The sequence below is a fragment of the Neoarius graeffei genome, chromosome 11 (genome assembly GCF_027579695.1).
Source record: "Neoarius graeffei isolate fNeoGra1 chromosome 11, fNeoGra1.pri, whole genome shotgun sequence".
Lineage (NCBI taxonomy): Eukaryota > Metazoa > Chordata > Actinopteri > Siluriformes > Ariidae > Neoarius > Neoarius graeffei.
The window spans coordinates 78,190,335-78,262,423 of record NC_083579.1 but is presented as its reverse complement, the minus strand read 5'-3'; positions in this window follow the sequence as shown (position 1 = coordinate 78,262,423).

The following is a 72,089-nucleotide window of genomic DNA, read 5'->3' as shown; positions in this document are numbered from 1 at the left end:
TTACTTTAAATCAATCAACATAGACATATGAGATGGTCAAATCTGACATATATTTATAGTTCACTGTTTTGAGAAAGTGAATACATTACAACATGACAAACTCAATACATTACACACTTATGATCACAAGTATTATTTAGCTAGCTCGAGGTGTTATTGAGGCATCCATGAGGCATCCAGCACCAACAAAAAATAGTCACGATCACGTCTACAGTTGAGACCAGCTATGGACTCGAGTGATGTAGCTGAGGTTGAAGATGTTGTGCGGGATTTACACAACTGGAGCACCAAACAGTATTGCGAGCATGATCATGAATCAAAAGAGTTTATAATAATAATAATAATAACACAATACAGGACACTTTTTCAATGGAATAAAAACACGTATTCTATTCCCTTCTAGCGGGTTTCATTCATTTAGTTTGATAGCATGCACTATTATCATATCGCTTATCCTACGTGTATTACGTCACTCTACCCAGTGAAGACTGAGCGTTGAATATGGTTTCCGATATTGCATGGTTGTCAAGACAACATGACGTCACACATAGGAGCTGATGTGAATGTAAATAAACATGGCCACCAGGTTTGCTTCGTTAAATACGGAAGATTTTCTGCTGCGCATGCACAAAATCATTTCATTGTCCACCAGGAAAGAGAGAAGACGAGGCTAATCCAGTGCTACTGTGAGGATTAGCTATGCTATAATTGAGCACTAAATAAGTAAACTAAAAACTGAAACCGAAGACATGCTGAACACCCAAAAGGCTCACAAAACTTCATTATATACTCTTCACACATACTGACAAGAGAAAAACATACCAACGCCATCGAAAAACTGGAAAAGAGACGTACCGGAGATGTAAAACTTCCGTGTTAGCAAGTGACTGTGACAATTTGTAAACAAACATGGTTGTGAGGTTTGCTTTGTTAAAAGCGGAAGATTTTGAGAGAATTTTCGCTGCCGGATCGCTCCGTTGTATGTACCTATTTTTAAAAGTAATTAAGTAAATTACACAGGGAAAATAATAATAATAATATTCGGCTTGACTGTGCTAGCGTTGGCCTTCGCTAACACTACACTGGCTTTAAGGTAACTAGACTGCCACGCTAACAGCAGTGAGTCATGGGTAAGCTCGCGTTGGCCTTCGAGAATGCTGATATGAAGAGTATGTATTATAATAATAATAATAATGGCGGGGTGGCACAGTGGTGTAGTGGTTAGCGCTGTCGCCTCACAGCAAGAAGGTCCGGGTTCGAGCCCCGTGGCCGGCGAGGGTCTTTCTGTGCGGAGTTTGCATGTTCTCCCCGTGTCCGCGTGGGTTTCCTCCGGGTGCTCCGGTTTCCCCCACAGTCCAAAGACATGCAGGTTAGGTTAACTGGTGACTCTAAATTGAGCGTAGGTGTGAATGTGAGTGTGAATGGTTGTCTGTGTCTATGTGTCAGCCCTGTGATGACCTGGCGACTTGTCCAGGGTGAACCCCACCTTTCACCCGTAGTCAGCTGGGATAGGCTCCAGCTCGCCTGCGACCCTGTAGAAGGATAAAGCGGCTACAGATAATGAGATGAGATGAGATGAGATAATAATGGCTTTTTTGTGGTACATCATATATTTCATTCTTCGACTTGTTCAGTATCATGCTAGCTGAATGGAATATATCTGGTATACCTCTCAAAGCCAGCCAATATTATTTAAACATAATTATAATTTAATTTTATATAATATAATATGAGGAGACAGACTTTTCAAACAATTCCTTTGAAACATACAAGTCAGACATGAGGCTGGAATTGATTTCACTGGTTCAAAGTCTACATCTAGAGAGTACACAGAGAGAGAGATTGAAGGATACTTACAGTATATCTGGACACTGAAGTGCTTTCATCTATTTTTCTTTCTCAGTACTTTTGCTGTTATTTCTCTTTAATCAGTGATTGGGAGTCTAAGACCAACCTCAGAGCAGCCTTCTTACCACTTCACATGCTCTTATTGCAGCGCCTCTCTTCAGTCTAAGTACCGTCTTTTCTTCATCGTATTGATCCAGCACATTCAAACAGAATATCGAGGTCAAATCTCAATCACGATATGCTTAAGTTGTGTAAATCTCCAGCAGTTGATAACTGATTACTGCTGATGGTTTACTTTATCTCCCACTTGTCCAATTTATTGCTTCTGTGATGTGCTAAATAATATAGATCATTTAAAAAAAATGCACACACTTTTCTCATCATATAGAAGACTAAAGATTTGCTGTCATACATGTATGACAATTAAAATCAATGGAAACAGGTTTCTAGTGTAGCATGTTTGAATACAGTGATGTAAATCGGAATAAATTTGTATCTTCTTTATCTGCATGTCACTTGCAATATTCTTTCTAATAATTCACATATTAACACTGACATTTGCTTTTAGGCATTACTAAGTATGTTTCAAGAGCCAGTTACATTGATTTGCTTGCATGAAACTGAATCCGTTCCACAATAACACTGATCTTTACCAGCTGCTGCGTCTTCATATTTGTCACTAGGTCTTAATTAGGATTTGAGTTGAAACTGGATTGGATTTACAGGAAACACTAATTTAGATATGAGACATGGGATTTAGTGCTGAGAACTGGTGGGGTGGGGATTTAATCACATGGGCTGGATTGATGATCTCAAATAAATAACTAGTGTTGTAGTTAAGGCCACCTACCGGTAAACCGAAACTAAGACCAGAGTGTATCGAGACCAAGAATTTGAGGGGTTGAAACCAAGTCAAGACCGAGGCAGGGCGAGAAGTCGTCAAAACCAGGACCAGACCAGTGTGTGTGAAGGGTGGTGGGGAGGGATGACAAACATTAAAAATATCAGAAATTTCAAATTAGGTATGAGTCATGCCATTGGTTGCATTTGAAGCAGGATGTTTTACATCCAATCACAGTCATGATGTTAACAAATAAATCAGACAATGCACAGGCAATTTAGTGAAATCCCCACAGTTGTGGTCTTGACCTATGGAATCAATTTTGTGCCAAAATGTTCATACAATACTTTTGAAATATCAAACAAAAACGACAAATCAAAATACAAAAAAGTCAATTTTTTTAGACTGGCAAACAAATTATTCATGTAATCGTGCAAAAGATCAGTCTATTACTCTTCAGAAACCTTTTATTTTTGTTCCACGTCTTTCTCAGTTTTGTTTGATGTAATTTATTTTGGTTGCGATTCCAGCTTTCTCGTTTGCGCTCCCTGACTTTTTGCTGCAGTTTTGGCACAAACTTCACGTGTGGGTGGGCTGTCCAGGAATGCATTCCCATTGGCTAACTTGTGTTTGACTGACAGCTACACTCAGCCATTCCCCTGGAGGCTGTTGCGGCCATTTCCTACTCGGATTCTGGCGGACTGTTTGACGAGTGACCGATCCATTGACGGTAAACAAGGATCGAGTGGACTTCAGTGGCGACTATGATATTGAATTTACACTTTGTTGAATTAATTCAATATCATAGTCGCCACTGAAGTCCACTCGATCCTTGTTTACCGTCAATGGATCGGTCACTCGTCAAACAGTCCGCCAGAATCCGAGTAGGGAATGGCTGAGCGTAGGTGTCAGTCAAACGCAAGTTAGCCAATGGGAATGCATTCCTGGACAGCCCACCCACACGTGAAGTTTGTGCCAAAACTGCAAGCAAAAAGTCAGGGAGCGCAAACGAGAAAGCTGGAATCGCAACCAAAATAAATTACGTCAAACAAAACTGAGAAAGACGCGGAACAAAAATAAAAGGTTTCTGAAGAGTAATAGACGGATATTTTGCACGATTACACAAATAATTTGTTTGCCAGTCTAAAAAAATAGACTTTTTTTGGTTTTTTTTGTATTTTGATTTGTCGTTTTTGTTTGATATTTCAAAAGTATTGTATGAACATTTTGGTACAAAATTGATTCCATATTGACCGGTCTTGAGATCTGAGACAGAGACAAGACCGAGTAAAAATGTGGTCAATTCCAAGACAAGACCAAGATCTTCAAAAAGCGATCTCATGTACTCCAAAATGATAGATAATAGTTTTGTTGTCAAGACCACCTAAACTGAGACCAAATCATGACCGAGGCCAAAGTGCATCAAGACCGAGACAAGACCAAGACCTTGAGGGGTTGAGACCAAGAAAAGGCAGAGCGAGACCGAGTCAAGACCAGAACCAGACCAGTGAGTGGGGAGGGGTGACTGCCATTAACAGGAAGAAAAATTTAAAATTCGCAATAAGTCACATTATTGGTTGCATTTGAAGTAAGAAGTTTGACTTCAAATCACAGTAATGATAAATAAATCAGACAATGCACAGGCAGTTTAGTAAAATCCTTGCAGTTGTGGTCTTGACCGGTCTTGAAATAAAATCCTGAGTCCTCTATTTTTGAGACCGAGACAAGACTGAGTAAAAATGCAGTCAAGACCGAGACCTTCAAAAAGTGTTCTCGAGACTGGTCTCAAGTACTACAACACTAATAGATAACCACTACTGTTTTTATTTAAAATGATTTGACATGAGCCAAAAGCCAGTTCAGTGATCTACCAAAATAGAAGTACTGCAAAACTAAGTTTCCATGAATCCATCATTGAGAAGATTAATAGCACTTCTCTACCAAGCAGCACATCTTGCCAGAATTCACCAACATGTCAACTCGGGGATATATGTATCCCAGCTGAGGGTGTGTGTCACATTCCCATTGCATAAATCTACACATGAAAATCAAAGGAGTTCATCTGATAATGACTTGATCAGCATAAGCAATAAAATACTACAAAACCCAGCATGTACTCAGCACATTAGATTTTACACTGTTGTTTCACCATCACACACTTTTCTTTTTTTTTTTTCATAGCATGCACTACAAAGCACGAGAACACAGGATGTTTAGTAATGGCTGCCCGCACACCCAAACACAGCCAACTGTGAGAACTTTCATCCATCCATCCATCTTCCGTATCCGAAGTCGGGTTGCAGTAGCAGCAGGCTAAGCAGGGTATTCCAGGTGTCTCTCTCCCCAGCAACGCTTTCCAGTTCCTCCTGGGGGATCCCAAGGTGCTCCCAGGCCAGATGAGATATATAATCTCTCCAGCGTGTTCTGGGTCTACCCTGAGGTCTCCTCCCAGTTGGACGTGCCCGAAAAACCTCCAAAGGAAGGCGCCCAGGGGGCATCCTAATCAGATGCCCGAACCACCTCAGCTTACTCCTTTTGGCATGAAGGAGCAGCGGCTCGACTCCAAGATCCCTCCAGATGTCTGAGCTCCTCACCCTGTCTCTAAGGGTGAGCCCAGCCACCCTATGGAGAAAGCTCATTTCAGCAGCTTGTATTCGCGATCTCATCCTTTCGGTCACTACCCAAAGCTCATGACCATAGGTGAGGGTTGGAACGTAGATTGACTGGTAAATCGAAAGCTTTGCCTTCTGGCTCGGCTCCCTCTTCACTACGACAGGCCGGTACAACTTCCGCATTACTGCTGCTGCTGCCCCAATCTGCCTGTCCATCTCATGCTCCATTTTAGCATCACTCGTGAACAAGACCCTGAGATACTTGAACTCCTTCACTTCGAGCAGCAACTCACTACTTGGGTCCACACTCAAATTCCTTTGCATTTCCACTAATTATGAAAGTTTTCTCACTAGTTTTTCCTCACGCAGACTAGTGAGAGAACCTTCATATTTAGAAGAAATGCAAAGGAGTTTGGGCGGCATGGTGGTGTAGTGGTTAGCGCTGTTGCCTCACAGCAAGAAGGTCCGGGTTCGAGCCCCGTGTCCGGCGAGGGCCTTTCTGTGCGGAGTTTGCATGTTCTCCCCATGTCCGCGTGGGTTTCCTCCGGGTGCTCCGGTTTCCCCCACAGTCCAAAGACATGCAGGTTAGGTTAACTGGTGACTCTAAATTGACCGTAGGTGTGAATGAGAGTGTGAATGGATGTCTGTATCTATGTGTCCGCCCTGTGATGACCTGGCGACTTGTCCAGGGTGTACCCCGCCTTTCACCCGTAGTCAGCTGGGATAGGCTCCAGCTTGCCTGCGACCCTGTAGAACAGGATAAAGCGGCTACAGATAATGAGATGAGATGAGCAAAGGAGTTTGAGTGCGGACCAGTTGCACTGAGCTCCATTATGTTAGGTCATATGGAAGTGACAAATGCTGTTTGGCCAAATGAAGCCATTGGCTTTTATCCTAACGAATAAATTACAGATTATTTTTTTGGATCATGGAGAAGGAATGTAAGTGCAATCAAAGTAATGATATGAAAATATTTACTGAGGGTAAAAATCACTAAAAATGAAATTTTTGTTAAATTGATCTTTAAAACTGTTTAAATTGCTAACCTCTTAAATCCATTGGAGAAAAAAAAAGAGCTTTTGAAAATAATGAGAAACTTTTTCATAGTAAGTTCTACTTCCTGGTAGAGAAGCAATTCCAGCCAGAGACAGTAATCAGGACGAGTCTGTTCCAGTGTGTTTGACCATTTGATGGTCTGCACTATTTTTAGCTCCACCCACAGATATATCCCAGTTCAGATCTCATGGTACCTGGGCAGGAAGACTAACCAACTACATGATGGGTACTTGAGTATGGCATGGCTCGTTTGGTAGTGGAAATAGCAACACAGTGGAGGATTATGGGTAATAATGCTGATAGCTGGTGGAAAAGCACTATGAGATCATGGCAGAAAGAGAAGAGCGAGCCAAAGTGCTTGTATGTAGGATTGCAACAACCATAAAACTAGTGTAAGTGTTGATAACATTTGTGAATAATAAGACCATCACGTTTTATATTACCCAGTATATCAGTAGTTCTGCTATTACACTTGAAGTAGTTTGTACTGCAGTAGAGCTTTAAAATGTGAGACTCACTTCCACGGTCATCTTTAAGTCATCGTCAGATTTAGAGCAATATCCATGGAGAAGCTGCAGTCTACTTCTGTAATAAATATAGGAATAATAATGTAACAAAATGGGGAAACCTTTGAAAATCTACCTACCTTTACATTATATGTGTACACGGTGTCTTGCAAAAGTATTCATCCCCCTTGATGTTTGTCCTGTTTTGTCGCATTACAAACTGGAATTAAAATGGATTTTTGGGGGGTTGGCACCATTTCATTTACATGACATGCCTACCACTTTAAGGGTGCACATTTTTTTTTTATTGTGACACAAACAATAAGATGAAAAAACAGCAATCTGGAGTGTGCATAGGTATTCACATACACACATGCAAAAAAAAAAACTTTGTAGATCCACCTTTTATTACAATTACAGCTGCAAGTCTCTTGGGGTGTGTCTCTATTAGCTTAGCACATCTAGCCACTGGGATTTTTGCCCATTCCTCAAGGCAAAACTGCTCCAACTCCTTCAAGTTAGATGGGTTGCGTTGGTGTTCAGCAATCTTCAAGTTATGCCACAGATTCTCAATTGGATTGAGGTCTGGGCTTTGATTAGGCCATTCCAAGACATTTAAATGTTTCCCTTTAAACCACTCCAGTGTAGCTTTAGCAGTATGTTTATGGTCATTGTCCTGCTGGAACGTGAACCTTCATCCCAGTCTCAAACCTCTGGCTGACTCAAACAAGTTTTGCTCCAGAATTGCCCTGTATTTAGTGCCATCCATCGTTCCTTCAGTCCTGCCCGGCTTTCCTGTCCCTGCAGATGAAAAATATCCCCACAGCATGATGCTGCCACCGCCACGCTTCACTATAGGAATGGTGTTCTCAGGCTTTGCGCCACACATGGCATTTCCCCTGATGGCCAAAAAGATCAGTTTTAGTCTCATCTGACCAGAGAATCTTCTTCCCTGTGTTTGGGGAGTCTGCCACATACTGTTGGGCCAACTCCAAATGTGATTTGTTATTTTTCTTTTATTTCTGGCCACTCTTCCAGAAAGTGTTGCAGTCAGGGTCCTTCCAGAACAGGTTGATTTATACAGACATCATGTGACAGATCATGTGACACTTTGATTGCGCACAGGTGGATCTTAATCAACTAATTCTGTGACTTATGAAGTGAATCGATTGGACCAGCTCTTATTTAGGGGTTTCATACAAAAGGGGCGAATACTTATGCACACTCCATATTTCTGTTTTTTTTTTCATCTTAATTATTGTTTGTGTCACAATAAAACAACAATTTTCACCTTTAAAGTGGTCGGCATGTTGTGTAAATGAAATGGTGCTAACCCTCCAAAAATCCATTTTAATTCCAGTGACATAACAGGGCAAACACAAAGGGGGATGAATACTTTTGCAAATCACTGTATATATATACTATTGAGCTGTGTAATCTCTTTTTTTTTTTTTTCCTGATAGCTGGCTGCCTCATGACATTTTTTTTTCTTATTGACATCTGGAACATTTAATCAATTCATTAATGAACCCTACATTAAAATACTAAAACGAAATCAAATATTTGTAGCTGTTTTTTTTTTTTGATGTTTCAAGATCTGAGTGACCAAACACTTACAGTGCCCTCCATGATTATTAGCATCCCTTGTACAGATTAATAAACAGGGTGAGAAGAAAAAATCCACCTTTTTTGAAGTAGCTTCATCTCACACTGGAGAAAAAAAAATCCAACCTTTAATTGATGTATATTTATTCAGAGAAAAAACAAATCCCTCATCAAGAAATTATTTTCTTACACATGTGCCACTATTATCGGCACTCCTGGAATTTATAGTCAACACAATGTAACTGAAGCATGCTTCTCATTTAAATTGTACAGCATGTTTGAGTTGACTGGAGTGTGTAGGAACTTTCAAACTGTAATCCATGACTTCCTGATTAACTGGGGGACAAATATGACATGGAACAGAGGCCAAATTCCCTTAGTCATCCATCAACATAGGACAGAGACACACAAACCAAATGAGGGGAAAAGTGTGTTGACCTTCATAAGTCAGGGAATAGGTTCTAAAAAACAGTTACTCATCTGACAATGTCCATTTCTACTGTTAGGGCAAGAATTAAAAAAAGTGGACACCAATTGGAACCGCTACAAACTTGCCTGGAAGACGACCTGCATTTATTTTGCCCCCATGTACAGCGAGGAGGAGGGTAAGAGAGGCAGACAATCAATCAATCAATCAATCAATCAATCAATCAATCAATCAATCAATCCCAAAGGATCACTGTTGGTGAATTACAAGAAAAAGTAAAATCTTGGGGTTTCCAAATACCCAAAACCACCATCAGACTCCACCTCCATGCCAACAGATTATTTGGAAGGTTTGCCAGAAAAAAGTCTTCTGTCACGTAACCACAAGCATAAACACCTGAAGTTTGCGAAACACGACTACAACTTTGACTGGAGCCATGTTCTCTGGTCTGATGGAACAAAAATAGAGCTTTTTGTCAATAAACACTCACGGTGGGTTTGGTGTAAAAAGAAGGATGGCTATAATGAAAAGAACCTGATCCCAACTGTAAAATATGGTGGAGGTTCTGTGATGTTTTGGGGCTGTTTTTTCCTCCAAAGACCCTGGAAACCTTGTTAAGGTTCATGGCATCATGGAGTCCGTGAAATACCAGGACATTTTAAATCAGAATCTGGCTCCTCTGTCAGGAAACTAAAACCAGGTTGTTATTAGATCTTCCAGCAGGACAATGATCTGAAGCGCATGTCCAAATCAACACAAAAATGGTTCACTGAGAATCACAGACTCAATCTTCTGCCCTGGCCATCTCAGTCCCCTGAGCTGAATCCCAGTGAAAACCTGTGGGTGGCGCTGAAGAGGAGAGAGCACAAGAGAGGGTCGAGGACCCTGGATGATCTGGAGAGATTGTGTAAAGAGGAATGAACTCAGTCAGATGCCCTGCTCTTTATCTCTAACCTTATAAAATGTTGTAGGAGAGACTCAGGGCTGTTTTACGGCCAAAGGGAGGGTGTACAAAGTATTAAATGCAGGAGTGATTCGAATAGTGGCACATGTGTTTGTGTTGAAGTTAATTATTTCTTGATGAAGGATTTGCTTTTCTCTCAATAAATTTGTTTCAATTAAAGGTTGGAGTCTTCTCTCTCTTTTTTTTTTTTTCCATGTGAAATGACGCAACTTCACCAAAAGGTGGATTTTTTTTCTAACCTCATCTCATCTGTAGCCGCTTTATCCTTCTACAGGGTCACAGGCGAGCTGGAGCCTATCCCAGCTGACTACGGGTGAAAGGCGGGGTACACCCTGGACAAGTTGCCAGGTCATCACAGGGCTGACACATAGACACAGACAACCATTCACACTCACATTCACACCTACGCTCAATTTAGAGTCACCAGTTAACCTAACCTGCATGTCTTTGGACTGTGGGGGAAACCGGAGCACCCGGAGGAAACCCACGCGGACACGGGGAGAACATGCAAACTCCACACAGAAAGGCCCTCGCCGGCCACGGGGCTCGAACCCGGACCTTCTTGCTGTGAGGCGACAGCGCTGACCACTACACCACCGTGCCGCCTTTTTTCCTAACCCTTTTTGTAGAGGACACTGTATATAGATCAATGACAGAAAATGTGAGGGAAGTTCAAAAAATGTTCAAAAATATTCAATATGCTGACTTTTAATCCTGTCTTCTTCAGGCACGATGTCAGTTTCAAAGCATTCAGCTTTTATAGTTAAACCTGCAGCCTCAGTGTTATCTCTAATTGCAGTAGAGTGTACTGTCTGCAAGGCTGGTAAATAAGTTTTATGAAATGAGAACTGTCATTTAGTTATCTTGACATTTGTTAGGATTAAAAATGGAGATATACTGCAAAGACTTTGCACATCCTCCTCCTGAGATTGTGTGTATAATAAATGAAAAATCATCAAACCATGGAAAACATTTATTTGGAAGATATGTTTATTATTTACAAGCGTCATTTTAAATGACATCTTTGCCATATAGAGGTCTCGCAGTGAACAGGCAGCACAATAGGAGATTATGATGTAACAAAGAGAGACTAATCACAGAAGGATGCAGTTTCTGAATGTGTTTTGATTTAATGCCTCTGCCAGCTGTGTTGGAGAAGGTTGTTTTCACCTTCGTGTTTTTTTTTTTTTTTTTTGTATGGCTGTTCCCAACGTAACTCAAAAATTAGTGAACAGATTTGGATGTGGGCGGCACGGTGGTGTAGTGGTTAGCGCTGTTGCCTCACAGCAAGAAGGTCCAGGTTCGAGCCCCGTGGCCGGCGAGGGCCTTTCTGTGCGGAGTTTGCATGTTCTCCCCGTGTCCGCGTGGGTTTCCTCCGGGTGCTCCGGTTTCCCCCACAGTCCAAAGACATGCAGGTTAGGTTAACTGGTGACTCTAAATTGAGCGTAGGTGTGAATGTGAGTGTGAATGGTTGTCTGTGTCTATGTGTCAGCCCTGTGATGACCTGGCGACTTGTCCAGGGTGTACCCCGCCTTTCGCCCGTAGTCAGCTGGGATAGGCTCCAGCTTGCCTGCGACCCTGTAGAACAGGATAAAGCGGCTACAGATAATGAGATGAGATTTGGATGTAATTTTAAGGAAAGGTGAACCATGGCTCAACAAACAATTGATTAGATTTTGATTCAAATCCAGATTTCTACGTGGATCCAGGATTTTTTTTTTTGGTCTGTTCCCAACATAACTCAAAAAGTAATGAATGGATCTCAATGAAATTTGGTGGACAGCTTTAGAATCATCCCACATTCAAGTGATTTGTACTCTACAGTGACTTGTAGGATGTTTTTTGTCAATGTTAAAAGTTTGACAGTGTGGGGAAGTTTGGATGAAGGTCATAATGAGGTCATTGTTGGTGGCAGAGTAAACTGTAAAAAAAAAAAAAAGGCACTTCTATGTGATGACCGTACAATCTAAAATTACTTTATGATCGATCTTTGTATTGTGATAATGTAATCATGGCATCATTTCTGGCTCTTGCAGGTGAAGAAGAAGCACAAGGCCAGTTTTTAACGCGAGTTAGACCACAGTGCTATTGAATGCTGAATGGCCCAGTCCCACAATACCGATAACTATAAATAGCTCGGTCCTTTGCAGTTTATGTGGTCGGTGCTCACACCAGACAAATAACCATCCCTATAGCCCAGGCCTGGGTTTCTCCGTATCAGCGAGATTGCTTCTGGGGCCATTTTTCCAGGCCTGGACCCGATCCGATAAAACATCTGACCAATCAGGTCATGACGTTGTCTGAGCATGTGCTATTTTTCCCCGGGCATCTTTGTACATCCTTGTTGTGCATCATGAAGTCACAGAATACGGATTCACGGAAAATAAAAAATATAATACAAAGCACATTTCTTTTATTCACAGATACGTGATATTTTCAGTGAAATAATCAATAGTAAATTAATAAAGCAAACATATAAACGCAGATAAGATATTTTAATTCTGAACTTCGGCAGTCCAAACATTTAATTGCTTTCGACTTCTTAATTTTTTTGTCTGTGATGCATCATCCGTATGAAATCGAAAACCAATCTGTAATATACTGAAACGTCCACTAATGCTATATGCTAATAATTTACGATACGTAAATTATTAGCAGCCGTGATGCATCCGTATTAAAATCCGTAACCACTCCTGTATTTTGTGTCATTTCTTATTATATTTCCGTAGTCCGTGACTATCCGTATTACATCAACCACCGGAGTGTGTGCATGGGTTGCTTTGAAGTCCAAGCCGTACAGTATGACCCGGAATAATGTGCTACTACTTGGAAAAAACTTCCATGACTATTCCTAAATTGCATGCGTTTATTTCCCTGAGTGTCAGGACCAAGCGATATTATAGTGGGGATTATAGTTGTGGTGTTTCGGCTCCAGACTGGAACTAAACTCAGGCAGAGGGACCGTCAGAGTTGGAGTGATAGGTAGAGTTATAGTTATCGGTGTTGTGGGACCGGACCCTAATTCTGATTACTCAGATTCATGTCAACCAGGGGCGATTTCTCAGAGACAACAAGGGAAGCCGAGCTTCCCCTAAAATTCTCTCCCCAAACTGCGGCGTCTACGATGTTGAATTCTCATTAAAACAATAACTTGCATAACATAATATATGCCCAAGATTGTATTTATGTTCATAACTATCCTGTAACTTATTTGAGTGATGTCTGACGAACTTGCAGTTCGCTACGAGAATCACCTTTGCTGCCAGGCTGTAACCTTTCTTATTTCAATGGGCTCTATGGACTGGCAGCAGTTTTGCCAGATTGGGCGGTTTTAAGTGCATTTTGGCGGGTTTTGAACATATTTTGGGATGGAAAACGTCAGCAGTATCTGGCAACACTGACTGGCAGCCGGGTATCCGTTGCAGTCTACGAGACGGCTCTGAACAGCCAATTTCGGCTAGTTGTTATTGGTTAAAATCAACAAAATCGTCACTTCCAGGGAAGCCGGGCTTCTCTGGGACTAAACGAGACAGTGGGAGGGGCAAGAAGCCAGGCTGATAAAGGATTATTGGAGGTAGTGTTTGAAAGACATGAGGAGGGCGGTACTTCGGCGAGGAACACGGAAGTATGATCAGTCAGTCCCTAGCGGATGTTGAGAAAGTGTAGTCGTGTGTCAAAGTGCTGTCCGAATTTCTTTTCATATAAACGTTTCTTCTCATTGATGTCTCTGTACATTACTCTGTAAATAAATGTAAATATTACTCGTTGTGCTCCGTTAACTTTCATCCATTCTATCAGTTTGATCATTCGTGAATTCACTCGTTTATTTCATTTGTAGTTCAATCTGGTTGTAGGCTAGCTTGAGCCTTATTGGGACCTGCAGTGCTAGCTGCTAACAGAAATTGGTGAAGTCTCTGGAAAGCACAACCAGCTGGTATGACAGGGTCACAGACCATTTTCTGGAAAAGGAGCGGAGGGCAGAATTTGTGTATAAATAGTGTGCATCATATAATGTTCATGAATGTGAAGTGTGTATATTGTTCAGTAATGTTAAGAGAATGGTGGGCTCTGTGTTATAGGTTATACCTGGGTATAATATTCAAGGTTCTGTGTGTTGCATAGCCTACCTGGTTATGAATTTCCAGACTGTGTTGCAGAAGATGTTCAAGGATGTGTTGCACAGCTGGGTGTTGTGTTAAAGACTCTGTGTTGCATATCAGGGTATGATGTTCAAGGCTCTTCGTTGAATAGCCAGTGATTTTTGGATGTTTGATATTTTTGATTAAGGATATGAGGCACTAGCCTGGCAAGCCAGACTATAACATGAAATGTACAAGCAAAAATACTTTCTGGCACTAGGTAGGGTTGTCTAGTTCACTGTGCTAATGGGGCACACCTTTCTATGCTTTGATATCTGACCTACAGGTTTTACGATGAATGCGTAAAATGGGCTTCCCCTGTTTTAAAAACCAGCAGCCGCCACTGATGTCAACGCTTGAATCAGTGTTGAACTCCAGTTCCCAGAATGCATCGCGGCCTATAAACATCCATTCTGGACTTTATCTCTTAACACTACACTCATGATATAAACCATTTACAAACAGACTTACAATGCGAAGTTTACTGTGTTTACAATGCCAACATACTGTACGAAGGCTTGGTTTCTGGTTTTTGATCCTTGGTTTTTGTAGAACATTTGTCTGTGTTACCGTATGTTATTGGGGCAGCACGGTGGTGTAGTGGTTAGCACTGTTGTCTCACAGCAAGAAGGTTCTGGGTTCGAGCCTCACGGCCAACGGGAGCCTTTCTGTGTGAAGTTTGCATGTTCTCCCCGTGTCTGCATGGGTTTCCTCCGGGTGCTCCGGTTTCCCCCACAGTCCAAAGACATGCAGATCAGGTAAAATACCCAGCCACTGGGGTTGCACAAGCCAGTGCATACTTAGTGCCAGTCCCAAGCCCGGATAGATTGGGGAGGGTTGCGTCAGGAAGGGCATCTGGTGTAAAACCTACGCCAAATCAAATATGTGGACAGAACAGATCCGCAGTGGCGACCCCGAACATACGGGAGCAGCCAAAAGAAGTCATCGTCTGTGTTACGGTATGTTAGCTACTAGTAGTTCATAAATAGTGGCATTAGTCTGAATAAAAAGAAATGTGCAAGAATCAGAGACGTGACCCCATGTTCGCCTGTAATGCTATTCCAAGTTCATCAGTCAACTATAATTGAGGAATCCTGTGTCAAGCCTGTCAGTGTTTCCAAAATCACTCACTCATTCATTCCTCCCTCCTCACTATCTACGGAATTCTGTATAGAGGAATATATAGTGAGCTCAAGGGTAAAAAGAAGAAAAAAAAAAAAAGAACATTTTTGGACACAGCGCCATTATTTACATCATTACTGTCGCACAATATAAATGTGCCAGATCTGTTGGCTGGTGGGTTTTCAAAATAAATACACGCATGTATTTTTGTGATGAATCCATATTATAATGAGCGTATTTCCCACATTAAATACAGTAAATACAAACTACTTTGTGTCTGCTGCATCTTGCAGTTCTTTTCAATCAAGGCTGAATACCTTCTTCCCTCTTTGCCGCTGCCTTTTATTAAATCAAATTTGAGGCTTTTGATTAATTCCTCACTCTGCAATGTAACTTTTATTCTTGTATTTTATCTTTCTTATTCTATTTTAGCTTTTTTCTATTCTCTTACTATTTTTAATTGGACTTGAATGTCCGTTTATAACACGTTTCTTCCTCGATCCATTCACCCCAACACACTACAATATTATTGCCATTTTCGTGCCACAACTTATAAATTTGTCTCGTGCTCATTGCCATCAGGAAAAACAAACAACTGCTATACTCAATCTAAAATACTTAACGCTCCTTATGAAACAGCTTTTACAGCTTTTCTTTCAGCGCGACCGCAATGCATGATGGTCAATATTGCCTGGTTAGTGCCCGTCGGTTGTACAATACTTTTCACGATCCATTGATTGTGGGATGCAATGAGTCCACTATATAGGGTGTAATAATTTTCACTATACATTCGGACAGCACTACAAAACGGCAAACTCACTATTGAGTCCACTATACAGTGTCTTGCAAAAGTATTCATCCCCCTTGGTGTTTGTCCTGTTTTGTCGCATTACAAGCTGGAATTAAAATGGATTTTTGGAGGGTTAGCACCATTTCATTTACACAACTTGCCTACCACTTTAAAGGTGAAAATTGCTGTTTTATTGTGACGCAAACAATAATTAAGATGAAAAAAAAAACAGAAATCTGGAGTGTGTATAGGTATTCACCCCCGCACGCTTCACTGTAGGAATGGTGTTCTCAGGGTATTGGGTTTGCGCCACACGTGGCATTTCCCATGATGGCCAAAAAGATCAATTTTAGTCTCATTTGACCAGAGAATCTTCTTCCATGTGTTTGGGGAGTCTGCCACATGCTGTTGGGCAAACTCCAAATGTGTTTTCTTAAGTAATGGCTTGTCTCTGGCCACTCTTCCATAAAGCCCCACTCTGTGGAGTGTATGGCTTAAAGTGGTCCTATGGACAGATACTCCCATCTCTGCTGTGGATCTTTGCAGCTCCTTCAGTGTTATCTTTGGTGTCTTTGTTGCATCTCTGATTAATGCCCTCCTTGCCTGGTCTGTGAGTTTCGGTGGGCGGGGCCTTCTCTTGTCAGGTTTGTAGTGGTGCCATATTCTTTCCATTTTGCTATAATGGATTTAATGGAGCTCTGTGGGATATTCAAAGTTTGGGATATTTTTTTATAACCCAACCCTGATCTATACTTCTCCACAACTTTGTCTCTGACCTGTTTGGAGGCTCCTTGGTTTTCATGTTGCTTACTTAGTAGTGTTGCAGAGTCAGGGTCCTTCCAGAACAGGTTGATTTCTACAGACATCATGTGACAGATCATGTGACACTTTGATTGGACACAGGTGGATCTTAATCAACTAATTCTGTGACTGATGAAGTGAATTGGTTGGACCAGCTCTTATTTAGGGGTTTCATATGAAAGGGGGTTAATACCTATACACACTCCAGATTTCTGTTATTTCAACTTAATTATTGTTTGTGTCACAATAAAACAACAATTTTCACCTTTAAAGTGGTCGGCATGTTGTCTGAATCAAATGGTGCTAACCCTCCAAAAATCCATTTTAATTCCAGCTTGTAATGCGACAAAACAGGACAAATTTGGCCTCTGCTCCATATCATATTTGTCCCCAGTTAATCAGGAAGTCTTGGATTACAGCTTGAAAGTTCCTACACACTCCAATCAACTCAAAACATGCTGTACAATTTAAATGGGAAACATTCTTCAATTACATTGTGTTCACAGTGAATCATGGTGGTGGCAGCATCATGCTGTGGGGATGTTTTTCATCTGCAGGGACAGGAAAGCCGGTCAGGACTGAAGGAAAGATGGATGGTACTAAATACAGGGCAATTCTGGAGGAAAACCTGTTTGAGTCGGCCAGAGGTTTGAGACAGGGATGAAGGTTCACGTTCCAGCAGGACAATGACCCTAAATATACTGCTAAAGCTACACTGGAGTGGTTTAAAGGGAAACATTTAAATGTCTTGGAATGGCCTAACCAAAGCCCAGATCTCAATCCAATTGAGAATCTGTGTGTGGCATAACTTGAAGATTGCTGTACACCAACGCAACCCATCTAACGTGAAGGAGTTGGAGCAGTTTTGCCTTGAGGAATGGGCAAAAATCCCAGTGGCTAGATGTGCTAAGCTAATAGAGACATACCCCAAGAGACTTGCAGCTGTAATTGCAGCAAAAGGTGGCTCTACAAAGTATTTGCTTTTTTTTGGGGGGGGGGGTTCAATATCTATGCGCACTCCAGATTTCTGGGTTTTTTTCATCCAAATTATTGTTTGTGTCACAATAAAACAGCAATTTTCACCTTTAAAGTGGTCGGCATGTTGTGTAAATCTAATGGTGCTAACGCTCCAAAAATCCATTTTAATTCCAGCTTGTAATGCGACAAAACAGGACAAATGCGAAGGGGGTGAATACTTTTGCAAGACACTGTAGCGTGAGTAGTGAGTGATATCGGACACAGTGTATCCCTCATCTTTCTACAGTCTTTTAGAATCTAGTTTTGTTGACCCAAGCCTGTTTGGTATTTGCCTGTATTTTGAATAAAGCGTTTACCTGCAACTGCAGCCATCTCTGTTGCCTGACGGAAAGAAAGTGACGATTAATTTTATGTATCAACAGCTCTGATCCATTCTCATACAAAGCATTTCTATACTAACAATGTTCATCCGAACTTAAAATTAAGAATCATGTCAACGTTTTCCATCAGGAGACGTTTGCTTATCATGTATGGAAGGAGTCTCCAGTGTCGGTGCTTTGTAACAGCGAGAGGCTGTAAAGCAATAATTTAATGTTTTTATCCGAGGAAAGTTTTCAAGGACAGAAGATTTGTGTGTGTTGCTGTTACCTGGCTGCATTTCCGGCCTTTATTTTCTTCATAGGAGATAAAATAAAGGGGAGAGAGAGGCTGGTGAGGGAATGATTCTGTATATCTGCTGTCATGCAATAACAGGAACCGAGTTGTTTCACAAACATTTCACAACTTTTATATAAATAGATTAAAACAAAGTATGGCATTCTTTAATAAATCAATGTGTCCGTGTTGGCAAATTGCTGCGGTATAAGCAGAATAAAACGTCATGGGATGTGCTTTTTATGGAAAAAAATCAACTTTGGATTGCTAATCACATCACACCATCGCACTGTTGATTAATTTCCTCTCGCATCATTTTGTAATCCTCCTTTTATAGATTTTTCTTGAACAGTAGATGTGGTTCCACACTTTACAAAGGGACGTTGGAGTCATTCTAGAGGCTCTAGAGATAAGCCTGAGGTGACTTTATTCTTGTTCGAGCTGTGTAAAGTGCACTTCTTGAAGGGGATAAGTTCCCTTGCATCAGGATGCTGTGGCTTTGATTCGTCTGTCATTGTTTGAAAGATCTGGGTCGTTCTCTATAAGCATGCCGTTGTCACGTCTCTCCGCTGTGTTTATCTAATTTCAGAGAAACACACGCTATCGCTTCAATCTTAATGGTATTATGCCGCAAGCCAATGTGAGCAGATTAAATCTCCAGCGTGTCTGCTTGAAAAAAAATTTCAATTGTGCCAGGATTCAAATATTAATTATGGACTTAAAGGTAGCCTGGAATGACATGAGTTCAGCCTACTGTATATTGGTAGAAGAAAATAGGAATTTATCACAATTTGACTCTGATTATGTAATTAAGCACTTATTGCGAATTTCATTCCAATTCCTTGGATGACTCTTGTAATTCAGTTCACAAGCCTCACAGAGCTATATCAGTGATGGAGGGGCAGTGTTTGGAGAGCAAAATTGCTGAACATCTCGAGCCGTTAGTTGCCTGTGATCTTTTGAGGAATTGCCCAGGGAAATGCCACCCGGCTCAAAAAAAAAAAGACTCTCTGTTAGCTGTCCTTCCTTGCGCTTCTCTTGCTCTCCTCCTCTTCCTTTTCTCTTTCATCCACATCCTCCAGCATTTGTAATGTGCCAGCGGGATACATGCCCACAGGGCAGACCTCTCTGAAGGACTGGGTGCAGTCGGGTCTGTTCTTGGCACATCGATCTTTCATCATCACCTTGATTGTTGAGGAGAGCAGAAAGGGCAGGATTTCAGTACCAGCCAGAGCTGTGACGAGACCCGACTTCTCTTCAGAGCGTTCCTGTAGAGCATTCCTCACCCACCTGCCATTTCTCAGCACCTGTTGGAGCAGGAAGGAAATTAATATTGATCCAGTGTGACACCATGGGGTTGACTGATTATAATGGGCGCCTACATATCGATGCAGCCGTTGTGTGTGTTTGATATATTAAGGAAGTTATGAGACAACATTTTTCCTCATGTAAAAATAATAAGAAAATTTGCATGTGATGAAGTTTAAGGTTGAGGCTAATGCTACACCACATGGTCTTGGCAAATATATACCGTATTTTTCGGACTGTAAGTCGCTCCGGAGTATAAGTCGCACCAATAAAGAAGAAAAAAACATATATAAGTCGCACTGGACTATACGTCGCATTTTTGGGGGAAATTTATTTGATAAAATCCGAGACCAAGAACAGACATCTCATCTTGAAAGGCAATTTAAAATAATAATGGATCAGAGAACAACAGGCCGAATAGGGTTACGGTATGCTAACGTAACACATTCAGCTACATGACGCATCGACAACGAACTGAGTACGTGTCTGGTATGTTAACATAACATATTAACAGTTATTCAGATAACTATAGCATAAAGAACATGCTAACAAGTTTGCCAAACCATCAATCTCACACCAAATCACTAAATCCATTGAATTCTTCATCCTCGGTGTCAATTCTAAACAAATGCGCCAACTCCGGAGGTAGACGAAGCGCTGCTTCCTCTTCTGCGTCGCTTTAGTCAGACTCGTCAGTTGCAGTTCCAATTATTCCGGACTTTCTGAATCCCGACAGGATGGTTTCGGACCAGTTGTCACTGAAGCCCATGCTTTGTCAATCCATCCAATGACATCCAGGAAAGTTGCGTGGTGCATTTTCCCAGTTGCCGTGAAGCTGTGCTCTCCATCCATCATCCACTGCTCCCACAGGTTACGCAAGACTGCCTTAAAGCTCCAGTTCACGGAGATGTCAAGTGGCTGGAGTATTTTGGTTAAGCCTCCAGGGATGATGGCAGGTATGGAGTTGAAAACTTTTAAAGGTCCCATGGCATGGTGGTTTGTTGATGCTTTAAACGGGCTCATGGAGGCTTCCGGATGTTATATCTGCAGCCTTTCTTGAAATGAACCCTTGGCACGTAAATATAGCCTCCTGGGAGAAAGCCCCATTTCAGCACTTTTCCCAGTGCGTCGTTTTGCTAATGAGAAGCAGGAGGCGGGGAAGGGTAGAGGGTGGGGGCGGGGAAGGGTAGAGGGTGGGGGCGGGCCATGGGGGGAGGGGGAGGGGCTTGACCAAGCTGCGCGCGCACACATACTCGCTGCTATCAGCGCCTGTAGCCACGCTGCTAAGACAAAACCCCGTTCTCCCTCGGACTCCTTTCGTAAACTCAACGTGACACAGAGAACAGAGAGTGAGAGTGATCGGAGTGGTAGTTTATGAACGTATAATACCCTAGGCTTGAACATGCACTCCATAACCAAAGAGGATAGAAGCAGCAACTACAGCAAGATATCGCTTATCCAACAGAAGACATGCATTGCGGAGCAATAGTCAAACATAAGCTCATAAGTTACAGTCAATTTCCAGACTAAACTCAGTTTAACAGAGCATGCTGCATGCTCTTTAGTTTTGTAGCGCAGATTACCTGGCTAACTGCAGGAAGCGGTTAGCTGCACAGCTAATGTAGCCATTGCTAGGCTAACGCACCGATTTTAAAACACGGCAAAACGACCAGTTATACGCTTACTTGTTCGGTGTTTGTGGCTGATGCGGCAGGGATGCTTGGTACGGACCCAGGCTTCAGTGACAGTTGATGTGCAAAACCTGCCCTGTACTGTCCCAAGTTGTGGAAACATTCCTCAGGAAAATGCTTCCGACAAACATACACCGTCTTAGGTAGACTCGACGGCGTACTATTGGAGTAAATAAAATTAAGCCACTGCGTCTTCAGGGGCTCTCCCGTCGGCAGTAAAAACAGACTCTTTTCTGTGTTGTCACATCCATGTACAGCACAATTTCCATGTTTCGCTCGCTTAGGTGATGCCATGTTGTGTCCTCTATGGTCTCCTCACTACAACTGGGCGGGGCAATCCATACAGTGGGTGGGAATCCAGAGGGGGGGCGTGGGGATCATCTCCCTCGCTGACGTAGTAAAGGGAAGAGTTTATCAACGCGCCGTTTTGATGCGCCATTCTCAAATGTTGGGCATAGTTTGATTTACACATTATGAAGTCACTGGGGTGACTTAAGAAGGTCAGAGGAACTCATTTTAACGTTAAAAAACCTCAGAAAGTGAAAATTTCATGTCATGGGACCTTTAATTTATCTTTGAACTGTGGCGTGATGTGCGCTCGCATGCTGTCCATCACAAGCAGGGCTTTGCGTGTTCTAAAGAAGCCATCCGGACACTTAGTGTAGCACTTCGTAAGCTCATCATTTCTTGATCCATCCACCCTTTCTCATTCACAGTGACGGCAACTGAGGGGGATTGGATTTTTGGCATGGTTTTTTGTTTGAAAATGACCATTGGTGGCAATTTTGATCCATCTCCACAACATGCCAGCACCACTGTGAAGTGTGATTTCTCATGACCAGTTGTTACTATATTCACACTCTTGAGCCCTTTCTCTGCGACACTTCGGCCCATGGGAATGTCAAACGTGAGGGGGACCTCGTCCATGTTAATAATATGATCTGGTGTCACGTTGTGCTCAGTTACATGCTTTTCAACGAACTCATGGAAACTGTCGACCTTGGCTTGGAAGTCTGCTGGCAGTTTTTGGGACATCGTTGTCCTTGCTCTGATAGAGAGGCGGTTGCGTTGTATGAAGCGGTAACACCAAGAAGGTCCTCCCGCAAAGTCATTTATATTCATCTCCTTGGCAACTACCTGGGTGTGGAGACACAACTGCACTGTTGACAAGCCTCTCCCGGGAGCACGTTGTTCAAGCACCCATGTGCGAACTCGTTCCTCTAGCTGTGGCCACCTAGCTTTTAGCCCGCGATTAGCTTTTTTTTGTTTTCTTCATTGCAGTAAGAGTAACCTCCACTTTTCGCCAGTCCCTCACAAGTTTCTCGCTCACTCCAAACTTTCTTTCTGCTGCTCGATTACCGTTTTCGGCTGCATATTTCACTACTTGCAGCTTGTAATCTGCAGAATATGATTTTCTTTTTGATGGCATTTTTTTCAGCCCTTCTCAGTTGTCTTTATAAGTTACCGGTAATGTTGAAATTTAAAATTTTCAGCGGTACAGAAGTAGCAGGTACAGGTACACAAGCCTAGAGCGCCCTCTTGCAGTTGTCAGTGTGAAAATAACAAACATGAAATTATATAATAATGTCTTAATAATTTCACATATAAGTCGCTCCGGAGTTTAAGTCGCACCCCTGGCCAAACTATGAAAAAAAGTGTGACTTATAGTCCAGAAAATATTGTAGTTGTTTGGACTTGATAGGAATTCCCTGACATCTGTCTGTTCCATAATGTTGAAGGAAGAAGTCTGTAATCACCTTGTACACCAAAAGTCCACTCCATATCTTTAATGCAAACTGATTGTTTTGACCTTTATTCGAACCACTGGGATTGTGTGTTTGATAATTCTATTCTAAAAACATATTTTTGGAGTGAATAAATTGATATTTTCTTCGATTCCAAGTTAATAAATTTTAGAATACAGTGGTGCTTGAAAGTTTGTGAACTCTTTAGAATTTTCTATATTTCTGCATAAATATGACCTAAAACATCATCAGTTTTTCACACAAGTTCTAAAAGTAGATAAAGAGAACCCAGTTAAACAAATGAGACAAAAATATTATACTTGGTCATTTATTTATTGAGGAAAATGATCCAATATTACATATCTGTGAGTGGCAAAAGTATGTGAACCTCTAGGATTAGCAGTTAATTTGAAGGTGAAATTAGAGTCAGGTGTTTTCAATCAATGGGATGACAATCAGGTGTGAGTGGGCACCCTGTTTTATTTAAAGAACAGGGATCTATCAAAGTCTGATCTTCACAACACGTTTGTGGAAGTGTATCATGGCACGAACAAAGGAGATTTCTGAGGACCTCAGAAAAAGCGTTGTTGATGCTCATCAGGCTGGAAAAGGTTACAAAACCATCTCTAAAGAGTTTGGACTCCACCAATCCACAGCCAGACAGATTGTGTACAAATGGAGGAAATTCAAGACCATTGTTACCCTCCCCAGGAGTGGTCGACCAACAAAGATCACTCCAAAAGCAAGGCATGTAATAGTCGGCGAGGTCACAAAGGACCCCAGGGTAACTTCTAAGCAACTGAAGGCCTCTCTCACATTGGCTAATGTTAATGTTCATGAGTCCACCATCAGGAGAACACTGAACAACAATGGTGTGCATGGCAGGGTTGCAAGGAGAAAGCCACCGCTCTCCAAAAAGAACATTGCTGCTCATCTACAGTTTGCTAAAGATCATGTGGACAAGCCAGAAGGTTACTGGAAAAATCTTTTGTGGATGGATGAGACCAAAATAGAACTTTTTGGTTTAAATGATAAGCGTTATGTTTGGAGAAACGAAAACACTGTATTCCAGCATAAGAACCTTATCCCATCTGTGAAACATGGTGGTGGTAGTATCATGGTTTGGGCCTGTTTTGCTGCATCTGGGCCAGGATGGCTTGCCATCATTGATGGAGCAATGAATTCCGAATTATACCAGCAAATTCTAAAGGAAAATGTCAGGACATCTGTCCATGAACTGAATCTCAAGAGAAGGTGGGTCATGCAACAAGACAACGACCCTAAGCACACAAGTCGTTCTACCAAAGAATGGTTAAAGAAGAATAAAGTGAATGTTTTGGAATGGCCAAGTCAAAGTCCTGACCTTAATCCAATGGAAATGTTGTGGAAGGACCTGAAGCGAGCAGTTCATGTGAGGAAACCCACCAACATCCCAGAGTTGAAGCTGTTCTGTACGGAGGAACGGGCTAAAATTCCTCCAAGCCGGTGTGCAGGACTGATCAACAGTTACCGCAAACATTTAGTTGCAGTTATTGCTGCACAAGGGGGTCACACCAGATACTGAAAGCAAAGATTCACTTACTTTTTGCCACTTACAGATATGCAATATTGGATCATTTTCCTCAATAAATAAATGACCAAGTATAATATTTTTGTCTCATTCGTTTAACTGGGTTCTCTTTATCTACTTTTAGGACTTGTGTGAAAGTCTGATGATGTTTTTGATCATATTTATGCAGAAGTATAGAAAATTCTAAAGGGTTCACAAGCTTTCAAGCACCACTGTATATGGAGGATATTACATGGTTGCATCAAGCTATGAAGTTTATCTTCTAGTGGTGAATGTATAAGCCTATATCGCGAGCGAACGAAGCAAATGAGTGAAAATATTTTCGACACGAGGAGATAAACTTCATATCTTCACGCCACTGTGTAATGTTCTTTATATTATATGGACAAATCCAAAAAAACAAAACAAAAACCCACAAGTTAATCAAAGGATTTTAATTTTGAACCGGTTCGCCATTTTAACAACACTCGTCTAGTCAGCAGGAAAACACTGAGTGACGTCATCGGAGTGAAATATCGGGAATTATTACCATACAGGACAGTTTTTCGATGGAATAAAAACGTGTTCTTTTCCCTTCTAGCGTGTTTCATTCATTTGGTTTGATAGCATGCAATATTGTCAGCATATCATTTATCCTATGTGTATTATGCCACTCTACCCAGTGGAGAATGAGCGTTGAATATGGTTTACGATATTGCATGGCTGTTAAGACAACATGACGTCACACGTCAGAGCTGGTACAAATATCCAGTGAGAGAGTTTTCTGCTGCACATGCGCAGAAACATTTCTTTGTTTGCTGGGAAAGAGAAAAACATGCTGAACACCCAAAAGGCTACTAAAACTTCATTAGACATTCTTCATGCACATTTGCAAGAGAAAAAAATATGCCAACGGGCACTGAAAAACTGGAAAAGAGTATGTTTATATGTATAACAATAATAATAAAATTGGCTGGATTTTTTTTTCATGGTGTATCAGATATACCACGGTATATCAGCTACTCATCTTCAACTCATTCAGTATCATGCTCAGTGAATGGAATATATCTGATATACCACTCAATGCCAGCTAATATTATTTAAATATGTCACTCAGATCTGCGATGTATTTCGTATGAACAATGTGAGTTTTTCAACACAAGAAGATAGACTTCATATCTTCAAGCCAACATGTGATTTTCTTTTTATTATATCGACACATTCACAAACTAAAAGTCCTCAAATTTATCAAAAATTTATCAGCAATTTCCTCATGAGTGACAGACAGAGATTTATATCACAGTTTTGGTTCTCCATGTCCCGGATGGAGCTCGTATGAAAAATGCGGGTGGAGTATTTCCCAATGAAACACTCGTGTCCATATAATAAAAAGAATTAAACAAGACTTACAAAAGGTAGAATGGCTAAATGGTCCACCAATCATGGAATGACCCTTAGGGATCGTAGCATATACAGTACGTAGGACATACAGTATCATTTGTAGGATTTCTATAATTTCGATGCATCTGTCTTCATCTACTGGATATTGTATTATTGTTCTTTCAAAACTTGGCCAGTATTTGGTTTTGGTTTGCTTTTGGTGCGAGCTGACAGAAAAGCACACTTCCTGAAGTGTCTCTACTGGGGGGGAAAAAAAAATGCATGAAAGCTCTTTAATGGGACATAATGGACTCTTTAGCAGCATTTCAGTTCTCACACATCACATTATCTCTAGCCGCTTTATCCTTCTACAGGGTTGCAGGCAAGCTGGAGCCTATCCCAGCTGACTACGGGCGAAAGGCGGGGTACACCCTGGACAAGTCGCCAGGTCATCACAGGGCTGACACATAGACACAGACAACCATTCACACTCACATTCACACCTACACTCAATTTAGAGTCACCAGTTAACCTAACCTGCATGTCTTTGGACTGTGGGGGAAACCGGAGCACCCGGAGGAAACCCACGCGGACACGGGGAGAACATGCAAACTCCACACAGAAAGGCCCTCGCCGGCCCCGGGGCTCGAACCCAGGACCTTCTTGCTGTGAGGCGACAGCGCTAACCACTACACCACCGTGCCGCCCCATTTCAGTTCAGATGACATATTTTGTACCTGGGATTATTTCCAGAATTCATTTGATACTCGCAGAAAGGAAAGTGAGAAGGTCCTGCTGGGGTTGCACAGTGTTCTCTAGACTCCAGTAATCAAATCATAAACAATGACAGTAGAACTCACAGCTGTGTTTAAGAGTTTTTACACATGCACAGTGGGATGAGAACTTATGGGATGGGAACTAAACTGCCGTGTGGCCATAAGCAACCATTTCTTAGTGAGGCTTATTGGGAGAAAAGGCTTCAATTTGCTAAGGAGCATAAAGACTGGACTCCGGAGCAATGGAAAAAGGTCATGTGGTTTGAGAAGTCCAGATTGACCCTACTCTTGAGTGATGGGTGTGTCAGGGTAAGAAGGGAAGCTCGTGAAGCAATGCATCCATCATGCATAGTGGCTACTGTACAAACCTCTGGGGAGGCGGTGTGATGATCTGGGGTTGATTCAGTTGGTCAGGTTGAGACTCAGAAACATTATGGGGCAATAAAATGAAGCCAGCTGACGATCTGAATGGACTGGGGTGAGTTTTCCAAATGCATCGTAGCACCGTTAAATGGTAGAGCGGGTATCACAATGCACACTCTCTCTCCTAGTTAAGCTGCTCTTAGCGTTAAGAGGCTTTTGGAAAACCCACCCAGAATGACCAGGTTAATCCGTCGGTGGATTTTTTTTTTTTTTCTTCTCTGATGGCACGGATGTAAGATTTGGGCTCGACCTGTGAAAGAGTGGTTCAGGAAGCAACATTTTCACACTGGAATTGGCCACCACAGAGTCCTGAACTTAACCCCATTGAAAGTCTTTGGGATGTGCTTTGTAGAGAAGACTTTAGAGTGCTTCAAGTCTCCTGTTGGCGAGACAAGATCTGTGTGAAAAAAAATATATAAATAAATATGTAACTCTGGGGGTGGCACGGTGGTGTAGTGGTTAGCGCTGTCGCCTCACAGCAAGAAGGTCCGGGTTCGAGCCCCGTGGCCGGCGAGGGCCTTTCTGTGCGGAGTTTGCATGTTCTCCCCGTGTCCGCGTGGGTTTCCTCCGGGTGCTCCGGTTTCCCCCACAGTCCAAAGACATTCAGGTTAGGTTAACTGGTGACTCTAAATTGAGCGTAGGTGTGAATGTGAGTGTGAATGGTTGTCTGTGTCTATGTGTCAGCCCTGTGATGACCTGGCCACTTGTCCAGGGTGTACCCCGCCTTTCGCCCGTAGTCAGCTGGGATAGGCTCCAGCTTGCCTGCGACCCTGTAGAACAGGATAAAGCGGGTAGAGATAATGACATGAGATGAGATGTAACTCTGGATGGAAATAAATGTTGAGTTTGTATGAGGTTGTTGAAACTATGCCATGGTGAATGCACGCCATAGTCGAAGCTAAATGTGGTCTGATGAAGTATTAGTGTGTGACTTATTCTTTTTTTTAGCCAGTGTATAATACTAGCCTGCCAGAGCTAACATGCATGTCGACAGCAAACATGCCACAAGCATAATTTCCCCAAATGAAAAAAGCATGGATGCTTTTAGCTCAAACACTTCAAGCATCACTGCCATTACCTGAAGGGTTTTGTTTGTTTGTTTTTTTCTGTTTTGCACCATTTTGTGTCGACGCTAAAGAGTTTTATTTATGCAAATTCAAGGAGATCAGCAACCAGCCTGTTTGATCACATCTCCTCCCGTTCTCTTGACTTGAACTTGTCTGACTCTACTGCCACATCATTGACTGATTTGTTGATTGCATGAACAGACACTTGTTCCCCTAACAAAAAAAGTGTCTGGTGAGTGTGTATAGTTGCATTGAGCTTCACCTTAATAACCTATCCGACTGCTTCTTCCTTTTTTTTCCTCTGCTTTTCAACAAATGGCAAGATAATTGGCTCAGTTGAATTTTCTTCATGCCTCAGCCACATTTTTGGTGTCAAGACTACAGAAAGATTTATTGTGATAACACCACCTACTGTATGCTAGAGGTTATCACACATCAGTATTTCCTTTGTTAGTTTAAATTGCACTCGGTATCGTTTTTGTCTTTATCTTACATTTTTCATTTTCAGTTTAAGCACCTCATTCGCTTGTGTATTTTTTTTTTCTTCTCATTCTTGGGTACTTCTCTTTGGTCTTGATGCATGGTGGTTAGGCAGACATGTAGTTTTGAGAATGAAAGCCAGGAACGTTCTAGAACGTTCTGTTATCATGATGATGGTAAAGACAACACCACAATCTTATTTTTAATGGTTTGAGCCAGTGTTGTAGTCGAGTCACTAAACCTCGAGTCTGAGTGCAGTCTCAAGTCCCCAGTGTTCAAGTCCAAGTCATTAAAGAAAATTTCAAGTCGAGTCCGAGTCGAGTCCACTATTGATCTGAGTCCGAGACGAGAACAAGACTCCAACCGCACTATTTGACGGTGGCTGTTGCTGCCTTTATGTGAAAACGTCTCTGCTACTGTGTTGGACTAACGTTCCTGCTCGACTGCCCCGTTTTAGTTAACAGGCTACAGATAAAAAGCTTGTTCATAGCTCAGCAAGCCCCGCCCACTATCAACAGGGCAAATAACATGAGAGAGGGTTAACACTAGCTAGTTCATCACTCAGCAAGCAAGCCTCACTATCAACAGGGCAATGAACATAGCGTGTCACTTCCTTCTCTGGGTGGAGTCTTACCAAATGACGATTGAAGTTCGAGGTTGTCCCCGTCGTCTCCTCGATAGTTCTTCTACATATGGAACACACAGCAGTGCATTTTTTTACCCCCACTGCACGAGAAGTCTGTCTAAACAAAGCGGACAATCCTAGGGGCGTCTCTCCAGGCATTTTAGCGCCATTAACGTTAGTTTGTTCCTGAACATGATGTATGAACAGGTGAATGTGCATTCTCTTGCATGAAATTAGTATAAAAATAATGTAGATATAAATATAGATACCTTATGCCAAATTATTATGGCATATTACAAAAAAAAAGACAAAAATCCAAGTCCTCGTCTCCAATTTACGAGTCCAAATGCAGTTAATGCATGAGTCCGAGTCATCAGTGTTCAAGCCCAAGTCAAGTCATGAGTCCTTAAAATGAGGGCACGAGTCGGACTCGAGTACTACAAGCCTGGTTTGAGCCTTAAAAATCATAGGTAATGTAAGTCACATTATAGATAAATCGAAGCATGATCATCTAAACATTGCCTTTTCCCCATTCAGCAAGACCTTCATACACCTTATGCTGCGATTGACTTCGCTCCACTTCATTGCTACCTCTGAAGTACTAATGCATCTGAATCTACTCATCAGCATCAAGAAATGTGCATACTGGCTTAATGGCCAGGCACCATATGCCTGAATTAAACACAGTGTTTCTCTGGGGAGTGGAAATGCATTAGAGCTCTTGTTTTATCAGAAAGTAAATATTACAGCTTCTGGTGTATAGATTTTCAGGTAAATAGTATCAATTTTACAGCTGTCATCCCAAGTGTTAGCATGGACAGATATACACTTTTTTGGCAGCTTTATTGGCCTTCAAACAACAGAACTACAAATTTACAAGTCATGCAAATCAAACAAAACCATAGGGGGAAGAAAAAAAGAAGAAGAAAAGAAGGTCCAAAAGGGTAGGCACAAACGGGACCTAGAGTCCCATGCAAGGTACCTCCCTAAAACAAATACATTAAAAATCTCAAAGGACTTGGACAAAACAAAAACACAAGTAAAATCTATTGTCGCCAATGGCAACCACAAATATGACAGAGGCTCTGTGAGTAAGGCCTGTCAGTATCCATTATCCATAACTGCTTATCCTGTTCAGAGTCATGGGCAAGCTGGAGCCTATCCCAGCTATGGACGTGTAGCGGGGTACACCCTGGACAAGTCACCAGGTCATCACAGGGCTGACACATGGAGACAAACAACCATTCACACTCACATTCACACCTACGGTCAGTTTAGACCCACCAGTTAACCTAACCTGCATGTCTTTGGACTGTGGGGGAAACCGGAGCACCCGGAGGAAACCCACACAGATACAGACACACAAAAATGCCCATTTTGGGCACTGGGCTTGAACCCAGAACCTTCTTGCTGTGAGGCGACAATGCTAACCACTACACCACTGTGCTGCCCACCTAGCAGTATCAAAAACATTAATTAACTGATCCTTGTACACATGGCATAACCAGGAGTTGGCCTAGTGGTTAGCATGTCCGCCTCTCGATCGGGAGATCGCGAGTTGAACTCGCGGTCGGGTCATACCAAAGACCATCATAAAAATGGTACCTGCTGCCGCCTGGCATGGCACGCTGCAATACAGACGAAAGTCGGGAGTCAAGCTCTTGCGGTTACCAGAGGACTAACCCCCCACTGTAACCCTCGCTATGTAATAGGCAAGAGGCCGAGGGCTAGAGAAATGGAGACTGGAGCTGCGCAATGTGCCCATGGTGTGGGAAGGACTTGAGGCTTTTTTTAAAAGTCTTGTACACCTCATTCATTATCCTTCTACAGGGTCGCAGGCAAGCTGGAGCCTATCCCAGCTGACTACGGGCGAAAGGCGGGGTACACCCTGGACAAGTCGCCAGGTCATCACAGGGCTGACACATAGACACAGACAACCATTCACACTCACATTCACACCTACGGTCAATTTAGAGTCACCAGTTAACCTAACCTGCATGTCTTTGGACTGTGGGGGAAACCGGAGCACCCGGAGGAAACCCACGCGGACACGGGGAGAACATGCAAACTCCACACAGAAAGGCCCTCGCCGGACCCGGGGTTCGAACCCAGGACCTTCTTGCTGTGAGGCGACAGCGCTAACCACTACACCACCGTGCCGCCCCAGTCTTGTACACATGAGTAACAAAAGCCTTGAAAAACTTTAAACTAAGGAAATTACTAGGCATAGCTAATTTGCATATGAGATTTCAGAGTTTAGCACTGCGATTGAACAAAAAAAAAAAAAGAAAAGAGGACTGAAAAGTAGCAGTTTTCCAAAAAGGTGTTTCTAAGGATGTAATTTCACTGGACTGGGATTGTCATGTGCGACCACGACTTACATATTTTAAGAAACTGGTATCAGTTTCAACATGTCCATATAAAACCTTATAAAGAAAAACTAAGTCCTTGACTTTGTGGTCATCGGTAAAAGGTAACAGATCCAATCGAATAAGTCTTTCTTTATATGATGGTTCTTCTTGCTTGACTTCTAGGATCCAACGCATTGCTCTTCTCTGTATCTGTTCAGCTTTCCGTTTCAAACGTGCAACGATCTGATGACATGCAATGATATTTCATGACAAAGAGATTGCATCCTACAGTATCATGCTTCCAAAGGTTCTTTATCACCCACCACCAACAACAGAGGCATGTGGCTTCACGTTTTTCTTTTTTTTTGCTACTTTGCATCTCCCATTACACTGAAATAATAAAGATGTCAAAACCCAACAGAAATACGATGATTTCAGCATTCATGTCCCACTGACACACCACTCAGCAACTGTCTAATCAGCAACTTTGAAAGAAAGAATGAAAGCTCCATCACAGTTGTTTCCTGTACAATCGAACACATCCATATACCATTTGGATTCCATTTCCTTTGTGATGACGATTGCATTCTCAGAAACAGCTAATTATTTATTTAGTTTTACTTCCAAGATGATTTATTTCTGTCGGTTCAGTTTCCAGATGACTTACATTCATGAAATTTGACTTGCATCACAAGCAATCAGTGCATGAAGTGTGTATTTCTCTTGCTATTGTGTAATTAAAGCGGATGCTGGGATTTGTCAGATTTACAGGATGTTTGATTATACAGTACAAAATATCATTCTGGAAAAAGTGGACATTGTTTTCTTGATTAAAGGAAAAAGCAATAAAATGATATTCCATCAAACCTTTCTCTAGAGAGTGTCGCCCTTGAATTGCACACAAACTGACCTGCAATCGGGCTTGTAGTACTTGAGTCAGACTCATGCCCTAATTTTAAGGACTCGTGACTCGACTTGGACTTGAGCATTGATGACTCGGACTTGTACATTAACTGCATTCAGACTCGTAAATTGGAGACTAGGACCGAGGTTTTTACTTTATTTTTGTAACATGCCATAATAATTTGGCATAAGATATTTATATCTACTATAAATTTTGTACTAATTTCGTGCAAGAGTGTCACACCTGCGTGCCTTGGCACATGCATCAGATAGACTCTCGCACCATAAATGACTCGCACCTGCATAGGATTATGGCACAATCAGCACGCCGATATAAAAACTGTGAAAACATACTTACTTTGCGAAGTATTGAGTTGCATTGCTGACACATTACCGAACCTTGTTTCCTTGTTTGGTTTCCTGCTCCCTGATTTCCTGTTTCTCGTCTTTGATTCTGCCGAGTCTACGATAGCCTGTTTGTGTCTCGCTCGACCGATCACCTGTTTCACCGTTTTACGATTTTACCTGCCGTTCTGGATTGTTTCCCGTCTTCACTTGTATTAATAAACACACCTTCTGCACTTACATCCGTCTCCCAACCATCTCTGACAGAATACTTCACACTCCCTGATAAAGAGAAGCACATTCACCTGTTCATACGCCATGTTCAGGAACAAACTAATGTTAATGGTGCTAAAACGGTCACCATCAAATGGTGCGGTTGGAGTCTTAGACTCAACTTGGACTCGACTTGTATCAGTAGTGGACTCGACTCGGACTCGACTCAATTTTCTTTCATGACTTGGATTTGAACACTGGGGACTCGAGACTATACTCAGACTCGAGGTTTAGTGACTCGACTACAACACTGCCTGCAACTTACAATTGGTTGACTATTTCAGCTTGAACTCTGAATTATAACGCATGTAATTTCTGCCTGGGTAAAATAGAAACATAAACTAATCAGTTAGAACTGTCTAGCTTGTTAATTACCTGTGAAGTCATTTCTAGCAAAAATGTATAGTCTTTGGTTTGGTTTAGGCTTTGTATCTCTACTGCGACTTTGTTAATGGAGATGGGGATGGAGCCCCTGAGTCAGAGGGCTGAAGTCAACACTCTAGTCACTCAGTGCGTTTACATGCACATAGAGAAAATCGAATTTCTGCCGTTGCTCGACTGAAATCGAAGTTCTAAATGCCATGGAAACACCTTAGCTCGGCTGAAATCGAACCGAACTTGATTTCTCGTAATCGAGCTACGCGACCTAGATTATGCGATTGTAGCCGAGCTACTTAGTGCATGTAACCCGATCGAGCTACGTAGTCGAGCTACTTACTTCAGCACTGCCCCTTCCGGAAGTGACGAGTGACGAGACCACAAGCGGGAAACACAACAGCCTCGGTCGGCATGACAACGAATCATGACAACGGCATGAATCTTTTCTTTTTGTGGCATTGTTTGCACTGTTAAAATTTAGCTCACTTACTGTATCACCAAATACATCTGTACAGCTGTTGCATAGCTGTGAATTGTGTATATAAACAAGTCACTGTATTTGTGTGTGTGTGTGTGTGTGTGTGTGTGTGTGTCCAACATCTGAAGAATGTCAATATAAACAAACAATTGAACTTTTTGTGTTTATTAAGACATAAGTTAAATTGTAAGAAAAAAAAATTTGTAAGCAAAAAATGGACTTTAGAAAAATATACAATTGTGCAAAATAAGTTGTCTTATAAAACAGTGGTCTGCGCAGGACAGTTTGTAGCCATACAGTCTGTTCGAGCAAGCCTAACAGCTTGAGCATGGAACTTGTGAACACGGAACTGCCAGTGTTGCCAGATTGGGCAGTTTTAAGTGCATTTTGGCGGATTTGAACATGTTTTGGGCTGGAAAATGTCAGCAGTATCTGGCAACACTGCTGATAACTTTGTTTATACTCTTGAATAGCTCTTCTTCATGACGACAACCGGAAGTGTACCAACACGATGGGGCATGTAGCGCCACCTGTGGCTCGGGTGCACAATGTACCTCACACAATAGCTCGATTTCCTTGTGTGCATGTAGGATTGGATTTCTCTGGCACCCCTGCTGGGACCCTTAGCTCGATTACCGACAGTAGCTCGATTTGGATGTGCATGTAAACGCAGTCACTGTGTTTAAGGCAGTCCACAAAAGAGCTCCACCCTATATGTCGGGCATGTTGAAATGGAAGTCACGTCCTGTTATAAAGGCTCGTACCTAAACTGCTGTCAGGCTACTCTCGGACTGGGATCCCCATCAGCTTAGCTCTCCTCTGGCAAACGTCGAGTCATTTAAAGGCAGTCGACAATAATATGGGCCCCGGACATGGATCAAGCTACTACTTGAAGTGAGACAAGTACTAGGCCAGAAAACATGTAAAAATGGACTTTAAAGTAGCAGTACATAGCATTTGATATCGGAGTATAGATTTGGTTGTTGCTGTGATATTGTTTGTAATGTCGCTGGTTTTATTTGTTTGTGTTTAAATGTTTTTTTTTTTTTAAATGTTACACCAGAGTAATCTGAAAAACAGGTCAAGGACCTGAGTGTGTACTGCAGGTCAAACAAATAAACTTGAAATTTGGTTTGATCTGGCCACAAATTAGCAAACTGATATCAAGCAAGCTGGACATATGAATATTGTCCTGAAGTTTGTTATAAATTCCTCCTCTGTGTGTTTCCCAGCACACCAAGCTTTGCTCCTAATATCATTTTGTTCTGAGTTGGCGTCATATGTTTCTCTTTGTGTTATCCTCTGTGTTTTTGTTTCTGTTCTAATCCTGCTTCGATCCTTGTCCTACCATTGGTTGATTGACCTCATGTCATATGTCCGTGAAGGTTCTCCGTCATCCAGGTGGACGCTAAAGAAGGCAACTGGACTTGCTTGAAATTCCTGAAAACGTTTCACCTCTCATCCGAAAGGCTTCTTCAGTTCTGTCTGCCTAGTGGGGAGTTCCAGGTATTTATCCTCTGGTGGACCAAAAGCAACCCTAAGGAGAGTCGTTGAGGTCATCTAGGTTGTTGAGTCATCCTGTAGGTTTAGGTCCCTGGAGGCCATGTGCGAACGGTGTTAGCAGCCTAGAGAGTCATTAGGGTGATCTGTGGGTTGTTGACTCTCCCTGCCATCTGCTCTCTCTGCCATCACTGAAGTCAGCTGAGTTTTGGTGTGGATGTGTATTCAGTTTTTTGGGAAGTGTGCATTGTAGGTGGTTGATAAGTGGTGTCTCAAACCACCTCCTCTGTTCAGTGATGGTCGTTCCAGGTTGATGAAGATGGCTTCTTTTACTCCTCTTTCAAACCACTGGTCTTCTCTGGCTAAAATGCTTATATTGCAGTCCTGAAACGACTATCCTTTGTCCATAATAAAGCCAGAGAAGACCAGTGAAAGAGGAGTAAAAGAAGCCATCTTCGTCAACCTGAAACGACCATCACTGAACAGAGGAGGTGGTCTGAGACACCACTTATCAGCCACCTACAATGCAGCCCTTGGCACACTTCCCAGAAAACTGAATACACATCCATACCAAGACTCAGCTGACGTCAATGATTCACATCATGGCAGAGAGAACCAATGACCCACAGATCACCCTAACGACCCTCTAGGCTGCTAACACCATTCATACCCGGCCCCCAGGGACCTATAGAGGGATCCCGCATGACGTCACCGCACCGCGAGATTTCGGTAGTCGCCATATTGGAAGACCAAGTACACATCTATGCAAGTACATACATACATAAAACAAACTACACCTGAAATGTAGCCAGGGCCGGTTCTGCCCTAATCTGGACCTGGGTGCAACATCGCGCAACCCCCCCCCCAAAAAAAAAAAACAAAACACCAGTCTAAATCAGGACAACCAGTGTTCGAACTACGGGGGTACTTGGGGGATCTGAGATCCCCTGAAACAGACATGAGATCCCTTGGGAAATGTTGGGGGGTCTCTAAAATATTGGCAAAATGATGTTTATTGACATAGCAATCATGTGTAATGGGAAGCATTTGCATATCCGAAGTGTTGTGTTTACATCAAAGATAAAATAAACCGATATGGCAACGACTGCTGCTGCCAGGTTGGTTGTTGAGTAGCCTGACTGTTTTTTTTTTCTTGCGTATGGTATCATTGTTGACGCGACGTTGTTTTTTGAACATGCCAATGCGGACACGATTTCCCCTGATGAGTTATGACTTCAGATGCGATGTGTGTGTGGAGGTGTGGAGTCCGCGTGATATGTGCGTAAGATAGGCTTCTCATGTGTTTGGAGATCCGTGCTCCGAGACAAGCGCAAGCACCCCCCCCAGGGAAAAAAAGGGACCCCCCGAAAATATCGGCATAGTTCGAACACTGAGGACAACCATCACATAACTATAAACATTTTAGATCAACTATTTTAACTAAATGGGCTATAATAAATAAGCCTGCAGGCAGCCACGGCGGGCTGCCTCAGAAAAGTAACCATTCAATGACACAACTGAAAGCCTGCAGCCACGGCGGGCTGCCTCAGAAAAGTAACCATTTGTCCTACCTTAAAACTCGTTTTGCATTTTCTGCCTCCTTTTTTGTATTTTCGACCCTGCGTTTATTTTCTTTCCTTTTCTGAAAACCCGATTTGTGTCCAGACATTTTGTTCTGCTACCAACGAACTAACTCGTCAGGTCTCGTCTCTCGAGTCCGCGATGAAGGGCAACAATTGATACATTTTTACAAACAGCCAATAAACAGCCAATATGGAGGTTGCAACGTTCAGGCTCTCCTTTGCTCACAGACACTCAGTAATGCACTTATTCTCTGTCTCCTGGCAGAAAGCTCCTTAGTTTGCTCCCCTTGTGTCTCAATCACAGCTGGTATTCTGAAGAACGACTTCTTTTCACCTTTCCCATCAGCTTTGTTAGAACACCCTAACACGGCACAAAAGTTTACCATTGTAGGTTTATGATGAATCAAGTGCCTCGTGGGTTTAAATTCCGCGCGCTGCCGTTATTTCCCCCTGATCACGAGTTTGTTGGTCTTCCAATATGGCGCAGGGTCTGTTTACTTCTGGTTTCCGGTGACTTCAGTGGGAAGGGTCTATACCTACAGGATGACTCAATGACCCATGTGGCCGCAACGACTCTCCTTAGGGTTGCTTTTGATCCACTAGAGGACAAATACCTGGAACTCCCCACTAGTCAGATAGAACTGAAGAAGCCTTTTGGATGAGAGGTGAAATGTCTTCAAGAATTTCAAGCAAGTCCAGTTGCCTTCTTTAGCAACCATGGTTGACCTAATGCCATATCTGTCATATGTGTTTGTTGATTAGTTTGGCAGTTTATGCTCATTTATTTCTGTTCCTCTACACAGAACCTTATTGTGCATTTAGCCTCGTCTCACCCTTGCTGTCAAATCGCTGTTTCTCCTAGTTTTGGCCTTGACCCATTTTCCTTTTTTTTCCGTCCATTACGGATATCCCTAGTTTCATGCTACCTGACTATCCATTGCCCTTGTCTGCCGACTATACCTATGATTATTGTATGGTTCATCATAAATACCATGCTAAGTTGCATTCACTAATCTCATATTACAGTGGTTATGTAATTTTCAGGTATTTTTTTTAACACGGTGTATAATTTCTCACAATAAACAGTCATGTACCCCATACAGTTTGCATCACATTGCCTTACTTTAGACAAAATATCACCATTGTACAAGAGTACAATCATGAATATCAATCTATTGTGTAAAAAAAAAAAAACCGTTTCAAATATCCCTATAGGGGAATTAAGAATACCCTGTAATACCATATGGGCTGGTTCACATCCCGTCTGTATTCCAGGCATTCACTAATGATGCACTCCACAACATGCTGGTCCAACATGTGTTCATGTTTATCAATGACAGGCTAACCAGCAACAAAGTGGAAACCCTGAGTTCCAACTGGGGTAAGCTATTGACTGGGGACCTCGAGATAAAACTCAATAGCTATAAGCCAAGCATCAAATATGTGGGGCTCTTTGGAATAATAAGAGAAATTAATCCTGTAACATATAGCTTGGACTTGCTTAGTGTCACAAGTAGTGCAAACAATCTGAATCTGTGGCAGCCTTCAAACATGGCTGCTACGGACTACAATTCCCAAGTGCCGAAGAAGAAGAAGCCTTCATTTGTCACATGCACACTCGAGCACAGTGAAATTCATCCTCTACATTGAAGCCATCTGAAGCAGTGAGCACACACACACACCCAAAGCAGTGGGCAGCCATGCTACAGCACCTGGTGGGTAGGTGCCTTGCTCAAGGGCACTTCAGCCCAAGACCACCCCATGTTAACCTAACTGCATGTTTTTGGACTGTGGGGGAAACAGAAGCACCCAGAGGAAACCCATGCAGACATGGGGAGAACATGCAAACTCCACACAGAAAGGCCCCCGTCGGCCACTGGGCTCAAACCCAGAACCTACTTGCTGTGAGGTGACAGTGCTAACCTGTCCCGAATTCTGATCACCACCGCACCAGTTCCACATCACAGCTAATCCGTGTACACTACTTAAGAACCACAATGGCAAACCCTCAGTGCGAAGTATTGTTCTGTGTCCCTGTACCTGATCTTACCCAGCTGTTTTTTTTTTTCCTCATGCTGACTTTACTGACTTTGACCCTGCTTTTGTTTATATTTGGACTCTGAACTTATATTCCTCTGGCACCCTGTTCGCAAATCGACCAACCCAGTACCTGACCCTGACTCTGTTTCTCGTCTCACGATTTGGATTTGGCTGCCAGTTTGCGCTGCACCCGCTCTCCCCTCCAAGTGTGTCTGACATTTGGACATGATTTGTATTTGTTTCCTGTTTCCTTTCTGGTTCTTGCACCATTGGCTGATGCGGTTCCTTTTAAGGATGTAGCACTGCAAAAGGAAGCGAGTGGGTCCACAGAGTTCAGATGGTGGACTCTTACGTATTTGGTCATCTAGGATGGGTTCATTACTCAGGATTGATGTTGGGTTACTAAATGTTAGCACAGATATAGCCACACTTCAGTCTAGGATTGGTCACAGGTTCCTAATGCTGGATCTGGAGTGCTCCTCCATTTTGACTCAGGTAGTGCTGCTAATAAGCAGATTAGGGATAAAATTAGCTCATGTTTAAAGTCTTTATTTTTTTTTTTCTGTAAAGCTGCTTTGTGACCATGTCTGTTGTTAAAAGCGCTATACAAATAAACAGACTTGACTAGTTGACTCAGGGGGGTCCTTCAGGACCAGGGTGCCGAGGTGCTCTGCCAATTACCATGGAATACTTAAACAATATGAGCCTACGCTACTGCCTTACACCTCTAGCTGTTTGCCTTCATTGCATGGATTTTTCAAATCATTGCCAAGCCGATGTTGCATTTATGGATCATGGACTTTTTTTTTAATAAAGATGGTCAGAAATTCTTCTCACCACATCCTCTTTGTTCGAATTGACATTTCTTTAAGATTTAGCTTGAAACACAATCATAATAATCAATGGTGCTTTAAAGCTAGACGGCCTTTCATTTTCATAAAATCAGTGAAATTTAGTTCCCTCTGAAATGTGGTCATTGTGATATATGCTTATATTTGTAATATCTCACAAATCCCAGGCCATTCTGTGGCGTCAAGCAGACAGAGGAAGTCCGTGTGCGCATGCGCAGGTTTACCTTCTTCTTCTTTTGGGTTTTACGGCAGCTGGCATCCACAGTGTTGCATTACTGCCATCTACAGGTTTCCCTTTGAGCGTGCACTGACAGTTCCATCATTCTGTCGCTAAACGAACAGCTGATCACACCGAGGTGCTCGCTGAGCGCCGATATTTATTAGTTTGGTCCTGCGTTTCCTTTCCTTCGTGTATAACATAACGTCTTTTCTTCTCGCTTTCTTTCCGTTACTGTAGTCGCTCTTTCATGTTTCATTCGCACACTCACATCCTCCATTTTTCTCTCCTGTTTCAAATTTGTATCCCACAATGCCTTGTGTGAACGGGGAAATCCCACCACGTGATGCATGATGTAGTATCTTGTATTGGGTCATGGTGAAGCAGGAAAAAATAGCGGAGAATTTAGGGCCACGTGGCTCTAAAGTCATAAATTGTTCTATTAGGGAAACAAACAAACAAATAAATAAAATTGTAAGTCTGTGATTCGAATTCAGTAGCTTTCGGTCCACTAAACAAAAATAATTGGGTGTCGGGAAAATTCTTTTTACAGTACGACCCACACGTGAAAAATCTGAAAGGCCGTCTACCTTTAAAATAAGTGGCATATCGATGGTACGGCATATCTTACCATACTTCTGGTATCTGGTGTATAGTGCATCTTAACATACTGATCATTAATTCATCAGTAATATTTTAAATTTGAGAACATGCTCAAGATAACTTCCGAGTTGCAGTACTAAGTTCCATGCCTAAAATTTACTCCGAACATTTACACATGCTTGATGCACATCAATTATTACAAAGCGCCACTCTTTCATTCTGTCCCAATGCCTTTGATTTGCCAGAACTTCGATCAGAAATGTCGAGCAGGCACATCTGTTTTAATGATTGCTTTTTGATGTACAGTATATCATGCATTTTAATGAATGAGCCAAATGCAAATGCTTTATTCCACTATCCAGTCACTTTGTATGAACAGATTCGTTGCATTTTTTTCCCCTCTATGGAAATACAGAACAAGATATGGCATGATAATTAGATGTAAAAAGTAGAGAACCCCGATTAGCTTATTAGGCCACATGAGAGATGGATAGCTGAGCATCCGGAACCTGAATGGACAGAGATGAAAATGACTCTAGCCTGGAGGAAGCTGAAGGATGCTGTGTTAAATGCTGGCTGGGCAGAGTATTCATACTGCTGGCATGTGGAATTACCTTGCTTTTTGTGCCATCCATCTCTCCTGCTCCCATGTGGACACTGACCTGAGGCATAGTTTTAATCACTGCACAAGGAGCTCACCCTTGTTCCCTTGTCCTCATTCACACTGTTTCCATGACCAGCTTCCTCATTCTCTGCATTAACCCTTATTTTTCAAGCTCATGTGACTTGCCGAACCCAACCTGTGGCATCCTATCTATGGATTGTCATTGTAAATGCCAGCTAAAAGCAAGGTAGCGTGCGCTCTGTGAGATTCCATGAATTATTCAAACGGTGGCTTCGGACTGCTCACACGGCCACAAGTAACTCACCCAGGTCTTGTACTATTATGAAGAGTGTGTGTAAGGATTGCAGTCTTTGCCTCAGGGTTGAAACTCTTAGACATTAAGGATGAAGCAGTAAATTGCAACTGCTATTTAAGAAATATGTCTTTAAAATGTGTCTTCATGCCGCCCAATCGTGGAATAATGTTGAATAAGTCAGTCATGATCCACTTATTCGTAATCCCTAAATATACAGCACATACTGGATGTATATCCATAATTATTCTATCCACATTCAGTGTATGAACTATGCGCTCTGATTGGCTACTCTACTACTAGGATATCAGCTCATCTACCGTGAGTAGAGAAAAACAAAATGGTGGAACGTGTTGCTGAAACAACCAAGTATGAAACAAAAACTCATTATATATATATATATATATATATAAAGCAATGGAATGGGGCGGCACGGTGGTGTAGTGATTAGCACTGTCGCCTCACAGCAAGAAGGTCCGGGTTCGAGCCCCGTGGCCGGCGAGGGCCTTTCTGTGCGGAGTTTGCATGTTCTCCCCGTGTCCGCGTGGGTTTCCTCCGGGTGCTCCGGTTTCCCCCACAGTCCAAAGACATGCAGGTTAGGTTAACTGGTGACTCTAAATTGAGCGTAGGTGTGAATGTGAGTGTAAATGGTTCTGTGTCTATGTGTCAGCCCTGTGATGACCTGGCGACTTGTCCAGGGTGTACCCCGCCTTTCGCCCGTAGTCAGCTGGGATAGGCTCCAGCTTGCCTGCGACCCTGTAGAACAGGATAAAGCAGCTAGAGATAATGAGATGAGATGAGATATCCAGACCGCTCTAGTTTTGGAAGGTTTTTATTTATTTATTTTTTTTTTTTTTGCCTCTCACGTAGTCCATTTTCAGTGATCATGTTCATTATGGATAATTTAGGTTTGCCCACAGACTTAATCGCCCATTATATTCAGCTTTTACAAGACTCAATGACCACAGTCAGTCCATCTGGAGTGTTTACACACTGGAGTGTGCATGTACACTACATATATACAGAGTTTTACAGTAAACACCTAACATTGGTGGGAATGAGCAGTTGCTCATGTTTTAGTTCAAACTTCGACACTGGGAATGTTTACATAATAATAATAATAATGATGATAAGTTAAATTTATATCGTGCCTTTCAAGAAACCCAAGGACGCTTTACAATTATAGACAAGGGAAAAAATAAATAAATTAATAAAAAGTAAAAAGTCCACCAAGTAGGGGTCAGGATGTAATTCCCGTGATGTAGCAGCCACAGTCCCACCAAAAGGCGCACGAAAACGAGTCCCACATCTCCACCAGCAACATCGCTCGAACACCACGCCATGGATCCACAAAGCGAGCACAGAAGCTTCGCCACGCAGAGCGCTGGTGTGTCCCAAACCGCCTGCACAGCCGCCGCGACACCACCGAGCAACATCACTCGGCATCACCCACAGCGAACCAAGGCCTGGAGGGAACCGACGCCCAAAACTAGGTCTGGAGCTACACCACAACCGGTGGACAAAACACTCAAAACAAACCTCAAACTACACAAACACACAGAAAATAAATAAAAAAATAGAAAAAGAAAGAAAATAAAAATAAAATTAAAAAAAAAAAAAGCTCTGGTGAGAAGCGGCAGCCAGAACGCGCACGACGTACTCTCAACCGGAAACGGACACGAAAAAAAATGTACATGTACACTTTCTTATTAATTACTGTGTGTAATATGCATATGTTTACCTGAGGCATGTTCTACTATATATAGTTTCAAAGGCTATGTATCTCCATCACAAGTTATAGCACTGAAAGGGAGGAGAATGGTTTTAAAGATTTCATTCCCTCTGTGCAGTAGGAGCATTGTGCACATCTTTTCAGCCGGAATCTAATTACAAACCAAACTGATTAGAATTACACTGCCTGGCCAAAAGACAAGCTGCAAACGCTGATATTTCGTTGGACCACCTTTTGTTTGATTAAAGCACTCGTTCGCCATGGCATTGTTTTTACAACCTTATGCAGCATCACAGCATTTATTTTCATCCAGAATTGCATTATTTTTTCACCGAGATCTTGAACTGATGATGGGAGAGTCGAGTCGAACCATTCCATAATATTTTCTCCAATTTTTAATATTGCCACACGAACAATCCTTGTTCGTGTGGCAATCCTCTTGCTTTCATGATTAAACATAGCCATGAGTTCTTTTGTTGATTTGTTACAGTTGAACTTCACCAACTGTTCAAGTGATCTCTGGTCAATCAGGATTTTCTTCCGACCGCATTTCTTCTGTGGATTTGACCATTCACTATTATCCTTTCAGGTTTTAATCATGCACTGGACAGTTCTTAACCCAATTCCAGTCATTTGTTTTCTTTGGCCAATAATTTGACCCTTCTGAAACACTGTATGTCAGGCCTATTCAAATAGCGGCCCGGGGGCGAAATTGGCCCGATTGAAATTTAATCCGGCCCGCGGCAGATTTTTTAAAACAAAACAAAAAACGTATCTATGTATCTGCCGCGGTGCACAGTTTTCTCTACCGCTCTGGCACAGACCAGAATACAGGTCATCTCCATGGTGACAAACACTCATTCTCGCCGATTCTTGCGATGTGACACTCCATGCAGCTACAGCAGTGGCAACATGGCACTGTCCAAGCAACATCGCAAAGTTGACAGAGAAAACCGTAAATTTCAAAGCGAATGGACTGAAAAGTACTTATTTACTTTGCTAACTACGGCAAGCGATAGACCTGTGTGTTTATTGTGCAACGAATCCGTAGCTGTGGCCAAAGAGTACAACGTGAAGAGACATTTTACAACGAAACATGCTTCATTTTCTGAGCAATACCGAGAGGGCTCCAAGGAGAGACGAAGGAGAATAGACAGACTGGTAACTTCTTTTGAACAAAGTCAGCGTGCAATTGGTGGCTTTTGCACAGAACAAGAGAGAGAGCTTTTATTGCATCTCTACGAGTGGCGTGGATACTGACAAGAAAAAAAAAAAAAAGTCCCTTCACCGAGTCGGAAACTATTAAAGACTGCATGCTGGCGGTTGTTGACAAAATGATTGTTGACCAAAAAATGAAAGACAACGTGTCCTCATCTATTAAAAAAAGTACCATTTTTAATTATATTTCATAATAAAGGAAAAGAGTAATATACCTTATTTTATTTCATATATTATGCACCTTAGTATAGTATATTTTAATTGCTTTTAGCTGATATCAATTGTATGTCAATTGTCTGTCCGGCCCTCACAAATTTTGTAATTTTCTAGTTTGGCCCCCCTGCAAATGTATTTCAATAGCCCTGCTGTATGTCTTTCAATTGCTGCCACACTACTGCTAGTATGGTTTCAGTGTTTGTAGTCGCAACTCCTACTAGCAATCGCAGTATTCAGCTAATGTGAATTGGTTGATCCATGCCGTTGTGGTTGACTGTGTCGTTCATCTTCTGCCATCAATCAATGTATAACAAGCCAGTGGTGTATCGGTCTGTTGGTGCCTGCCAAGCTATGCTGCTGGAGAAGTTTTGTCCGAGCTAGCTCGAAATACATATATAGACAGAGAAACACTGTAAAATATTTTCCATGAGCACGGGATACGTCTTCCGACATGGCCGTTTAAGAAATGAGAAGCTACTCACTGCATCAGTGAAATATTTGCTCTTCAGTATTTGCTTGTTTAAATCTGAACGGTGACCTTTTTGGGGGGCGTATCATAGTAGGTACATTTCCCTACAGCACATGGCTATCCGACAACTTCTTCAAAGTCTCACATTCACTGTGAGGAGATCACACTTGGCGAGCAGGGTTCTTTCTAGTAAAGCTATCGAGCATATTACTCTTCAACATGTAACGTCCCAAAGCTGTTAATTCCCGGCTAATTCGTTATCTGTCCCGACCACTTCCTACCAAGAGACAGAGTGTGTCTGAGTGTGTGTGTATGAATCATGAGAGAATAATTGCTTTATTTCTCATCTCCAGATAAAGATGTGTCTCTTTCACTCTGTCACTTTTGCTTGCCCGGCTGTGAACTCTGATGAGCTGTATCTGTTTGCCCTTGGAGACACTCTGTCATCGCGTGATTGGTAACGGCATGCCTCTGTAAATCGCAAAACCTCGAAGCATGGCCAGAAGAACAAAAGAGAGATATGCTGGTGTCCTTCACAGCGGCAAAATCTATTGGTTCCGGTCGTAGACATCACAGAGAAAAGCGATGATCACCTTCCTCTGAATTATCAGCATTCTGCAAAGATCCTGTTGAACAATGAAAAGGCGCAGATACTGTAGGCAGGGCGGCTGAAGGATAAGCGAGAACTTATGTTAGTGTTGAGAAATTAGACCAAATCTCTCCCTTCAAAAAGCTCCAGCAGATATTGGAAAGTGTTCAGGATCCCCTCCTGTGCCGACGCGCGGAGAGGGTGATAGAGATGACGACAGGGGAAGAGGGAATAGCTTTATCACAGCTGGAGTTGTACTGACGGTAAAGGAATTGGTGCTAGGTTTTATTTCATGTGCTTGAATAACACTGAGACTGAAGGCAATTTTAGAGTGAAAAGAGACACCATGCTTGTAATATTTTTGCAATAAACCTTTGTTTGTTGCTATAAAAACACGCTTTCATTCACCAAAACGTGCACATGAATTATTGTATCCATTTCTTTTGTTCAGAATTCAGTACCATTGAATAAATCTTAGAGCCTTTAATTATAACTCATCAATTTGTTTTATAGGATATCAGTTTCAATTCATGACAATTTTATTAAACTGAAGAAGTAAACATTAACACCATGATGCTTTTTTACTCATCATCATTTCACGAATGTAAACAAAATCAAATAAAAATAAATAATGAACAGTTATTCCATGAAATCGAATCATACCGGTACATGAGCTGATAGCCGACGAGGCGCGTCGCACCGAGTTGTCTATAATCCGTGTACGACAAGATTGAGTGGAATAACTCTTTTTTTTATTCAATCCACATTCACTGGATTTTGAGAAACAGAGCATTTTTAGTTACATTTTGAGCAAATTTGATAAAAACTTTATACAAAACGTCTGACAAAATCATTTCCGCTTAGAATGTAAACAAACTGGTGAAGTGACAGGAGCAATTTGTAAAAAATGCGATCATAATAATTCTTGGAAAAAAATATACGTTCTTACCATCAAATACTGGGGCGGCACGGTGGTGTAGTGGTTTAGCGCTGTCGCCTCACAGCAAGAAGGTCCAGGTTCGAGCCCCGTGGCCGGCGAGGGCCTTTCTGTGCGGAGTTTGCATGTTCTCCCCGTGTCCGCGTGGGTTTCCTCCGGGTGCTCCGGTTTCCCCCACAGTCCAAAGACATGCAGGTTAGGTTAACTGGTGACTCTAAATTGAGCGTAGGTGTGAATGTGAGTGTGAATGGTTGTCTGTGTCTATGTGTCAGCCCTGTGATGACCTGGCGACTTGTCCAGGGTGTACCCCGCCTTTCGCCCGTAGTCAGCTGGGATAGGCTCCAGCTTGCCTGCGACCCTGTAGAACAGGATAAAGCGGCTACAGATAATGAGATGAGATGAGACCATCAAATACTTTAATTCCATATTTTGTTGCTTTTTTGTATTTTTTGGGGGTTTTGTTTTCGAGTAGAGTTTTTATTTCATCCTCTGTTGGTTCAGCAACACGCTCCACCATTTTGTTTTTCTCTACTCACGGTATATGAGCTGATATCCTACTAGTAGAGTAGCCAATCAGAGCACACAACTGCTCATATCCAGTGAATGTGGATAGAATAAAAATAGATATTTGCAGAAACCAGTTGAAAAAGTGAGGTTATAAAACACATTGAGGATGAAAACGCACTGGGGCATGCAGTTTTAAGAAAATTATCAACAACCTGGGGCGGCACAGTGGTGTAGTGGTTAGCACTGTCGCCTCACAGCAAGAAGGTTCTGGGTTCAAGCCCAGTGGCCAATGGGGGCCTTTCTGTGTAGAGTTTGCATGTTCTCATGTTCTCACAGTCCAAAAACTTGCAGGTTAGGTTAATTGGTGGCTTTAAATTGACTGTAGGTGTGAATGTGAGTGTGAATGGTTGTTTGTCTCTGTGTGTCAGCCCTGCAATGATCTGGCGACTTGTCCAGGGTGTACCCCGCCTCTCACCAATAGTCAGCTGGGATAGGCTCCAGCTTGCCCGCGACCCTGCACAGGATAAGCGGTTATGGGTAATGGATGGATACCACCCTGGTGGTATGGTGTGGTTCTACACCAAGCAGAATTACTGTTGGGGGGGGTGTTATACCAAAAAATTTTTCTACCCCCTCCGAAATACGGAGATGATCTATCTAAGTATGGAAATACCAATATTTGGCCAACTGAAAAATGCTAACCCCCCTGTACATACCCTCTGAAGTTAATAACCTCTCCAAATGTTGGAAGCATCCCAGAAGGGAGCTCAGCCTGCTCTATGTACTTACTCTACTACACCTAGTATCTTCTTAGCTTTTGACCGTGTTGCAACAGAAGCCATTATTTACCTGCAAGAATACAAATAATGACTATTTAATATATTCGGAGATGTAATTCAGATATGAATCATTTGTGCATACTGGTTCTTAAAACTAAATTAGTAACGTTAAATAATGATCCTCTTTGCTTAAAAATAGTTCATATTTGAGGTATTACTGAAGAGTGTGATATTCATCAATAACTTTAAAACTTGCTGAAAAAGAGCAGAATTACCATATGTTTAATTTACTTGAATGTAAGGTTACTTACCACTAAGCTTATTACCTTAAAATAATGATCATCTGCACTGAAAATGTTGTAGTCGTACCTAGTGACATACCTGAAGAGGTTTGCATTCATCGATAATTTTAAAACACATTAAAAAAAAAAAGCAGCATTCTAATCTCAAACAGCACTGTAATGTATTTTGTCATATTGTAAGAATGGAAACTTTCAGAGGGTATGTACAGGGGGGTTAGCAAGGTTCAATTTAATAAAATTTGACATTTTCCCACATAGATGGACCATCTCCATATTTCTAGGGGGGTAAAACATGGAAAAGTCAAAATTCTTAAAATAACAAACCCCCCCCACCCACCCAAAGTTGATTATTTTCCTTTAACATTACATGGCATTTTGCAGACACGCTTATCCAGTGTGATGTACAATAGCACGTCCCAAAGTGTGTTATTCCTCTTATACTCCATCAATGATTACATTTTTTGTTAATTAAATAACATCACATCATATTTTTTTTTTCCATCAATTTATAGTGACAGTTAATTTTTGCGGGACATCTGCCAAACAACGGCACGGTGGTGTAGTGGTTAGCGCTGTCGCCTCACAGCAAGAAGGTCCTGGGTTCGAGCCCCGGGGCCGGTGAGGGCCTTTCTGTGCGGAGTTTGCATGTTCTCCCCGTGTCCGCGTGGGTTTCCTCCGGGTGCTCCGGTTTCCCCCACAGTCCAAAGACATGCAGGTTAGGTTAACTGGTGACTCTAAATTGACCGTAGGTGTGAATGTGAGTGTGAATGGTTGTCTGTGTCTATGTGTCAGCCCTGTGATGACCTGGCGACTTGTCCAGGGTGTACCCCGCCTTTCGCCCGTAGTCAGCTGGGATAGGATCCAGCTCGCCTGCGACCCTGTAGAACAGGATAAAGCGTCTACAGATAATGAGATGAGATGAGATCTGCCAAACAAGTTATTTCAAGTTCCTTCCTGTCAACATTTTATATTTTAACTCACAAGGCTCTCAACTTTTTCTCTCTTGTGAAGTTAATATGAAGTTTTTGGGTGTTTTATGCTCAGATTTTGCCAAGGAGGTTGTCTGGGTTATTTGGTTCCAATACTGAAAGTTTAAAAAATTGTGCATAATGATGTATATCTCACTGTACAACAAATACACTCACTGACCACGTTATTAGGAACACCCATCCACCTGCAGCAGTTTTCTGCAGTTCTCTCATCAGCCGATCCCTTGAGAGCAGCACAATGCGTCAAATCATGCAGATACAAATCAAGAGCTTCAGTTAATGTTCACAATGTTCAAATACCAGAATGGAGAAAATTGTGATGTCACAGTGAAGTGTGACTTTCTTTCACTGTGGTATGGGTGTTGGTTTGAGCCAGATGTATTCAAAAATGGTTTGAGTATTTCAGAAACTGCTGATCTCCTATGGAATCAATTTTGTGCCAAAATGTTCATACAATACTTTTGAAATATCAAACACAAATGACAAATCAAAATACAAAAAAAAAAGTCAATTTTTTTAGACTGGCAAACAAATTATTCGTGTAATCGTGCAAAATATCAGTCTATTACTCTTCAGAAACCTTTTATTTTTGTTCCGCGTCTTTCTCAGTTTTGTTTGATGTAATTTATTTTGGTTGCGATTCCAGCTTTCTCGTTTGCGCTCCCTGACTTTTTGCTTGCAGTTTTGGCACAAACTTCACGTGTGGGTGGGCTGTCCAGGAATGCATTCCCATTGGCTAACTTGTGTTTGACTGACAGCTACGCTCAGCCATTCCCTACTCGGATTCTGGCGGACTGTTTGACGAGTGACCGATCCACTGACAGTAAACAAGGATAGAGTGGACTTCAGTGGCGACTATGATATTGAAATTCAATATCATAGTCGCCACTGAAGTCCACTTGATCCTTGTTATGATATTGAAATTCAATATCATAGTCGCCACTGAAGTCCACTCAATCCTTGTTTACCGTCAATGGAGTGTTCAATCGTCAAACAGTCCGCCAGAATCTGAGTAGGAAATGGCTGCAACAGCCTCCGGGGGAATGGCTGAGCGTAGCTGTCAGTCAAACACAAGTTAGCCAATGGGAATGCATTCCTGGACAGCCCACCCACACGTGAAGTTTATGCCAAAACTGCAAGCAAAAAGTCAGGGAGCGCAAACGAGAAAGCTGGAATCGCAACCAAAATAAATTACGTCAAACAAAACTGAGAAAGACGCGGAACAAAAATAAAAGGTTTCTGAAGAGTAATAGACTGATATTTTGCACGATTACACAAATAATTTGTTTGCCAGTCTAAAAAAATTGACTTTTTTTTTGTTTTTTTGTATTCTGATTTGTCGTTTTTTTTTGATATTTCAAAAGTACACTGTAAAAAAAAATCTTGTCAAATTTACAGTGAAAAACTGGCAGCTGTGGTTGCCATTTTTTCACCGTAAAAAATACAGTGACAGTGTATATGGCTTTACGGTAAGGTATATCAACACTTGTAAAAACAACAGTTTGAAAATGTTCAATTTTACAGGTATTCAATGTACAATAATCAGTACATAATTTTACGGATATTCATTGTACAATAAACAATGATTCAAAATGATGGTTACAAGCAATGATCTACTAGACAGATATATATTTTTAGAATTTTTGGGGGCTTTTTTCACCTTTATTGGATAGGACAGTGCAGAGACAGGAAATGAGCTGGAAAGAGAGACGGGGAGGGATCGGGAAATGACCTCAGGTCGGAATTGAACCCAGGTCCCCAGATTCATTGTATGACGCCTTAGTTGACTGAGCCACAATGGTGGGCATGTTTTTGTTTTTTTAACAGGGCAATGATGTAATTTTAACCATCACATTCTGTTTTAGTCTTACACTTTGTCTGTGTTTAAACTACAACAATTTGTAAATTATACAAAAAAATATGACCAATTCAACATATTCTTACTGTTAAATTAACAGTGGCATTTGGTTAGGAGTTTTACAGTATATTGATGTAAATTACACACTGCTTCATTGTTTTTGTATTTACAGTTTTTTTTATGTCATGATTTTACATAAATTCACTGTTAATTCTACGGACATTTTTTACAGTGTATTGTATGAACATTTTGGCACAAAATTGATTCCATAATCTCCTTCCTGGGGTTTTCACACACAACAGTCTCTGGAGTTTACACAGAATGGTGCGAAAAACAAACAAAAAAAAACATCGAGTGAATGAGTGAGTGACAGTTCTGTGGGTGGAAACAAGCGCCTTGTTGATGAGAGAGGGTCGGAGGAAAATGGCCAGACTGGTTCGAGCTTTTTGACGAGGAAGTATATAGTAACTTATATAATTACTCTTTACAACCGTGGTGAGCAGAAAAGCATCTCAGCATGCAACAGCAGACAGAACACATTGGGTTCCACTCCTGCAGCCAAGAACAGGGATCTTAGAATCAACAGCAAGTTCCTATTAAAGTGGCCGGGGAGTGTTTGTACAATGTTCAGTGAGTAATGGTATGTCAGCTTCCTGACTCGCACTTCTTATTATGGATACAATAACACTAATTGCATCCACAGTCTACATCCACAAATCTGGGTTGTAACAAACAGCACGGGAGTTTTCTCATCGCATTTTAGCATCGCCTTTGCAATAATGGTGAGTCTCAGCAGGAATTAATGTTGCAAAGTAGGTTGCAATGCACCACTGTGCTGGCAAATTTTGAACATTACACCCCTGTTCCACCCACGTCATTTCATTTGAGACCACAAATGTAAGAACAAGTGGTTGGTGTGTGTGTGTGTGTGTGTGTGTGTGTGAGATAAGTTCCAGAACATTCAACATTTTCAATATTTTTTTTGTAAATTGCTTACCGAAATGATCATGGCCATTGAACGTCTCGAGCACTAGGAGTGTGAAGTCATTTGGTTTGCAATGAACATTTTTTTTTTTTGCCTTCAACTCCTCTCACCATTTTTGGAGGAATTTCTCGAAGCTTGGTAAAAAGCCTTGTTATATGACAATAATACACATATTCCAATTTAATTTGGTTTATGAAAATTTTACCAGAGTTTTGACCCTTGATTAAATAACTTGTACTTTGACAATTTCATGAGGGTGGACGTTCTTCTGAAATCAACAATCACAATTTGTGGAGGAATTTCACCAAACTTGGCAGAAGGCTTTGTTATATGACAGTAATACACATGTTGAAATTTCATTTAATTTGGGCAAATTTTGCCAGAGTTATGCCCTTGATTATTAACAAACTTGTACTTTGGCAATTTCATCAAGGTGTGCTTGCTTTCTGAAATCAACTTCCCTCACAATTTTTATTCCCCGCTGGCCGAAAGGCCCAAAGGTGGATTGTCATGGCAATGTCCATCCATCCCAGGCAGGGTAATGACCTTCTGACATCAACTCCTCTTACAATTTTTGGAGGAATTTCATGAAACTGGACAGGATTCTTTGTTATATGTCATTAATACGCACTTTGCAAATTCGTTCAGTTCAGTCGCATTTTACCAGAGTTATGGCAGAGTTGCCAGCGGGGGAGATTGTGCTCTGAGCACTCTTGTTTTTTTTCTTTTTCTTGTTTCTTTCTCTTTTTTCTTTACATTAGAAATGAACAAAACATATTACTACAGATAAATTGGATGTGCACTAGTTCTTCTTCTTCTTTATTCCACAGAATCCCATTCCCACATTTCCAATTAAAATACAGAAAAATAAAAATCAACTAACTTGTTTTTCATTCCTATTCATATCAGTGTTTACATCTGTTTATAAAACAGTTAGTTCTGGTTCACTAATCAGACTGGACGAGCAGCAGACTGGGACGTTTCACTGTTTATATCACTCCACTTGTGTTCTAGCAATCTTTTGCAATTCTAGCGATCGTTAACTGAACTCATTACTCCGACAGATGTAGTGAGAGCACCAGTGGACATGACAACCCATATATTTTTTTTCATGAATATAACTTTATAAGCTTGTCAGATGAAGACTAAAATGAAGAAGTGACGCTTATTTCACTGGATGCACCTTTAATGGGAATGTACACATCAGTGTGAACCTAACGAGCAGCAAGCTAACCAGCTTGTGTATGGGCTGTCAGTGAGTATAGCTTTTTTTGGGATCTATTTTTCCTAGCGGAGGAAAACTAAATAAAACATTTGGCCATGGTGTATCCAAAATGTCAGTTGCTTGGTATTAATTTCTTGTTGGATAAAATCTCGTCACCATCGTACTGAATATTGGCACTGCTGTGATTACTTACGACACTCATCCTGCAGGTTTGCACTTACGGCCGAATCATAGCTGTACCGATATTCGGTATAACCTCACTCTTTCTTATGCAGTATTTCTTAATTAGAGCATATTAGCAATTCAATCTGAAATCCGATAAATCTATTCATACTTCTAATCGGTATCAACCGATGCTTCTGTTGAAGTTCTGTACCGTGTTCTTGAAAATAAATCAACATCTGGCTTGAACTTGTTTGCAGATCATAACGGTAAGCATCCTCTCAAAATGATAAATGGACAGTGTGCATGGTCTTCCAATTCCACAAACCGCAGAGTGTATAGACCTTTTAGGTGCTTATCAGGAAAGGGGAAAAAAAACAAAACAAAACACTATGAATCACCACCTCTGACTTCTCACCTTAGCACCTCTGGGAAGCGCTCCAGCTAAATCCACACATAAACATTTCTCCACAAGTCACAAGTAGAAAACAGGGCTTTAAAAAAGTTGCACAGAAGATAAATTTTTATATATTTAGCAACATGTGAAGGTGAAAGTAGAGGTGATGAGGTGCAGTCAAGCATGAATGCCCATCTCAGAAAAGTCTGACACTTTTATAAAGACACATCTGCTGTTCCACCAAAGAAGAAGGCTTTTTAGCCAACACCGGTCTTCCAGAAAAGTCTAGAAATAGGGGGAAAAAATCGAAACATCCCCTGCACTCAACAGAGTGCTCTAGTTTGCTGTAATACACCTGACTCAGCTCATTAAGTGCTTGATAATTAGGCGATGGGAGTTGCAGCAGATGTTATAGAGCCAAGAAGGCACCACTGGGGTTGGGGAAATGACAAATACTAAAGAACTGTAATGGAAATTTTACAGTCTTTTGAGATTATAATTGTTTTTCACATTTAAAGCTGGATATTACTGGAATAATCAGCCCATAGGAGCACGTTTTCTTCCAGCTTATACCGTATGTTTTGGGAAAAGGTAGTTAGGTGGTGAAATTACAAAGCTTGCCAGTTACAGAATTAGAAAGAAGCCCTAAACAGGATCTGGAACAAGCAGATTTCATGTCTGGGTTATGTAGTTTCCAGTGGCGGCTGGTAGTCTTTCAAACAGGGGAGGCTGGTCGGTTACGATATTTCCAGATTTTAAAAGAAAAAAGAAAGAACACATCAATTTTGCCCATACTCTTGCCTCTGATCTGGCTGATTGTTGGCAGGGTCACAAACTGTGAAATAACAGGTTCCTTTGGCCCATTAGCCTACTGTCCAATATACATGAATACATGATGGTGGTGTTGGGGGGGGGGTATATTTTAACATATTATATTTTAAAATTGTGGCATGTTGTTTAAAAATTGATCATTATTGAAAGCAGCTCTTTGTCAGGAACCTCAGCAGTAACAGCAGAGTGTTCTGGAATAGGCACAAGCACTGACCTTGGGGAGCCAAACATAGAGCTGGGTGCCACACATTTCATTCAATGACACTTTCCCTATATTTTACTTATTTTGACTGAGAAATGTTTTTATTGACAATTTTGATAACCCTTCACTTTTAATCCAGGTCTGTAGTGTGAAATGTTCTCGGCTGTGTTTTTGTTTAAAAATGTTTTCCAAATTGTAGCTGTGTTTAATTCATATCCAGAGAAATATATATTCCAATATAATATACTCAGCATAAACATTTTAAATAGATTCTATATTTTTGGTCCATCCATGACATATTACTAAAGTAGCCTATTTACTGTTGTTGATGTGGGTCACTTGCTGTTAGCCAATTCACTTTCTCGTACCAGGAGAGCTGAAAGGAACGAGTATTATTCCCGACCTTTTTCACCAAGTCAATTTGAGGCGTTGGTCTACCCTGCTCTTTAATTTTAATTTTTTCCTTGAAAGGAAGACTGGCAAATGGCTTCGCCAAAATTAAATCAGCAATGCTTGGCATCCGTGCGCAGCTTTCTTGCTAGCAGACTAGCCCCCTCAAGTTCAGTCACTCAAATAAACGACATTTCTGGAACTAAGATAGCAAACTTGACAACACTATATTTACACTTTATTTACAATGAAAATATATACAAACTAAAAAAGCTGGTAGAAACCGTATGTAATGAATGAAATCGAAATGTAAGCTGATCTCTTACAATACACCACAGCACTTGCGAATCCGCATGGGACTGAACTGAGATTCATCGCTGCCTGTCTATATTTGAAACGAGCTGTCAATCAAAGAAAATATCCGTCCGCTTTCACCAATCACCAGTCTCCTCGCGGAAACTGCCATGTCCCTCCCACTGTGAGGCTCGGAGTCCGTGGGCGGGCGTTTTCGCAGTATTTGTCCAATAATCGTCTTGCATTTTGATATTGAAAGCGCAGAGCTCCCAAATGCCATTGAAGTCCACTGAGGCTGGGCTGCATCGCGCTGTCACGAGGGGGAAAAACTCACGCACACATTAGGCGAACTGGGGAAAGTTATAACGGAATGATTTCGCACTGTAGTTGGGTTGAGCACATATATTTCTATGATTCTGGATCTGAAATAGCAATGTTATAAGGTCAGCTATAACATAAGCCTAGCGCAATTCATCCTACACGATGTTCGTCATTTTTAGAGGAGGCTGAGCCTCCCTCGTTGTCATAGAGCAATCGCCCGTGGTAGTTTCCCAGCAAATAACCAGAAGAAAGAATACTCCTTTATCGACATTTGCAAAACACAACCATTTACTATACAGCTATGATCAAACATAACGTGCATCACGGTGCTCCGATGCACCTCAATTCTGTAACTAGTGCAAACTACTCATTTGTAATCCCACCACCTGGTGCACTACACACAAAACATGATCTGTTTGACTACAGAAAGGTTTTCACTATGTGGATTAATGATCATGCATGGATGGGAGACGGATTTTTTTTTCAAAATCAGGAATTTGTAGTTATGTAGTTATGGGGGGAAAAAACGGGGCAGGGTGGCGGTGCAGTGGTTAGTACTGTTAACTCACAGCAAGCATGTTCTGGGTTCAAACCTGCCTGTCGACTAGGGCCTTTCTGGGCGGAGTTTGCATGTTGTCCCTGCGCCTGCGTGGGTTTCCTCCAGGTTCTCTAGTTTCCTCTTACAGTCCAAAAACACGCAGTTTAGTTCACCTGGCTACTCTAAATTGCCCACAGGTGAGAATGTGAGTGTGAATGCTTTGCTCGTTTGCCCTGCGGTAGATGGTGCCCTGTCCACTGGCAAAGAATGAAAATGGATGGATAGAAAAAAACAATCAAAATAAAGTATAAAGCGAAAGTGTTATAACTTTCCTGCTAGCAAAACATGCAGTCAAATATGTCGAGGCAAAATTATACAGACTAGTCAGATTTGAATACTTAAGTTATTCCATGAAATCGAGTCGTACATGAGCCGATAGCCGACGAGGCGCGTAGCACCGAGTTGTCTATAATCCATGTACGACGAGATTGAGTGGAATAACTGCTTTATTCTATCCATATTCACCGGATATTGAGAAATGGAACATTTTTATTTTTAGCAAATTCAATAAATAAAAACTTCATACAAAACGTCCGAAAAATAATTTTCTCTTAGAATGTAAACAAACCGGTGAAACGACGGGAGCAATTTGTGAAAAACGTGAGAATAATAATAATTCTTGAAAAAAAAGATATGTTCTTACCATCAAATACTTTTATTCCATATTTTGTTGCTTTTTTAATTTTTTTGGGTCTTGTTTTCAAGTCGAGTTTTTATTTCGTCCTCAGTTGGTTCAGCAACATGCTCCACCATTTTGTTTTTCTCTACTCACAGTATATGAGCTGATATTCAGAGACTCAGATTGTTGGCGCGCCCGCGTCTAAGACGCACTATTTCGAATAATGAACGCATTGTCGAGAGGGGCAGGGGCCAATATGGACGCGAGCATTTTATACCCTATTTGGAACGTTTCGTGGCGTATTACTTGACTTCATGGTCTCAATATCGAAAATCTTGCACAAATATGCAACTTCCAACATAATTATCTGGATATTCAACAGATTTCAGCATCGGATGTTTTGACCGCCGCCATATTGAATATATGTCGGACTCGTTTGGACCCGTTCGTGTATTTACGCCGCCCTGTTTGTAGCGTCCCAAGCAAGTAAAACCTGATCCAAGTCTTTCGCTAGGTGGCGTCTTACGGTCTATATACGAATATTCGAAAGAGACAAGAAAACATGGATAAGAAAAAAAAGAAAAATACATCTATTTTGTCATTCTTCGGCAGAAAGAGAGTACATTCACCTGAAAAAACTGATACCCCTGATACCCAAGGTAATTAGTCATACTAGATTTACAACAACTACTATTACTGCAACATCAACTACTACAACAGCAACCACTACTACCACTGGTGACGACTACTACTATAGACCTACACCAAACTGAAAACAAGTTAATAAAATAAATTAATGATAAATAAATGAATAAATAAATATATGAATAACATGGTTTATTGGCTAACATCATGTTGGTTATTACTTCACAGGGAAGGGTGACCATGCAGAACAATCATAGACATACATATACCGGTACACACATCCTGATTCTGATGATTTAATCAACTGTTGTATCATTAATATCAGACATTATTAATTTTCAAACTTCATAGCCTGAATTTGAACCCAAGGTTGAAGATTCAGCATCCCATCTGATTCTCTGAAATTAGAAGTAGAGATGATTAGAGACGAGCAGAATTAGACCGTCACAGCATGCAAAAAACAAACCCATTCTTGTGCTATAATTTACAAAGAGGAGATAATATAGATGGGATATATAGTGGCCTGTGGTTGAATTCCAAAATATTGCCACTGATTAAACAATATCTCAATATATTTGGTTGAAGCATTGATTTTTGTCATCTACATTGCTTCATATGGCTTCTAATACCAAAAAAAAAAAAAAACAGAATTGAGAAGAAAAAAAACAGCCCCTGGGCTGCCCCAGCTGTTCATTGGGCTCACTTCGCTCACTAGGTTCACTTCAACTGAAGGATAATCACTGGGCCCCCCATTGTAGAAATGGGCCCCTGTTTTTCCCAGGAGGGGCCCTGTGGGCCCCTTGACCTGCAAAACAATCTGAGTCTCTGGATATTCTAGTAGTAGCCAATCAGAGCGCATGATTGCTGATATCCAGTGAATGTGGATAGAATAAAACCATTTATCTGTGATAACAGGACTAGGCTGATGCAATATAATGATTTTATCATTCCGACACAATTTTACACTGCCACTGTTATCCAGTCTACCACTTTCCAGTATTCCTATTATGTTCACAAATGGTAAAAGTGCATGCGAAGTTTACTCTTGATTTGTTGTTGTTGTTAGTGGTGAATTTAAAATACCTTATCAACATGCACCTTGACCTTGTTATGAAGCTACTGGCTGTGATCCTAATCATCAGGAGAAAATGGCTGACCTTGTGCGAAAGAAAAATAGTCATGCTCCAGTAAAGCTTTTTTTTTTTTTTTTAATTCAAATCTTATGAAAAGGGTCAAGCATTCAATCCTTATGAAGTGAGATGTAAAATTCGTAACAGACAAGTCGTCACAAAAGATCGGAATCTTGCAATCGGACTCGAAATCATTATTGGACAAGTTTAGACAGGACAAGACATGGCTGATTGATGTTCTGTTGATGGTGCAAACAGTGTGCTACATTAACATATGATACTTACTTGTTTCCCTTAACCACCTCAGTATGTCTTATAATATAATATTAAAGCTAGATGGCCATTCAATTTCATAAAAACTGTGAAATTTAGTTCCCTCAAGCAGACAGAGGAAGTCCGTGTGCGCATGCGCAGGTTTACCACCTTCTTCTTCTTTTGGGTTTTACGGCAGCTGGCATCCACAGTGTTGCATTACTGCCATCTACAGGTTTACCTTTGAGCGTGCACTGACAGTTCCATCATTCTGTCGCTAAACGAACAGCTGATCACACCGAGGTGCTCGCTGAGCGCCAATATTTATTAGTTTGGTCCTGCGTTTCCTTTCCTTCCTATATAACATAACGTCTTTTCTTCTCGCTTTCTTTCCGTTACTGTAGTCGCTCTTTCACAGTTCAGTTGCACACTCACATCCTCTATTTTTCTCTCCTGTTTCAAATTTGTATCCCACAATGCCTTGCGTGAACAGGGAAAGCCCACCACGTGACGCGTGACGTAGTGTCTTGAATTGGGTCATGGTGAAGCAGGAAAAAATAGCGGAGAATTTCTGGCCACGTGGAGATAAATTCATTAATTCTATTTTTAAAAGCCTAATGAAATTGGAAGTCTCTGATTCAAATTCTGTAGCTTTCGGTCCACTAAACAAAAATAATTGGGTGTCGGGGAAAATTCTTTTTATGACCTACACTTGTAAAATCTGAAAGGCCGTCTACCTTTAAGCTAGCTGCCACGTTTATCCTCGCCAATTAGGTTTCAATGGCAGCAGACTGGGGCAAACACACTGGAGCTTTTACTTTCCAATCTAATAAATTTCTAGTTTGTCCACCTGTGTATAGGATCCAAGCGAGCACACTTTCTAACAAGAAACAGCTCAAGACAAACCTGTGCTCACCCAGGGACAATATTCAGCCCTATAATCCTGTCATATCTCACCCGGTCTCTTTCTGTTGACAAATAAGAAGAGTGCCAGGTCAATCACCTTGCCAGGAAATCTTTAGCACATCATTACTCAGCCCACTAGGTTGCTGGATACAACAGCAGGCAATTACAGGCCAGGGAATCTCCCTGCTCCTGCCTACAAATCCCACAACGTCTCTAAACATTAAGCACCTGTTCCCTCGGCAACCATCCACCGAGCACACACATCAATTACAGACACCACTGACCTTTCTTGATAGTTATCCCTGAGTCTGTCTCTAAATGGATGGAAGCAGAGATGCTGTTTAATTTGGGTGTGTACCCTCGGTGTCTATAGCAGAGCAGGCTCGGAGACAGCGGCATGAACCAGCCAGAACAGCGACTTGATATTTGGCTGCTTTTCCCTTGACAGGATTCGTGTTTACCTGTTTTGTTTAGCTGTGCATCTGTTCTCCTCACAGCATGGCCATTAAGTCTTGGGGTCCAGCTGGATGTAATATAGTCAAATATGGAGAATGTTTTTAAACACATTGTGGTTAAATCGATCGATTCTTCAGCACCATTTGTTTCATACTGACAGTTGTTTGTGATTATTACTTGGAAATCATCTCCGCAATCTGTAGATATTGCAAAGAGGTTTGGGTGGGTGGATCAGGAAGACCGTTGATCACACACTGATTTGGCTGACATACTGTAGACACAAAGTTTATCGGACAGGAATCTTGATGTTGTGCCATTTATGCTGTTAAAGAAGAAGTTATTAGAAATATGATGTGATACATGATTGAAAAACAAACAAAACAACAACATAAAGTGTCTTGGTAAGGTGTTGGCCCATCACAAGACACCAAAGATATTAACACGATCTTCATTCCTCCAAAATATATTCTGTTAATTTGAGCTTTGATTAATTGGTGCTTTGATTGACCTTCTATAGGTGTTCAGTTGGGTTGAGGTCTTGTAACTAAGAAGGTGCTAGCCAGAGATCTGCATTTTCATCCTTATCAAACCAGCAATGAGGGATCTTGTGCACTGTGGATTAAAGGCAGAGTCCTCCTTCTTTTTGCCCCCTCTCAAAAAGAAAAAAAAATCCCTGTTCCAGTCCAGTTAATTAACAGTTATTCCATGAAATCGAGTCGTACATGAGCTGATGGCCGGTGAGGCGCGTAGCACCGAGTTGTCTATGGGTGTATTCAGACCAGGATAGTTCACTTGCTTTGGTCCGAACCAAATGTTTTTTTTTATTTTTTCATTTTGGTGCGGTTCGCTTTCACACTGTACATTTTAGTAAGCGGACCAAAATCTGTCAACAAAGCCACGCGCCCCGAGGTCGTTCAGCTATTGGTCAGAGATGACACGCACACAAAGCGTTAAGTACAAATGTAGTCATGGAGGCTTTCCGTGCTGTTATTCTTTTTAATTTCATCAAAGCTATATGTTTTTTCCAGTTTTTACTGTTTTCACAATTGTGCGATTACTATGCTGTTGTACAAGTAATTTATCAACGACGACGACAAAGGGCAAGGCGGCTACGGAGGATAGCGCTGATGAGCGCACATCATGTTGTGACAGTTCTGGCTCTTCACGCAATAGATGAATTTCTTTTTTGCGTCGCTAGTACCGCCACTTTTTGAAAGAATGTCCCTGATTTTAATGTAGGTCTGACGGAGTTTCTTCACTTTTAGCCGACTTTGTTCTGGGGAGCGCGTGAACCCCTTCTTCATTTTCTCACTGAATACAGCAAACACGTCGGCATTTTTGTGTGTTCTCTCCAAGAGCTCAGATATGTGGACATCTGCCCATATATCCACAAGGGTACGCATTTCTTCCTCGGCCCACGTTTGCCCCCTACTCATTCCTTGTACTCTGTAGTCTAGCCTACCACTGGTCTGAATGACTGAACGACTGTTGTAAGGTTCCCTTGACAACCGAAACAGTGTTTGAACTTTGCGGTGGAGTGTCAAGACTCTGTTTCCCATAATGCTCGACAAACGACGGAAGCTCCCGAGGTACAAAAAAGCAAAACTGTCGGATTAGGTCCGGTCTGCTTTCACACCTCCAAAAGATCCGCACCAGGGTTCCTTTGGTCCGGACCGAGTCCGACCTTGCAGCTCGGTCTCGGTCCGCTTGTTTGGTCCGGACCAGAGTTCGGTGGTTTGTATTCAGACCAACCCAAAAGGTCCGGACCAAGGGAAATTTGGTTCGTTTGATCGTTTGGTCCGGACCAAACAACGTAGGTGTGAATACGCCATATAATCCATGTACGACGAGACTGAGTAGAATAACTGTTTTATTCTATCCACATTCACTGGATTTTGAGAAACGGAGCATTTTTATTTTTTGCAAATTCAATCAGTAAAAACTTTGTACAAAACATCTGACAAAATCATTTCTGCTAAGGATGTAAACACACTGGTGAAATGACCGGAGCAATTTGTGAAAAAAGCAATACAAATAATTAATGAAAAATTTAAAAGATACATTCTTACCATCAAATACTTTTCATTTTGTTGCACTTTTTTTTTTGGGGGGGGGTTGTTTTCGAGTAGAGTTTTTATTTCACCCTCGGTTGGTTCAGCAACACGCTCCACCATTGTCGTCGTCGTCTTCGTTTTTGTTTTTTTGAGCGTCTGCGAAGGTGGGGGGGCTACGCAGACGCCATCTGCGACACCATCTGCGAGGACTGTGTTGTCAGCATAAATTGGCCTTTACTCGGTGACTCTTGATCAGCATGTAACTGAAAATGAGCAGACTCTCATTCAAAGGTGGGGTCTGGGAGAGGTTTCTCTAAATTCATGATGTACCAAATGGTTGACTCTACATCAACATCGGCCTTGCAAGATTCCGGACGATTTTAAACAAGCCATGGCATTTTGAACCATTTTCAACTCATAAAATGCCAGTTTTTTATTAAAAAAAAAAGATAATTTTGTCTATATTAACACCAGCATTGATGTGTTTCACCACTTTACAGTCATATCATTTTTGAGTTTACAGCTAAAAAAATAAATAAATATTTGAATGTGCAATGCTTCTTTAAAGTGAATGTAATGTCCCTGAACCCCATTTCTTTCCTTGTACAAAGCAACAGTCATTATGCTGATTGACCATGTGTTTTCGAGCCATGGCTGATCCAAAAGGCTTTAAATTAATGTAAAATCAGTAAGATCAGCCGATTTTCATGGGATCTGCTGAGACTGAACCAGAAGATCCTGAAGGGGTGCCTGACATCACACATGTAACAATCCTGGTATCAGTTTCATTCCCGTGCGCAGCAGTGGTTAGACCAGTCTTGATATGGAATCATGTTTTGGAGAGAATTCTGATAGTGATTGGGATTCTTATATGTCGGATGAAGGGGCAGATGATTATTAAGGATATTCCGGAGTAAATGGTTATCTTTTTGAGCCCCCAAGATGAGAAACAGATGCCAGTTGACTCAGTTCACGACAGTCCCACTCAGCGCCGATAGCGCACCACCAGCCAGAGAGAATCGGAAACACAGATTCAAAGTTTGTGGATTTTTATTCTACAACCCCGATTCCAAAAAAGTTGGGACAAAGTACAAATTGTAAATAAAAACGGAATGCAATAATTTACAAATCTCAAAAACTGATATTGTATTCACAATAGAACATAGACAACATATCAAATGTCGAAAGTGAAACGTTTTGAAATTTCATGCCAAATATTGGCTCATTTGAAATTTCATGACAGCAACACATCTCAAAAAAGTTGGGACAGGGGCAATAAGAGGCTGGAAAAGTTAAAGGTACAAAAAAGGAACAGCTGGAGGACCAAACTGCAACTCATTAGGTCAGTTGGCAATAGGTCATTAACATGACTGGGTATAAAAAGAGCATCTTGGAGTGGCAGCAGCTCTCAGAAGTAAAGATGGGAAGAGGATCACCAATCCCCCTAATTCTGCACCGACAAATAGTGGAGCAATATCAGAAAGGAGTTCGACAGTGTAAAATTGCAAAGAGTTTGAACATATCATCATCTACAGTGCATAATATCATCAAAAGATTCAGAGAATCTGGAGGAATCTCTGTGCGTAAAGGTCAAGGCCGGAAAACCATACTGGGTGCCCGTGATCTTCGGGCCCTTAGACGGCACTGCATCACATACAGGCATGCTTCTGTATTGGAAATCACAAAATGGGCTCAGGAATATTTCCAGAGAACATTATCTGTGAACACAATTCACCGTGCCATCCGCCGTTGCCAGCTAAAACTCTATAGTTCAAAGAAGAAGCCGTATCTAAACACGATCCAGAAGCACAGACGTCTTCTCTGGGCCAAGGCTCATGGACTGTGGCAAAGTGGAAAACTGTTCTGTGGTCAGACGAATCAAAATTTGAAGTTCTTTATGGAAATCAGGGACGCCGTGTCATTCGGACTAAAGAGGAGAAGGATGACCCAAGTTGTTATCAGCGCTCAGTTCAGAAGCCTGCATCTCTGATGGTATGGGGTTGCATTAGTGCGTGTGGCATGGGCAGCTTACACATCTGGAAAGACACCATCAATGCTGAAAGGTATATCCAGGTTCTAGAGCAACACATGCTCCCATCCAGACGACGTCTCTTTCAGGGAAGACCTTGCATTTTCCAACATGACAATGCCAAACCACATACTGCATCAATTACAGCATCATGGCTGCGTAGAAGAAGGGTCCGGGTACTGAACTGGCCAGCCTGCAGTCCAGATCTTTCACCCATAGAAAACATTTGGCGCATCATAAAACGGAAGATACGACAAAAAAGACCTAAGACAGTTGAGCAACTAGAATCCTACATTAGACAAGAATGGGTTAACATTCCTATCCCTAAACTTGAGCAACTTGTCTCCTCAGTCCCCAGACGTTTACAGACTGTTGTAAAGAGAAAAGGGGATGTCTCACAGTGGGAAACATGGCCTTGTCCCAACTTTTTTGAGATGTGTTGTCATGAAATTTAAAATCACCTAATTTTTCTCTTTAAATGATACATTTTCTCAGTTTAAACATTTGATATGTCATCTATGTTCTATTCTGAATAAAATATGGAATTTTGAAACTTCCACATCATTGCATTCCGTTTTTATTGACAATTTGCACTTTGTCCCAACTTTTTCGGAATCGGGGTTGTAAGCTGGCCGCTGCAAAATACAGGGAAAAGATTTACATGTACCTCAATAAATGCAGAAATATAATCTTTAAAATGTACACTTATTCAGTGTAACTATTGAAAGAAAATATGAAGTGCGCGAAAATGGGGGAATCGACGACCTGTCCAAATGTCAGATCAAATGTCATTTATTAAATAAATGGGTTTGTTTTTTGCTCCAGTAATTCCCATGCGGTCGTTCTGGTGGTGATGAACACTCGATGAATCAGATTTATTATTAGTAGGTGACACGAAATCTGCCTGGTTTGTTTGCACAAACCCCACTCACTGTCGCCTTAGGTTAGTGTCATTTCTCAGAAATTCATGAACTGAATGTCCTGTTGTATACGGATTTAAACATCCAAACACAACGCAGCACTTTCCCATCATTATTTTTGTAAGATTCCATCAACAATATCCAATTTCAGCGAGTAAACAAGCACGGAGTCAGATGAACCGAAATGACCCAGAGAACCGGGGTTCCACGCATGACCTCATGTGAGATTAGCCCTGAGGCAAGGCTGCCTTTTTCCAGGATCTGGAAGCCACAATTTATCAATAGTTTTGTGCTTGATAATAAAATAACAAATAGTTAATATTATTTTCCCCTGCTTTATTAATTCATTTTGGTCGTGACTAATGATATATATTAATTTTAAAGCATTACAATAAGGCATTACATACACTTTAAGCATTTCTTTGACAATTCCACAAACAGATACAGAACATCAGCTCAGCATAGCTTGAATTAATCGCAACAACAAGGTTCAGGACTATTCCATGAAGAACTTCATCATCATTAGGGCATGGTATTTAAGATATCCTACCTTTGTTCCAAAATATTCAAATTTATAGACTGTTGTCCAGTTTGGATCAGAAAGTTATGCAGTTTCAGGCATCAGATACCATTTTGAGACCAGGACCTTATATATTCAATAACGTCAGTGAGCTGTGAACAGGAAATACTTCCAGATATTCCGTACATATATCCCACTGGACATTCCATAGATATCAATATACACTACATGGCAAGAGTATGTGGACACCTGATGTGGTTCCTCCCCAAATTGTTGCCATGTACACAAAGAAAACATACAGTTGTCTTTGTATGCTGTAGAATTACAGTTTCCCTTCGCTGGAACTCAGGAGCCCAAGCCTGTTCCAGCATGACAATGCTCCTGTGCACAAAGTGAGCTCCATGAAGATATGGTTTGACAAAGATGATGGTGAAGAACTCTATTGCCTCCACAAAGACCTGATCTCATCCACACTGAACACTTTTGGGATGAATTGGAAAGCTGACTGCATCCCAGGCAGGGCTTCGAACCGGTTCAAGGAACGAAAACCGGGAACTTTTTCTATTTCACATGGAACAGAAACGAAACCAGAAACTTTATTATTTTTTATGTTCCGGAACAGAAACGCTTATTAAAAATAATGGTAACCGGTTAGTACCGGTTTTTATTTCGTTCCTCAAAGTTTCCGTAGCCTACAAATAAAAAAATCATTCTTCTCCTGCGCAAGTTTCTATGACCCGCTGGGGTTCACTTCCTGTGTGACGTTCACTGACTGAATGGAGAGAGCGGGAAGGTGGACTGCTATCATGTCTCCACGTGATAATAAGTGAGTAAGTGCATTACTGAGTGTCTGAGCAAAGAAGAGCCTGAACGTTGCAACCTCCCTATTGGCTGTTTGTAAAAATGTATCAGTTGTTGCCCTTCCCACGGGAATCATCGCGGGCTCGAGAGACGAGACCTGACGAGTTAGTTCGTTGGTAGCAGAACAAAATGTCTGGACACAAATCGGGTTTTCAGAAAAGGAAAGAAAATAAACGGAGGGTCGAAAATACAAAAAAGGAGGCAGAAAATGCAAAACGAGTTTTAAGGTAGGACAAATGGTTAGTTTTCTGAGGCAGCCCGCCGTGGCTGCAGGCTTTCAGTTGTGTCATTGAATGGTTAGTTTTCTGAGGCAGCCCGCCGTGGCTGCCTGCAGGCTTATTTATTATAGCCCATTTAGTTAAAATAGTTGATATAAAATGTTTATAGTTATAGTTATGTGATGGTTGTCCTGATTTAGACTGTTTTTTTTTTTTGGGGGGGGGGTTGCGCGATGTTGCACCCGGGTCCAGATTAGGGCAGAACCGGCCCTGGCTACATTTCAGGTGTAGTTTGTTTTATGTATGTATGTACTTGCATAGATGTGTACTTGGTCTTCCAATATGGCGCCTAACAAAATCTCGCGGCGCGGTGACGTCATGCGGTAGCCCTGTATAGGGCCTGACTAGCCTTTGGTAACACACTAAACGAATTATCTTTCATTTTTGGCACTTTTTCTGTTTGTGTAGATGGGAAGACATACTGAGAATCCAAATCGCCAACATTTGAAATAATTGTTTTGAATTATTTCTTGTCTTATTTAATGAAGGTTGTAATAGAATTAGCCTACATTTGGCTTAAGCTGGATGAGACAGAGACATAACTTTATAGCCATTTGTTAAACAGCTGGCAGGGAACGTAATTAACCGTTCCGGGAACGAAATTTTTTTGTTCTAACCGGTTCGGGAACGTCTATTTAATGGTGGAACCCAAAACCGGAAACGTTAAAATTCCGTTTCTGTTCGGAACGAACCAATAGGAAAAAAATTCTGGTTCAAAGCCCTGATCCCAGGCATCCTTACTTCACATCAGGGCACAAATCCCCAGAGCCACACTCCAAAATCTAGTGGAATGCCTTCACAAAAGATTGGTGATCTTTAGAATGGTAAATGGGGACCAGAGGCAACTGGTCTAAGTTGACAAGGGAAGCACAGCTTCCTGTAAAATGTCATGAAAAAGTTTGTCTGTTAAATGTGTATTTACACGACTTAACTCTCTTATTCCAATTCGATATTTTGTGCTAGAAAGTGCTCAGCTTTACGGCTAGTTCATTCAGCAGTTATTTCTCGCTGGTCGTCGTAATCTGATCACGTGATTGTTCCCCATAGAAGCCTGTGGAAGCATTGAAAACTCATTCATGTTCAGCGTCTCTGTAGTTTCCTGCCACTATGGAATAGGCATTGATCTTAGTGCAGCAAAGCTCGACATTGATCGATTGGACAATATGCTTTTAAAACGTAATTTCCGGACGCCTGGCTTCACTGGGGGTCGATGGAGAGTCGCTGACAGTAAGGCAGGACTGGACGCTGGGCTTCTGTATGATGAATGGAGGAACTCTCAGAACTCTTTTGAATGTCACGTGACTGACAGCGTTTTAAAATTGTATGTCGCATCGATCGGAGGGATTCAAGTGAAGTTGTGAGACTAGCTGCTGCTTATTCTCATTGTTTTTTCCCTACCAATATACAGTTCCTATTTCTATTTGTATATACTGTAAATAAAATTGTAAATATAAAGTTTGTGAGTTTGTTACTTACTTTCATGTCGGTTCAGTAAAGGCTGTTAAATTTAAAGCTAGACGGCGTTTCGATTTAATAAAATCGGTGAAATTTAGTTCCGTCTGAAATGTGGTGATTGTGATATATGTTTATTTCTGTAATATCTCACAAAATATCAGGCCATTCTGTGGCTGGGAAGTTATTTGATTTGAGGGGATTAAAGCAAATAATGTGCATGAAGTCGCTCGCTTTACGCAGTCAAGCAGACAGAGGAAGTCCGTGTGCGCATGCGCAGGTTTACCTTCTTCTTCTTCTTTTGGGTTTTACGGCAGCTGGCATCCACAGTGTTGCATTACTGCCACCTACAGGTTTCCCTTTGAGCGTGAACTGACTATAGATCAGTTGACAAAACTCTTGAAAATCTCCGGTTTCCCGAATAGAGAAATTAATTTTTCAGATTTTTCGTGTTCCTAGACGCGGCGTAATACTTTGCATCGTCCTTGCATGGGCGTGGTCCTTAAATAGCCCAAACACGGTCCATTGATTAAAGACAGGTGTTCTTTGTTAACGGCGCGCGTGCCGGAGCTCGTTAGGCACGTGTGCCCAAGGCGCGCCTTCAGGTGCACAAGCTAAGGCATGCAGGACTGACACCGTTCTGCACAAGCGCAACACAATCGCACTAGAAAGCATGGTCAAACTGCCAGTGTAGCTGCAGTCTCTTTAGTTGCGAATTACGAGTATTTCCTCTTGTGTTAATAATTCGCCATGTCAAAACAAGCAAAACTGTCCTCCTTCTTTCGATGTAAAGAGAGGTAAGCAATTTATTATATATCTTTTTCCATCAAAGTTGCATTTTGTGGCTTCGAAGCTAAGTTTTAGTGCCGTTTCTAGAACACATCATCAAGAAAACGTGGAAGAAACAGCAATAATGGAAGAGCCGGTTTCTAAGCTACCTAAAGCTAGCAATGGTAATTTATTTTTTGTTACATAATGCACTCAGGCTGCCAGTCAGTGTGTGACACACACACACACACACACACACACACACCCTACGCCCCTGATTTACATGAGAAATTTGGTATTCATTGGTGTGTTTAAATTTACAGACAATACAAACTAATGTGGGGCGGCACGGTGGTGTAGTGGTTAGCGGTGTCACCTCACAGCAAGAAGGTCCGGGTTTGAGCCCCGTGGCCGGCGAGGGCCTTTCTGCGCGGAGTTTGCATGTTCTCCCCGTGTCCGCGTGGGTTTCCTCCGGGTGCTCCGGTTTCCCCCACAGTCCAAAGACATGCAGGTTAGGTTAACTGGTGACTCTAAATTGAGCGTAGGTGTGAATGTGAGTGTGAATGGTTGTCTGTGTCTATGTGTCAGCCCTGTGATGACCTGGCGACTTGTCCAGGGTGTACCCCGCCTTTCGCCCGTAGTCAGCTGGGATAGGCTCCAGCTTGCCTGCGACCCTGTAGAACAGGATAAAGCGGCTAGAGATAATGAGATGAGACGAACTAATGTAAACAATTGGCTTCAACTTGCATAAATATGAATTGGAAAATTTTAGTTCACTTTAGCTTATGCAAACGCACAACTCTACTAAAAGATTGATAAACAAGGCTCAACAGTGGCGATCCTAGAGTGATTTACTCCCCGGGCGAAACCCCCTGCTGCCCCCCGCCCTTGTTTTTTTTGGGGGGATTTTTTTTTGGGGGGGACCTTTTTTTTGGGGGGGGGAACCTTTTTTTTTTTTTTTTTTGTGCCCGCGCTCATGCCGCCCCCCGCGTTGGGCTCTGTATTAGCCAACAGAATGTTAACAGCTTTTAGAGATGGGATTTATGGCTCTTTGATGGGATCCGCATCTTTGTGATCCGTTCTTTGAAAAGAGCCGTTCAAAAGACTGGCTCATTTGGCTCTTTTTAAATATTTATTCAGTTTTAAGAAGACAGCGTCTAAAGAAGCCAGATCCCTCTGCTTAGACAGTGACATCAATATTTCTGGACATACCTTTTATATAAAGCAACCTAGACTTACATTATTGTAACCCCTAAACGCTCATAAATAACCATTAAAAAACATTGAGGGCTTCAATGAATGTCCATGCAGAACGGCTTTTCTGTAAAAAAAAAAAAAAAGAAGAACCCACTCAAGAACATAGTTACCAAGAACGCAAGAATATTTTATAGAAAAACACTTGTTTTACAAAAATATTTAAGTCTGAGATCCAAAATAGATACAACTACAATAAATATAACACAAGAACTAGTTATCACACAAGAACATTTTAATAGAAAAAAACAAACTTTTTATATATTAAAAATATTGAAATTGTAACAAAATAGATACAACTAAACAGTCAGATAAATAGATAAAGTTATAACAAGAACACAAGATTATTTAATAGGAAAAAACAAACTATTAATGCAAAAAATATATTATTAGAAAAATAGATACAACTAGACAAACAGATAAATAAATAAAATGCATAAAAATAGAACAAACAAAATGACGAAAGAATAAATTAAATGAACGTCCGTGCAAAGTAGTTTTCCCACAATATTATCATTAATATCACACAACAACATTATAAACTATATACAAAACAATTTGAACTATTTGGCAAACAGATAAAACTTGAATAAATAAAAGGCAAACGCTGTTTAGCCTACTTCTTGTCCTTGGGCAAAAAAGAACGACAGAAAGAACGGCTCCCCCAGCTCGAGACTCGGTTCTCATCGTTCATGCCTAGGAGCCGTTCAAAAGAATCGGTTCGTTCGCGAACGTCACAACACTAACAGCTTTACATGGTCGTTTAAACATTTCTCGTCGTGTGTTGTACGTCGCGGACACGGCCCGTTATAAATTTGCTGTTACCAGAATGGCAATGATCAAGTCGTAATGTATTACTTAAGACTCTGTGTAATGTCATAGTAGTGTAGCACTATGGTAGTAAAGTCTTTTTGATGACTAGTACAACGTTCCGCTAGCGGGATTGTGCATATTATGGGGCTACGACAAGTTAGGCACACACACACTGATGACGTCACCTGCGCAACTTTGGTATTGGGCTTCCCCATCCAAAATGTTCACACACACCCCGCCCGTCTTTTTTTTTTTTCGGGGTTTTTTTTGGGGGGACCTTTTTTTTTTTTTGGGACCGTTTTTTT